Source organism: Triticum urartu, chromosome 2A (genome assembly GCF_056163025.1).
Source record: "Triticum urartu cultivar PI428250 chromosome 2A, HENAU_Tu73, whole genome shotgun sequence".
Classification (NCBI taxonomy): Eukaryota; Viridiplantae; Streptophyta; class Magnoliopsida; order Poales; family Poaceae; genus Triticum; species Triticum urartu.
Window position 1 is genome coordinate 144,411,923 of NC_141874.1, and position 72,089 is coordinate 144,484,011.

The 72,089-nt window shown below is 46.6% G+C and overlaps 2 protein-coding genes, 1 long non-coding RNA gene and 1 pseudogene across 8 annotated transcripts; all 4 read right to left on the bottom strand.

Moving 5' to 3' along the window:
• Positions 1–7,893: 7,893 nt before the first annotated feature.
• Positions 7,894–11,135, bottom strand: LOC125536430 (HMG1/2-like protein). Of its 5 annotated transcripts, none has more exons than XM_048699652.2 (7): positions 10,863–11,135; positions 10,705–10,744; positions 9,792–9,879; positions 9,610–9,667; positions 9,419–9,463; positions 9,192–9,290; positions 7,894–8,187 (listed from the first exon to the last, which is right to left on the bottom strand). In XM_048699652.2, exons 1-7 carry the CDS (start codon positions 10,959–10,961, stop codon positions 8,164–8,166), a joined length of 453 nt encoding a protein of 150 aa, XP_048555609.2. In that variant the 5' UTR covers positions 10,962–11,135; the 3' UTR covers positions 7,894–8,163. The 5 variants fall into 5 exon arrangements, with proteins under 5 accessions (XP_048555609.2, XP_048555608.2, XP_048555607.2 ...); XM_048699651.2 differs by having other exon boundaries at positions 9,130–9,290; XM_048699650.2 differs by having other exon boundaries at positions 7,894–9,290; positions 10,878–11,135.
• An 18,057-nt stretch (positions 11,136–29,192) lies between these two features.
• LOC125535622 (uncharacterized) lies at positions 29,193–32,388 on the bottom strand. Its single transcript, XR_007294753.2, has 6 exons — positions 32,324–32,388; positions 32,167–32,245; positions 32,015–32,057; positions 30,391–30,536; positions 29,601–29,664; positions 29,193–29,501 (listed from the first exon to the last, which is right to left on the bottom strand). It is a non-coding gene; the product is annotated as an uncharacterized LOC125535622 (long non-coding RNA).
• Positions 32,389–40,882: 8,494 nt separating this feature from the next.
• Positions 40,883–49,047, bottom strand: LOC125534972 (UDP-glycosyltransferase 90A2-like; annotated as a pseudogene).
• A 5,038-nt stretch (positions 49,048–54,085) lies between these two features.
• Positions 54,086–56,312, bottom strand: LOC125536427 (FBD-associated F-box protein At5g60610). 2 transcript variants are annotated; one of them, XM_048699645.2, is made up of 4 exons: positions 55,405–56,312; positions 54,852–54,995; positions 54,499–54,738; positions 54,086–54,396 (listed from the first exon to the last, which is right to left on the bottom strand). In XM_048699645.2, exons 1-4 carry the CDS (start codon positions 56,254–56,256, stop codon positions 54,343–54,345), a joined length of 1,290 nt encoding a protein of 429 aa, XP_048555602.2. In that variant the 5' UTR covers positions 56,257–56,312; the 3' UTR covers positions 54,086–54,342. The 2 variants fall into 2 exon arrangements, with proteins under 2 accessions (XP_048555602.2, XP_048555601.2); XM_048699644.2 differs by having other exon boundaries at positions 54,086–54,738.
• Between the last annotated feature and the right edge of the window lie 15,777 nt (positions 56,313–72,089).

The following is a 72,089-nucleotide window of genomic DNA, read 5'->3' on the forward strand; positions in this document are numbered from 1 at the left end:
ACGCCGCGGGGCCGCACGCCTTGGAGCGAGGGCGACATATTGTGGTGGAGGTGGCGGAGGTGCTCCATTGGGCTACTTCGCCTATAGAGGGAGGCGGGCGAGGTAGCGAGAGGGACGGTGCAGGAGAGCCCCCAGCGATGCTGACGAGATCGGCGATGCGGTCGATCCAGTCTTCGTAGAGGTCGTCGACGGGGCGGTAGCGCAGGAGATCGCACGCCATGAGCAACACAGCATGCGCGCCCGCAGGTCCGCGATGAGCATGGGACGATGAGGCCGCTGGAGTCAGCGATGGGGTGACGGTGCGTCCGTCCCGCCGCACGGAGGAGTGTAGAGACGAGGCATGTTGCTCGTGCCTTGCCGGTCCTGTGGCGGCGTTGGCAGCAGGTGATGGCGAACGACGGGGAGGTCCACCAGCGGGAGCCGTCTGGGCGACGCGGCCAGCAAGGGCGGCCCGGTGCTCAGCATGGCTCGGCGAGCGTCGGCCATGGAAATGGCTGGACGATGGAACGCTAGTCGACGGGAGGGAAGCTCCGGCGCACCCCCTACCTGACGCGCCAAATGTTGGATCGAGGGTTCCGGCAAACCCTTGTGGTTCGAACACTGGGTGCACACGAAGATCTCTCCTTCTCGCTCTAGCTCTCTCTCATACCGATTCCTAGGCCTAGCTCGTCGAACCCGAAGAACAAGAGACACAAGGATTTATACTGATTTAGGCCACCATTGTGGTGTAATACCCTACTCCAGTGTGGTGTGGTAGATTGCCTTGTAGGCTGAGGATGAACAAGTACACGGGAAGAACAACCTCCTGAGGAGAGGTGTTCTTGGGCTCAGTGAGCTGGTTGGTGCTAGGGTGGTCTAGATGATCCTTCTGAGCCGGATCCCCTTCTGGTTGAGTCGATCCCCTATTATGGTGGTAGCTACGTCCTATTTATAGTGGCCCGGGTCCTCTTCCCAAATATTGAGCAGAAAGTGTCATGGTATTCTCACGGGGGGCTTGCGAGTCGACAGATGCCACAAGGGCTTAGTGTGAGGGTAAGACTGCTGCTGATAGGACCGGGAGCGGGTATGCGAGTAGCACGCGCTAGTTTACCCAGGTTCGGGGCTCTCCGGAGAGATAATACCCCTACTCCTGCATGTCTGAGTATATCTGGTATATCTGGTACAAAGTGCTCCTGGAGCTGTATCTGAGATCAGTGCCAAGTGCATCTGACTTGGTATATGCATATGGGCACAAGTGATGCTTGGCCGTGGGTGAATGGATGAATGGATGTATGTGTGAGCTAGCTAGCTATCTTGCTAGCTAGCATGCATGCATGAGAGGGTGACTCCCCTGGATGGATGGATGGATGGATGGATGGATGGATAGCTAGTTAGCTTGCTAGCCTGTGTGAGGCCTTGTGGCCATAGCCCGATGGCTTGCTCCCCTGGGTCACTTTATATACTAGTGCCCAGGGGACAAGTTACACTATTGATGGTACTGCACACTGTTGATGGTGATGGATGAATAGTGTATGCCAATGCAGCAATAGTGGCCAGGCATGGCCGCGGTGTGGCTGTCTTGTCGATGTCTTGTCGGTGTCGAGTCGGGCTGCAGTCGGCAGCCGGCTAGTTGGCACAGTCGGCAGCCGGTTGGGCAGAGCAGTCGGCAGCCGGCCGGGCAGAGCAGTCGGACGGGGAGCCGGCGGAAGCGGCTGGGCAGTCGGACTGAGGGGCTTTGCTAGCCCTGATGTCTTGAAATATCATCTCACCGTCTTCGGGGTATCCGTGTCCAATTACTCCGACAGTAGCCCCCAAGCCTCCGGGCAACTTGGCAAAGTTGGGCGGAGGTTTTTTTGGCGAGTGGTCATGGAAATGATCATGAAAAAGACAAAGTTAGTCCACGCAGATATATCATATGCTTGCTTTTAGCATTGCAAGTTTTATGCGGAGGGTGCCGACTCGGTTTCGTCCGAGCCCCTTCAATCTTTTTCATGTTCCCTCCATTCTTTGGCTCGTGCTCTCGCTTGCCGGACAGCCGCTCTGCGGTCTATTGCTGAGAGTGGACCATGGAGTGGAGTGTACAATACTCAGACTCTGGGAGCGAATTTAACCGAGCAGATACTCATAAAATAAACGATCGGGTCACCCGAACCGTTTTTCTTCCCGGACTTTTTTGTGTGGGTGGCCTCCAGCGTTCACCCTTGCTAGCCGGACAGCCGCTCTGCAGTCTGTGACTAAGAGTGAGCCTTTGGTACCACGCACGGTACTAAGCCGTCTGCGGGAACTAACGTCTCAGGCCAAGCGGCCAGCCCCCGGGCCAACTCTGGCTGGAGCCGGGGCGAACAGTGATGCTACTGTAATAAAAAGCGGAGATAGTTCCCCAAGCATCGCTCGGGGTTATCCGTGCTTGCGTAGTGCAAAAATATGCGGGTGAAGAGCTCACATTGATTTTTGTGTAGTCGCGGTCATCGAAGACAGCCGTCACGGCTCAGCGCTCGCGGAGTGCGTCGGCGCAACCGCTGGGTGTAGCCTTCGATCCCCCGGGTGCTCAAAGGGGGGTCCCGACCAGTCAGGCTCGATCGGCCAGGCGGCGAGGCGGCTTGCAGCGCGCTTTTTCTTCTTTTTCTCTTTTGTCGGTTGCTGGCAACCGGACAAAACTCTTCTCTTGTCTGCAATCTTCGCGGGGGCGCGCCAGCGCACCCGCTGGGTGTAGCCCCCGAGATTCGGGCCGACTGCTGAGCAGTCGGGCCAGATCTCCTGGCGACTACTTTATCTTCTTCTTCGCGGGGGCGCGTCAGCGCACCCGCTGGGTGTAGCCCCCGAGATGTGGGCCGACTGCTGAGCAGTCGGGCCGGATCTCCCGGCAACTACTTTGTCTTCTTCTCTTTTTCTCGTCAGCCGGCTATGCGTAGCCGAACCGGCTCATCAGCGGCCAGGCAGCGAAGCGGGCAGACGAAATAGCCGGCCGAGCGGCGATGCGGGCGGTCGACCAAAGCAGTTGGCTAGGCAGCGGTCTGCACAGTCAGATCCTCCCCTTTTTTGTTTTTCCGATTGCATGTGAGCAGCCGGACGCCACCAGCCGGCCACTTTCTTTTCTCTGCCGACTCTCGGGCAGCCGGCCATCTCACCCGGTCTCCCTCTCTTTTCTTTTTTTTAGTCATGGGTAGTAGGCCACTTTCTCTGTATGGCTGAGCAGCCGGTCTTTTCTCTCTCTCTCTCTCTTAACCCGGGAACTCTTTCCAGCCGGCCCCTTTTCTCTTCTTGAACAGCCGGCTGGGGCGTGTTCCGGCGGGTGAGCCACGGCGCATGCGTGAAGCCGGCCGGTGGCAAGCCGGCTGCGGGAGCCGGCAGGCACAGCGAGGCCGGCCGGCGGTGCTGCGTGAGGCGGTGGGGAGCCGCAGTCGGCGCAGCGGGTGACACGTTAGTGAGGTCGGGTGGAGGCGGACGCGTGCATCGAGCCGGCGGGGAGGCGTCAGGGCACCGCAGCAGCGCAGCGGGACCAGAGCAGGCGGCTACGGGCGCGGGGGAGCCGGCGACTGGTGGAGTCGGGCCCAGGGCGGCCAGAGACGGGCAGAGGAGCAGCCGACGCGGAGGAGGCCGGCCAGGCGAGGCGGACTCGGCAGCAGCCGCGCCAAATGTCGGGTGGAGGTGGACGCGCGCGCACCGAGCCGACGGGGAGGCGTTGGGGCACCGCAGTGGCGCAGCAGGACCGCAGCAGGCGGCTACGGGTGCGGGGGAGCTGACGACGGGCGGAGTCGGGGCCCGGTGCGGCCGGAGACGGGCGAAGGAGCAGCCGACGGGGAGGAGGCCGGCCAGGCGAGGCGGACTCGGCAGCAGCCACCCGGCCGGCGCTCGGGAGGCGGCAGCGGCAACCCGGACGAGCGACGCACGCGATGAGCGCTGGAGCCGGCGGTGGGCGCGCAAGGTGTGCGGAGCCGGCAGCAGACCGGCGGGGCGGAGGCGAGCCGTCGAGGGCCCGAAGCCGGCTGGCGCGGAGCATCCAGCAGCCGGCAGGGGCCTGGAGCCAGCGGGGATGGACAGTCGTGGCCGTCCGGCACAGACGGACGCGAAGGGGGACGGGGAGGCGCGCGCTGGGCCAGGAGGGTGACATCAATGCGACGAGGCAGCTGGCATGGGCGGAGTAGGCGGCGGCCTCGGCGGGGAGGAGCAGAGCTGCGGGAGGCGGCAACGGGGACCCAGACGGCAGGCGCGCAGCCACGGGGAGGTGTGCGGGCGCGCGGACACGGGGTCGCGCGTGAGCGTGCAGGGGCGGGAATAGCGCGCGAGCAGGACGTGCAGGCCATGGTCGGCTATCGTGCATGCGTTGTCCTTTTCGCGTCCAGCCACTGTATGAGCAGTGTACTAGGCACATCTTGCTTGCGTCTGGGTAGTGTACAGCCTATATACGAATGGTGCATGGGTAGTGTATGACCACGGTTGACCTGCATCTAGCTAGCTTGTCTAGATGATATTTGGAGTAGCGAACGCCCGATTCGGTCGGAGCAAGGCGCAACACGGAGGGAAGCAGACGCGAGTGGCGTGTGGACGGACACGGCCGACCAAAGCAAGGCGCCGCGCGCGGCGCGCGCAAATGGACAGCCGGTGTTGCGGTGGTGATGACGAAGACGCACCGCCCCTCACGGACACGCCGATGGCGTGCTGATGTCGAGCCCTCGACCGACGCCGGAGAGGTGGCGACGTCGCGGTGATGATGAAGATGGAGACGCCGGTAGCAAGGACGCGCCGCCCCTCGCGGCCGCTCTGGGGGCGTGTCGATGTCGAGCCCCCGAGCGCTACCGGAGAGACGACGGTGACGTCGCGGCGGAGATGACGAAGATGGTCCCGCCCGGACTGCGAAACCAGCAGCAGTGCGGTAGCATAGTACCGCACCACTGTGGGCGCCAACTGTCATGGTATTCTCACGGGGGGCTTGCGAATCAACAGATGCCACAAGGGCTTAGTGTGAGGGTAAGACTGCTGCTGATAGGACCGGGAGCGGGTATGCGAGTAGCACGCGCTAGTTTACCCAGGTTCGGGGCTCTCCGGAGAGATAATACCCCTACTCCTGCATGTCTGAGTATATCTGGTATATCTGGTACAAAGTGCTCCTGGAGCTGTATCTGAGATCAGTGCCATGTGCATCTGACTTGGTATATGCATATGGGCACAAGTGTATGCTTGGTCGTGGGTGAATGGATGAATGGATGTATGTGTGAGCTAGCTAGCTATCTTGCTAGCTAGCATGCATGCGTGAGAGGGTGACTCCCCTGGATGGATGGATGCATGGATCGATGGATAGCTAGTTAGCTTGCTAGCCTTTGTGATGCCTTGTGGCCATGGCCCGATGGCTTGCTCCGCTGGGTCACTTTATATACTAGTGCCCAGGGGACAAGTTACACTATTGATGGTACTGCACACTATTGATGGTGATGGATGAATAGTGTATGCTAATGCAGCAATAGTGGCCAGGCATGGCCACGGTGTGGCTGTCTTGTCGATGTCTTGTCGGTGTCTTGTCGATGTCGAGTCGGGCTGCAGTCGGCAGCCGGCTGGTTGGCGCAGTCGGCAGCCGGCTGGGCAGAGCAATCGGCAGCCGGCCGGGCAGAGAAGTCGGACGGGGAGCCGGCGAAAGCGGCCGGGCAGTCGGACTGAGGAGCTTTGCTAGCCCCGATGTCTTGAAATATCGTCTCACCGTCTTCAGTGTATCCGTGTCCAATTACTCCGATAGAAAGGGATCCCACAACGGCCAAGTTCGAAAGGGGACAACTAGTATAAGCTATCCTGACAAAAGGTGGTCTTCTCCTACCAAAGGCTCTGGTGGTGACGCCGTCGTGGGCTCCGTGGTGACCTTCGTCCTGCCGTCCTACTGGTCTTGGTCTCGTCGCATCGATATGGAAACATTTGCCTGACACCTCGGGACTCCTCGCCTGCGCTTGCCCCTTTAGCAACAAAGAGGAAACTGGCTCCCTGCGCCCACTGGCGCCCGCCTGGCCTTGGTCGTCATGGCTTGTATCACACGCACCTCGCAAGGTGCCCCTTACCTTGATCTCTCCGCCCCTCGCAAGCCATCCTGGTGATGCCGTCCCCAAGGAGGTCTTGCGTCATCCGCCTCGCGAGGGTCTTGAGTGTTTGCTAGTGAATATGGGTCGTACAGGGCCGCTGGTGGAGCCACGCTGTGGGCCGTAGGCAGGCAAGTCTGGGGACCCCCAGTCCCAGGACGCCGACAGCTCCAGATGATAGAGGCCCTGGCACAACTGCCTGCTAAGAAGAATGTCCCTCGTTCCCTGATCCTTAATAAAAAGATCAAAATGATGAAATTCACAAAGCGCATTATTATCACGTGTGACTTTAGGAACTAAAAGAAGATTACGTGTGACAGATGGAACTCTAAGAACATTGCAAAGCTGAAGAGTCCTATTTGCATGTCTAGTGAAAAGAGATGCTTGACCAATATGAGAGATGTCCATACCTGCTCCATTGGCGGTGTGGATCTTATCGGAGCCATGATAGGGTTCACGAGTATGAAGCTTTCCCATCTCGCTCGTCAGATGCTCCGTTGCCCCAGAATCCATGTACCAGTGGGGATCGATGGAGTAGGACTGAGTGTGTCCTTGTTGCCTCGGCGGCGGCGGACAATCAGCCATGGCCACCTGATGCGCAAAGTTGCGTGTGTCCTTGTCGTCATTGCCAAGGCCAAGAAAACTCCGCTGAAAGCGTTTGTGACACTTAGAGGACCAGTGCCCCTCAATGGCACATAGCTGACACACAAGTGGACCACCGGGCCCTGGTAGGGTTGCGGACGAGGGGGGAGCCGAGGGTGACGAAGACGATGTAGGGGGCGGCGCCTTGGACAAGTTGCGGCCACCCTTGGTTACGGCATTCGCGGACAGGGGGCCCTGACTGGCCTTGGCACGGCGAGCCTCGACACGTTGTTCGGTGAGGAGAAGGCGGGAGTAGACCTCATGTGCCATCATGGGGGTCGAGTTGCCCCGCTCGTTCATGATCTCTACCAAAGCATCATAGTCCTCATTGAGCCTGTTGACGATGAAGGAGTTGAACTCGGAGTCGGTGAGTGGCTGTCCAATGGAGGCCAACATATCAGCAAGGCCCTTGACCTTGTTGTAGAACTCCGTGGCTGTGGAGTCGAGCTTCTCACACTCGCCAAGCTGACGACGAAGTGCGGAGACACGAGCCTGTGACTGCGCCGCAAACGAGCGCTCGAGTATGGTCCATGCCTCATGAGACGTCTTGGCGAAGACGACAAGCCCAGCGATAGCCGGAGAGAGCGACCCCTGGATGGAGGAGAGGTTCGCCTGCACTACAGGAAATATGTCAACTTGCGACCATCACTATTGGTCACTGAAAGGTCATTGTTTTTCATTTGCGACCTTTTTTGACCAAAAACAGATGGTCAAAAGCTGGCGATCATAAACTGAAATTAATGACCTTCTGTGTGAGAAGGTCGTGGAAGGCAATGACCTTATGAAAAGGTCATTGGTTCAACGACCTTCTGTTTTGGTCGCTAGCTGTCTACCCAGGCCACGTCGGATCTGACGTGGCAATCTGACATGGAAAAATTGCGACCAATTGAAAAGGTCGTTGATAAGATTCAGCCCGGTCCATTTTGGTGTTTTACATGGGCCGAGCCCAACAATTCAGCCTATTTATTGTTTTTTCAGGTGAATTTTTGGTCGGCTACATGGGCCTGGCCCAACAATTCAGCCTTGTTAATTTCCTTGCCTGGCCCTTTTAACAACATATTTTCTATTTGTCATGTATTATTGGGTCGTTTCCTTTTCTTTTTGTCATGTGTTTTTCTGGGCCGTTTCTTTGCTGGGCTTCTCATGTTTTCCCCTCAGAAATAATTGTCCAATATATCTTGGGCCCAGCCCAATTCTGAAATAATTGATCCAATCCAAAAAATATTATGCCATTGACATTACAACATATCAGACCACAAGCTATCTTGGGCCTAGCCCAGTTCTGATACATTTTCAAAGCAACATGCAATGTTATAGGAGACCAAAATATAATATTTCTTATATTACAACCATTAATTCTAGCAATACATATCTTTACATCCGAGGAACAGTCAGTGCCAAACAAAACTATTCTATGACAAAGAAAATTAAAACAGAAGTTTAGATGATAAGACAGAACAGAAGTTCATATTTTCCTCCTCCTTCAATATTTGAAAACCTCATTCACCTGGCAATATATCAATCATGAGTGAGAAACTATGCAGTAGCAAAAAAATGTTTAGATGATGCAAAAAGTAGATAATAAAATCACTAGCAACAATTAATATGGTTTGGATCATGTCTCAAGAATATTACAGTACTGCAGATACACTATATTCATGTACAATTGTAGATACACTATATTAATGATCAAATCTCAAGCATAGTACTAGTAGTTCTACACAATTGCACCACATATGTAACTAGCTGTAGATAGACTATATTCATGTACATAACAGTTTCAGTTAATAATAATTATCTAAAAAACTACCATTTAGTGTGTGTGCTCAGACAAGAAAAACATTACAAGTAATTAATCGCTGCTCCAAAACAATCAAACATGCTACTGATGCATGACAATATGTGTCAAAGAGTTTCTGCAAGAAGTTACTCCTAATGCTACTTATGCAAAACTACTCCCAATGGACTTCTACAGCTATACTACAAGAAATTACAGTTATACTTCATGTACTGCTGTCCAAGAGTATTCCAATTCATCTTTAAAAAAATGTTCAAGCACTGACTCAAAAAGGAATGCAAAAAGAAATGCAGTACCTAGCTGTACTCCAGTGGAGAGCATCCTCCCAAAATAAAACAAATAGAATGGCTGAAAAATTACTCCAGTTTACACTCCTCTTTTAGCAGTATAGATTATAGCTAATGCAACATCATGGGAGGTGATGTTTAGGAGTATTTGCAAATGATATATCATCATGGAGTAGATAACATGTTTTAGCAGTACAGGTTATAGAGTAAGCAAGCAAGCAATCATGGGAGCTGATGCTGCCAGTTAATATCAGCACATGACAAGACAAAAAGCATGGCATCAACGCAAGCATCAATAGCATACTAACACCTAAACTGATACTAAATTGATGGAGTCCCATCCATCCATGGGAGAAGAAAGTGCCTTTGGTTGATAAAGAGAAGAGAACACTTCCTCTTCCTGGGATCAAACCAGAGGATACCAACCCATCCACCAATTTGCAGGTTGTGTGGCTCAAGGTCATGGTGTCGGACCCCGCGTCCGTGGCAAAAAAGCAATGCCCTTGCAAGCTGGTACACTATGATCTACATGCACAATACCAGCAAGTTCACCAACAACGAATCAGTCAATCAAACACCGTCGGCACATTCAAACAAACACCTCACGTGCAAGATCTAGAAAACGAATGACAAACGAAGGCACAATAACTTACCGACTCACTCAAGCTCTTCCACCTCCCACCGGCTGCTTTGCCTACCTGGATAAAAAAATTACAGCGGAAGCAACTAATTAGCTCCACCATCATGACCCAATATACATCACCTGGCAGATTAATTTCTACTGTGTACATGCTGGTATAGAAAGCAAATTGAGAGTGGGAATTAGTCTTTGTAAGAAACTTACAGCAGCGACAGACTTGTTCTTGGGGTTCTTATGCTTGAACTCCTTGCGGAACTCGCCCCTGATGGCAACCAATCAACAAAAAGCAGGTTCAGAACAAGGGCCACCTGGGAACCATGGGGAAACAGCAACGGAAAAATAGAATCTGACGAAGGAAGCAAGGGGAGGGGAAGGACGGGACGTACATGAAGACGAAGAAGGCCTCTCCCACGTCCTTCTTGCCGGCAGCCCCCGCACGTGAGGTGCGCCTTGGCGCTCGTGGCCTTTGTGTACCTGCCAAAAGACCCATTTAGAATTCAGATCACACCTACACACGACGAACCATTCAAATTTGAACCAACTCAAAGTAGAGCAGGCCTTGTGAAATATTTCTTTCCTAGAGGAGATATTAGTTTTGAACCTCACAATGTACAAAGATCACACCTACACTCATTGATTTCAAATGTACAAACAAATCCATATCACTACACCTCACAAATGTACAAACACCTGAACATTCTTTTCTTTCAAGGCAAGCCACATTGTAAGTAAAGGAGATAGTGGGTTGTCATGTCTAACATAATTTGGGGAGACCACCGCTGCTAAATATTGTGGTCGACAGCAATGGAACACCGGCTGTCCTGGCAAATTAGTATGCCTAGAATACTTTTTCTGCTATGAAAATAAGAATAATTGTTTCTATGGGAAATCTAGATTAGAGAAAACTTCAGTTCTTCTGCTCTCTCATTGGGATGATTGGATGCCCTAATTTGCTCATTGGACAACTCTCTCTAGCTGCGAGATAGTATATTTTTTGCTTCTCTACTCTACTATGCATGCAGTGGAGGTATGGTAGGTCAGGGCCACCCAGCTAGCTATGCTCGACATTGCTTGGTTGAACAGAAAACAAGATGTTATGATTCAGCAGTGTACTTGATATTTGGCAGGTATGGTTTCATGTATACAAGTGAGGTAGAGCAATGTACAAGATAAATCATTTTATACGAAGCCTTTTTTGCTAGCCATTTTGCGATCTACACAACAGTTACACACTCACACTCACACACACACACAGAGAGCAAGTAAAATGTGTACTGAAGCTGGGAATTTCCAACCCACCTAAGCCATTGTTGAAGTATACAATGAGAATAATCACTCCCTGCAACCAAACAAACAGCGGTAGAAGCGTCGTCAGCATTCAGCAGCCAAACAGGCGTACAAGCCCAAACAACTGCATCAGCACTCCTACTAGAGGGAGATTGGGGAAAAGTGATTACCAAGACAAGCATTACCATGGTGAGCACGGAGGGCAAGCGCGACTTGTGGTGGAGCAAGCTGGTGATGGTGGGATCTTCCCTATGCTTCTCATGTGGCATCACAAACAGAGGCGTCAGCTATCTCTGTCGAGTACAACACCTCACTCCTCGGCGGCCTCCTTCCTTCCGTCCCACTGTCTCATCTTCCCCCTTCCTGCTAGGCTAGGAAGCTCCGTGGCGTCGGCAACGGCCGAGCAGAAGTAGGAGGAGGAAGCCGGCACGCGAGCACCTCCGTTGAGGCCATTGACGATGGCGCGAATCCGCCTCGATTTGGCCGCCGCCTGATGTGAGGTGAGGAAGAGAGGATCGGCACGGAGCAGGCCATGGTGACCTCCGTCGAGGCCCAGATCGAAGAAACCATGGGCAACCGTGGCAGATTTGGCCGCGCCATGGCGGCCGCCTGACCAGCTCGCTCGATCTCCCTACCTCTTCTCTTGCTCTTCTGGAGAGGGGAGGGGAGGGGAGGGTACTGGAGAGGGTACCGGAGTGGCGGCTGTCGGGGAGATACCGGAGGCCATGGCCACCGGCCGGATGTGAGGGGATCGGTAGTGTGTGGCGGCGGCGGCGATGTGCGAGGGGATTTGTCTATGAACTGAATCGAATCGGGGTTGGGTTGGGTTGAGGAGCAAGGGAGGGAGGTCACCGGTGGGGGTGGGGTTGGGTGTCGGCGGCGGGATTGGAGATGAATCGGGGGTGGGGAGGGCGCGGATCCAGAAGCAACGCGGCGGATCTGGCCGCCGCCTCCGCCTGACCTGCTGCTGGTTGACTGAGAAGAGGAGGTGAGGAGGGGGTTTCACGGCGGCGGTGTGGGAGGAGGGCGTAGGCCGGCGACAGCGGCGGCGGCGATGTGGTGGAGGTGGGTGGCGGCTGCACGAGGGGAGGGGAGGGGAGGGGAGAGGTGGATCGCTAGGGTTAGTTATGCGAGAGAGAGAGAGGGGTTTGTTGTGTGACAGCGAGAGAGAGAGCGGAGGGGTGGATGGACGGATGGATGGATGGACAGATATTTGCCATGTCACTGATCCATGCCACAGCTGATTCCACCAATCAGAATTAAGCATTTTTGGTTTTTCTCTTATAGTTTGTACCCTTTTATTGAGGCAAACATTTAACCTCTTATACTTAGTTCAAATAAACCAATACTTTGTACATGTGTGTATTTAGGGATGACAAACAATGTTGATTTGGGAGGTTTTCATTTTCTTTGCTCAAAAGAACCATTTTCCACTTTCTGAGTGCCCGAAATGTGTTTTTTGTGAAGGAAATACTATAAATTTGTTGCAAAATGGCACTAAATCATTTTTCTAAAATATTAGTCCATATTTAATGTATATTGACCAAATGGTTGGGTGTCAAAAGCTTTTATCCACCTCTGGTAAAAAAGACAAATTTCCGCCGATTCAGTAGGAAGTGGGTCAAATTTGAACTGCAGCTGCCTCATAGTTTGCTCATTATTTTTTTCCAAAAATCATTTCTAGGTACATAAGTATCTATTTAATAAGAGAAACATCAAAAGTTTTCCAAGATTCAACCACTAGCTAGGAACGGTCAAGCCTGCCGTTTTGACCGCATTTTGAAACGGGCATAAAATATTCAAAAAAAAATCAAAAAATTGGAAAAGCTTCGCATTGTGTCATTATATGTGACCAAGTTAAGAGGAAAAATAATAAACTTGTAATACGGCAATTATTTAAAAAAGTGTTCTCAGAAATGAGCTATCATGCGTGAAGAATCATGGCTTTCAAGCCAAATGATCAATCTTATGGCCACATTCATGGCATAGTTTTTTCAAATGATCTCATATTGTGCACAAGGGTGCATCTTGGAATTCCAAACAATGTTTCCTAGGGAAGTTTTCATTTTCATTGCATGGAAAATTCATTTTCCATTTTCTGAGTGCTCGAAATAAGTTTTTTTTGTGAAGGACCTACCATATATATGTTGCTAAATTGGACCAAATCAATTTTCTAAAATACTAGGCCATATTGAATGCACAATTGATAAAATGGTTGGGTGTCAAAAGTTTCGATCCACCTCTGGTGAAAGAGACAAATTTCCGCCGATTCAGTAGGAACCGGGTCAAATTTGAACTGCAGTTGCCTCATAGTTTGCTCATTATTTTTTACAAAAATCATTTCTAGGTACATAAGTATCTATTCAATCAGAGAAACATCAAAAAATTTCCAGGATTCAACCACTAGCTAGGAACGGTCAAGCCCGCCGTTTTGACCACATTTTGAAACGGGCATAAAAAATTCAAAAAAATCAAAAAATTGGAAAGCTTCGCATTCTACCATTATATGTGGCCAAGTTACGAGGAAAAATAATGAACTTGTAATACGGCAATTATTTTAAAAAAGTGTTCTCAGAAATGAGCTATCATGCATGAAGATTCATGGCTTTCAAGCCAAATGATCAATCTTATGGCCACATTCATGGCATAGTTTTTTCAAATGATCTCATATTGTGCACAAGGGTGCATCTTGGAATTCCAAACAATGTTTCCTAAGGAAGTTTTCATTTTCTTTGCACGAAAAATTCATTTTCCATTTTTTGAGTGCCCGGAATGAGTTTTTTTTGTGAAGGACCTACCATATATTTGTTGCAAAATAGGACCAAATAAATTTTCTAAAATACTAGGCCATATTGAATGCACAATTGACAAAATGGTCGGGTGTAGAAAGTTTCGATCCACCTCCCGTGAAAAAGACAAATTTCCACCGATTCAGCAGGAACCGGGTCAAATTTGAACTATAGCTACCTCATAGATTGCTCTTTATTTTTTCGAAAAATAATTTCTAGGTACATCAGTATCTATTTAATCAGAGAAACATCAAAAAATTTCCAAGACTCAACCACTAGCTAGGAACGGTCAAGCCCGCCATTTTGACCGCATTTTGAAACGGGCATAAAATATTCGAAAAAAATCAAAAATTTGGAAAAGCCTCACATTGTGTCATTATATGTGACCAAGTTTCTAGGAAAAATAATAAACTTGTAATACGACAATTATTTTAAAAAAGTTTTCTCAGAAATGAGCTATCATGCATGAAGACTCATGGCTTTGAAGCCAAATGATCAATCTTATGGCCACATTCATGGCATAGTTTGTTCAAATGATCTCATATTTTGCACAAGGGTGCATCTTGCAATTCCAAACAATGTTTCCTATGGAGGTTTTCATTTTCTTTTCATGAAAAATTCATTTTCCATTTTTCGAGTGCTCGGAATGAGTTTTTTTTGTGAAGAACCTACCATATATTTGTTGCAAAATTGGACCAAATCAATTTTCTAAAATACTAGGCCATATTGAATGCACAGTTGACAAAATGGTTGGGTGTCAAAAGTTTCCATCCACCTCTCGTGAAAAAGACAGATTTCCACCGATTCAATAGGAACTGGGTCAAATTTGAACTACAACTGCCTCACAGTTTTCTCATTATTTTTTTGAAAAATAATTTCTAGGTACATAAGTATCTATTTAATCGGAGAAAAATCAAAAAATTTCCAAGATTCAACCACTAGCTAGGAACGGTCAAGCCCGCCATTTTGACCGCATTTTGAAACGGGCATAAAATATTCAAAAAATCAAAAAATTGGAAAACCTTCGCATTGTGTCATTATATGTGACCAAGTTTCCAGGAAAAATAATCAATTTGTAATATGACAATTATTTAAAAAAGTGTTCTCAGAAATGAGCTATCATGCGTGAAGATTCATGGCTTTCAAGCCAAATGATCAATCTTATGGCCACATTCATGGCATTGTTTGTTCAAATGATCTCATATTATGCACAAGGGTGCATATTGGAATTCCAAACAATGTTGCCTAAGGGCTTTTCATTTTCTTTGCACGGAAAATTCATTTTCCATTTTCTAAGTGCCCGAAATAAGTTTTTTGTGTGGAGGACCTACCATATAATTGTTTCAAAATTGGACCAAATTAATTTTCTAAAATACTAGGCCATATTTAATGCACAATTGACAAAATGGTTGGGTGTCAAAAAAATTTATCCACCTCTCGTGAAAAAGACAAATTTTCACCCATTCAGTAGGAAATGTGTCAAATTTGAACTGGAGCTGCCTTATAGTTTGCTCTTTATTTTTTTCCAAAAATCATTTCTAGTTACATAAGTATCTACTTAATCATAAATAAATGGTTTGGTGCTGATACGTCGTGGTTTGGACAGTGGCCCAGGGCCCCAACTCCAAAGCGCGTAGACTCGCATGCCCGCCGCATGGTCACCGCCTGACCATGGCATTGCCATGCGTTCTGGGAAGCCTAGGCATGTCTAGTAGGTTGGGCACTCCTCAGGTAGATGCTAGGATGAAAATAACAACAGAAGAATCTCACGAGGAGACCGAACTATGCTCAAACATGAATTAGCAGCCAAGTGTTTGATAAGCGGTACGGGAAATTCACAAGACCAATGGGCCTGAGTTTTGGCTGAGGATGATCATCTACTAGGGAGACTGTCTTGGCAAATTTTCAGCTCAAATGGAGGAGTTTGGATGGCACTTGCTTTGCAAAGTACCACATCAGGCAAAAACATGGATGTTGAATCTAGGATCAAATGGATAAGTGGATTGAGCTGAAATTTTGTGGAGTATGGTAATTTGGGAATATTAAAGCACTGTAAAAGTTTTATACCATTTGGATAATCCTAGCTTGTACTTCCTTCACAAAGCTTCTCTCTGGATAGAAACTTTAGAAATTTGCTGAGGAAGATTTAATAGGAAAATGGAGCTGAATATTGGAATGTGGCAATGATATTTATATGTAAGATGGCACAAAAAGATTGAGGACAATAGGAGGTGTCTAGATAGCACTTCCTTTGCAATGTGCCAATTTGGACAGAAAATAGAAATTGAAGCTGGGCTTACATAGATGATTGGATTATGCTGAAATTTGGTGTAGGCGGTTTCTATAGTCAGGGTAATGTCCTGGAAAATTTTCAGCAATTATAAAGCAATATAAAATGTAGTTGCTTCACAAACTAAAAATATTACCAGGAACAAAGATTCGATGGTGAGCTCACATGTATTGTTAGATAGAGATAAACTTTTGTGTAGAGCTATGAATTTGGCATATAGAATATGTGGCAAAAATTAAACTCATAATGATATTCCTATCTTGTAATTCCTTCACAATGCTTCTAGGTGGACAAAAACTTCGGAAATTTGCTGAGGAAGATTTACTGGGCAAATGGACCTGAATTTTGTCATCCAGCAATGATTTGGATAGGAAAGAGTGCCCAAAAAATTTGAGGGCAATCAAGAATATATAAATAGTACTTCCTTCACAAAGTGATGTTCTGAACAGAACAGGAAAATGAATATTGTTGAATTATTTTTGACGTAGGCAAGGAAGTATTTTTACATATTTGATCAAGATATGACCCAAAGAATTTATGAGATTTTTTGGGAATTTTGGGAATGACAGAAATATAGGTTGCTTCACAACCTAGGGCAAAAATTGACACATGGACATGACACATAGGCAAAACTGATGAGGTGGCGCTTAGTCATAGAAATCCACCACAATTAGGTTATGAACATCTATATTGGTCATGATCAGCTAGAAATAAGGCAGCGGACCAGTGTTGTCTGCTTTATGACCATTTCGTGTAAGGAAATTACGATCTTTCTGACCAAAATGGTCGATATAGTTTAGGGTTTGGAGCCCCTCGAACAGCTTTTGACCAATTGGTCTCAAATGGCCATAGATTTATGACCAATTCTTCCAGGTTCACTGATAGAAGGTCACAAGTTGACATATTTCTTGTAGTGCTGGTCCTGCCCCGTCCAAACATGATGGGCTGGATTATAGACCGGACCGTGCACGCTGTCCACCAGTGCGGGGGGGCAAGGGAGAGAGCCGTCGATGTAGCCAAGCAGGTAATGGCTCACAAGGAGCAGAAGAACCTGCGCATGCCATAAGATGTAGTTGTCGGATGATAACTTGATGGTGATGAGGTAGCCAAAGTGAAACGGCGGCGGCAATCCCATCGAGGAGACTGCCTGAGGTGAGGACACCATAGAGGTAGTTAGCGGCACCGTGGATGCGGCCGGAGGTGCAAACGGCGCGGGAGTAGATGGCGCCATGACCGGGACCGGCGCCGCAAGCCCCGCCATCACGGCGGACTCGGGCATCACCAGCGGTAGCGGCGGGACATGTGACGCCCCCGATTCAATCGTACACTAATCATGCACGCAAACGTGTACGATCAAGATCAGGGACTCACGGGAAGATATCACAACACAACTCTAAAAACATAAATAAGTCATACAAGCATCATATTACAAGCCAGGGGCCTCGAGGGCTCGAATACAAGAGCTCGATCATAGACGAGTCAGCGGAAGCAACAATATCTGAGTACAGACATAAGTTAAACAAGTTGCCATAAGATGGCTAACACAAACTGGGATACAGATCGAAACAGGCGCAGGCCTCCTGCCTGGGATCCTCCTAAACTACTCCTGGTCGTCCTCAGCGGCCTGCACATAGTAGTATGCACCTCCCGAGTAGTAGTAGTCGTCATCGACAGTGGCGTCTGGCTCCTAGACTCCAACGTCTGGTCGCAGCAATCGGGTATAGGAAAGGGGAAAAGGGGGAGCAAAGCAACCGTGAGTACTCATCCAAAGTACTCGCAAGCAAGGAGCTACACTACATATGTATGCATTGGTATCAAATGGAAAAGGGGTAACATATGTGGACTGAACTGCAGAATGCCAGAATTAAGAGGGGGATAGCTACTCCTATCGAAGACTACGCTTCTGGTAACCTCCATCTTGCAGCATGTAGAAGAGAGTAGATGGTAAGTTCACCAAGTATCATGGCATAGCATAAACCTAACCGATGATCCTCCCCTCGTCGCCCTGTGAGAGAGCGATCACTGGTTGTATCTGGCACTTGGAAGGGTGTGTTTTATTAAGTACCCAGTTCTAGTTGTCATAAGGTCAAGGTACAACTCCAAGTCATCCTATTACCGAAGATCACAGCTATTCGAATAGATTAACTTCCCTGCAGGGGTGCACCACATTTCCCAACACGCTTGATCCCCTTTGTCCGGACACACTTTTCTAGGTCATGCCCGGCCTCGGAAGATCAACACGTCGCAGCCCTACCTAGGCACAACAGAGTGGTCAGCACGACGGTCTAAATCCTATGGCGCAGGGGTCTGGGCCCATCGCCCATTGCACACCTGCACGTTGCGAGGACGGCCGGAAGGAGACCTAGCCTAGTAGGCGTTCCAGTCCAATCTAGCGCGCGCCGCTCAGTCGCTGACGTCACGAAGGCTTCGGTTGATACCACGACATCGAGTGCCCATAACTGTCCCCGCGTAGATGGTTAGTGCGTATAGGCCAGTGGCCAGACTCAGATCAAATACCAAGATCTCATTAAACGTGTTATCTTGAATTAACCGCGAACGCCAACCAGGGCCAGGCCCACCACTCTCCTAGGTGGTCTCAACCTGCCATGTCGCTCCGCCACAAAGTAACAGTCGGGGGCCGTCGGGAACCCAGGCCCACCTCTACCGGGATGGAGCCACCTGCCCCTTCAGCCCCCAACTCCGAAAAGTATCATAAGTAATGTACAGTATAAAGTATATAGCATATGCCCATGATCACCTCCCGAAGTGATCACGGCCCAGTAGTATAGCATGGCAGACGGACAAGAGTGTAGGGCCACTGATGGAACACTAGCATCCTATACTAAGCATTAGGATAGCAGGTAAAGGTAACAACAGTAGTAGCAAGGACAGGCTATGCATCAGAATAGGATTAACGGAAAGTAGTAACATGCTACACTACTCTAATGCAAGCAGTATAGAGAAGAGTAGGCGATATCTGGTGATCAAGGGGGGGGGGGGCTTGCCTGGTTGCTCTGGCAAGGAGGGGTCGTCGGGACGTAGTCGAACTCGATGGCATCAGTGCCAGTCTCGGGGTCTACCGGAGAAGAACAGGGCGGAAGAAACAGTAAATACAAAGTAAAAAAAGCATCACAAAGCATAACCTGGCAATACGCGGTGCTAGGGGTGGCCTAACGCAGTACTAAGTGCTACTGGCGAAGGGGGAAAACATCCAGGAAAGTATTCGCGGTGTTTGACGTTTTCGGGCAGATGAAACGGAGGTGGATTGTTGCGAGTTCTCTATGCTAGGGATGTGTGACGGACGAACGGGCTGCATATTCGGATTCGTCTCGTCGTTCTGAGCAACTTTCATGTACAAATTATTTTCATACGACATACGGTTTATTTTCTATGAATTATTAAAGTTTTTAAATCATTTTGAAAAAACAGAATTAATTTAAATAGAAAACAGGGTTATGATATCATCATGACATCAGCATGACGTCAGCAGTCACCAGGGCTGTTGACTGGGTCAAACTTACATGTAGGGTCGTTCTGTCATCGACCTAACTAAACTACCAGTTTTAATTAACTAAATTAGGTAGTTAGGCTAATTTAAACAAAGTTAATTTAGTTAATTTATTGATTTGCGAATTAATTAATTGATTAATTTTAATTGTTATTAAAATTCCATCTAAACAGGGGGTGGGCCCCTGTGGTTAGTGGCACAAGGCCACGCCCTGGTTATTGCACACACACACACACAGGGGGGCATCTATGGCCATGGTGTGGCCAGGGTAGGCACGGGCCGTGCTGGAGAGGCCGGCGAGCGAGGGCGGAGGCGAGCGGCGCCTGGCAGCGGCGGCCGTGGCGGATGCGGTGCAGGCGGGCGACGGCGCTGGCAGAGCAGAGCCGCGGTTGGAGGAAGGGGGAGGTCGCTGGCGCGGCAGTGGGGGCTGCAAGCATGGGCGGTTGCCAAGGAGTGCGCGCGCAGGCGGCCAACAGCGCGCGCAGGCGCAACAGATGGGGGTGGCGAGTGGAGGCGCATGGCACGCGGACGCGCGAGCGCGGCCAGGGACGGCACCGTACGGTGAACGAAGAGAGGGGGATGGGGGAAGCGTGCTCACGAGGCCCTGTAGTTGTGCTAAAAATGAGCTCGGGGAGGCGCTAGAGCTCAGGGTCATGATGGCCGATGAGGAGGACGGAGACGGCGTGATGCAGCCGCTGGGGAGGAGGAGAGCCATCAGGCAGGGGGTTCTCGGAGCGGCAGGCGGCGTCGGGAGCACCACGGGGTCGAGCCCCCGGTCTGGATCGATGGGGGAGGGAGAGCGAGCGACGTGGGGAGCGGGGAACGAGGGGGAGTGCGGGGTTCAGGAGCGAGGGAAGTGGGGATCGAGTGTGGGGGGTCTCCCGTGGCGGCGCTGGAGGGAGAGGGAGGTGAGGATCGTGAGGGAATGGGGTTAGGCTAGGGTTAGGTCGGGGAAGTCGGGCCATATAGACCAGGGAGGGGTGCAGGGAATGGGCCGGCCTGACTGGTGGCCAGGATGGCCGTGGCACACTAGGGGGCTTCTTTTCCTCTCTTTTTTGTTAGTTTGTTTTCTGGTTTTGTGTTTTCTCCTTTTTCTTTTATTTATTACTCTTTTCTGTTTTAGTTCATTTTGAAATATTTAGGCACTTTCTAAAACTATGTTTTCTTTACTATAATTACCCTTGTAATATTCAGCACTCACCTAACATTTTTGTTTCAACTTTTGAAAACTTTTGTTGTTTGACATATTTTGAATTTAAATTTTGAAACGGTTTCGAATCATTGCGAGGTTAGCAACAGCAACCGAGGTGACGTGGCATGATTTTCGTGGGATTACTGTAGCATGATTATCCGGGCGTTACAAATCTCCTCCACTACAAGAAATCTCGTCCCGAGATTTAAGAGGGGAAGTAAGGGGAAGGGATTTGGTTGCAAAATTCTAATGAGCCTTCTCGGTCTTGGTTGCTCTTCTCGAAGAGGTCAATCCATTACTTGAGGTCTCCATTTCTCTGCTTCAGTTCATCATGATGAAGTCGGCATCCTTCCTTCGAGAATTCCATCGTACTTACGAAAGAATAAAGGGGGTGGGTATTCCAGGGGAGCGAACCTCTGCAAGGTTGACTATCGGGTCTATAACATCGGGGAAGGTGGCGGAAGTAACTCTCGAATTGAAACTTAAGAAATTATTGGGAGCAAAGTAAGAAGGCGCAAAATAGAAGTTTCAAGCGCATAGGCAATCGTTCAATGCCTAGTCAGAAGTTGAAAGGGTCTCAGGGCAACGTGAATAAGTATTGCGTCTGATACCAGAATAGATCACTAGGAATGTGGCTCGCGAATTGCATACGAAGCCAAGCGTGAGGATTAACTTTGGAAACAGGGTGTACCGGAGAGTCAGGTTTCGATCGTGGGACCTGTGGGTATGGGCCCACCATGTGGGTTAAAAGTTGGAAGGGTGGTGACATCTTGCACGATCATGTAAGCAAGGCATGTCAGAGGATAGTCTGTCGGTTATGTCGGCAACAACATCGGTACCAAGGGCGAGGGATGAAGAGAACCATTTTCCTGCTCGTTGAACGAGGCAGACCAATAAGTAGAGTTCTCATCCATCGGCGGTTACCGGAATGCTATCAACAATAGTAACAGGGTCTTACTGACAGAGTTATACACCGAGGTGTTTGCACAAGCAGGGAATTATTACTGCTTTTATCATATAAATCACAATAAGGGTTAAAACAAACCAATGGAAAGGGAAAAGTGTCTATCAGATTTAATCAGAACAATGGAAAGAAAAATGTGTTTAAACACATATTTCGGGGCTATGTCCTTCCCAAGGACAAGCAGAGCATGAAATCCATGACAGGATATAACGTAGAAAACCATTTAGGTAAGGGGGAAAGGGCGTTCATGACATTACCCAAGCAACGTGTTTGGATAACTAGGCAAGAAACATTTAGCTTTGGGCTTCAAATGTTTTTGTTGAAAATCAAAGTACCACAGACATGCTTCGAGATAGCACTGACATGGTCTTCAAGCAAAGTTCAGACCTTGGAAACACAAAGGATCCATCAGGATAACTTATTAAACAAGGCATTCAAATTCTTCATGGAAAAATGGTTCTCCTTGCTAAAAAGGAAATTATAACAATAGGTCCTCCGGTCAGGTGTGCTAGGCATGACATCACCTTACCGTCATATAAGGACCAATGTTATAACTCTTGGAAATATGTTCCCACCATCATATCTGACCGAGATTCAGATCTGATTGGTGTCAGGATACCTCAGACTCAGGATGCCTGAGAAGAAAAGGTGCAAAAAAAATTGACGAGATGACATTGTAAGATTCTCGGGAAATGTACTATGGAAGGGAGTTACAGAACAAGAGCTCATCATTAAACCAATGAAGGGATAATGAGGTAATTGATGAACTCAGTGACAATTCATCGAGATTTCAAAAGGATGGGTTTCCACAATTATGTGAACAAGGAGATAACATTTGTCAGATCAAATGATATAATGATGTATGCTTGAGGAAAGCACACACAATTGAACATTGATTGAAAGGTGCACCCGAAAGATGGGCTTAGGTAGCATGATCAACGTTAGAATGGTGGTTCAACAACCAATAGTCTAAGAACGAACTATCGACCATCAACTTCAAAGCAATAGGGTTGTTAGAAGTACAAAATCCACGCAGTACCGTTCACTTGTTGGAATCCCGGTTAGAATCAACACGGGGACCAAGAAGGGAAGGTTATGGTGAGAAGTATTACTTGCATCAATAATTCATAAGAGGTGGTGAAAGTCTCATGACATTCTTGACAAGACAGATGGTAATACTCCAAGGTAAAGAAGAACAATTGTTGGATAGCACGAAACTCAAGGTACAACACAAAACAAGAACAAGTTTTGTGTTGGAGGGAATGCAATAATGTTGTCGATGTTAACCCAAATCATCGAGGGGGCAAGCATGGAATTTCTCATCAGGAACCCAATGTACGTCTCAAAAGAAGTTAAAATGTTGACGATGATCATGACACATTTATCGAGAGGTTTCAAGAAGATGTAATCGATCGGCGAAGACATCACATCAAGGAAATGGTGAAGTAAAAGGTTACTATAACCATAGATAAGATGCCACCTCAGAATTCGGAGTTGTCTCTCAAGACAAACAATATGATGCGGAAAGTTCGATGTAAGCTTAGAGCATTGTCAGGATTGTGTCCCGGGGGGAAGGACCAGGTAGCATCGTTAAAATTTAGCACAATAATGATATAGCCGATTAGGCTAGGAATGACTTGAAGGATTATTAATCTCATAAGCAACGAAAATTACTTGGGGTTATCGAACCGGAATGCGGAATCGGTTCATATATCGGTGTTCTCGGTTGATGACAACCCAGAACACGCGAAGTGACTATGACGGGGAAAGGCACTACTTCATCAAAAATGCATAAGCTGTAGTGCAATCGGTTGATATCCTTGAGATACCAGGGGGTTAATACTCGGAGGTAGATCAAAATAGAGGTTGGGCTAGGGTATTGCTCTGCAGAAGACAGGTGCTTAAACTTGCACGAGAAAAGGTATTTACAGGAGAACATGGTCGGAACCACGACTGCAAAAGGCCGGATCCCGGATATAAGAACTTATACCAAGGGAATAATTACTTTAAGAGAAGCTTTAATGATAAGATCTACATCGTGTCCATGGGCATGAACACAAAGTTCAAGGTCGACTCCCACTTCTCCTATGCATGACCTTTCATTCACTCCTCAAAATAAAAATGATTACAGTGTCAAAACCTACCTGGTGAATTACCAGATGAGTATGACTCGTGAAAACTTTCGGGTTCACACAGATTATGGAAAGCATAGGTTCAACCCATCGGGGCAACTTAGAACATATACCATGAACTTTAGGGTCAATTAACACATGCTCGAAGTAGAGCATGGTTGACAAGGCATAGGATATAACTTGCCAAAGGCAGAAGACATAATTTACCAAAGGCATTGTGTATCAGGGGAGAAACTCTCAAGGTTATTGGAAATGAAGGACATGATCGGATAATAACCAAGCAAATGGTCTCGCGGACCACAAGGAACCTGATGTGAGTACCGGTACTCAATCAGAAGGGAAAAGAATGCAAGGTATCAGATTATAGAAACCATTGACTAATTAATTCAAATCTCAAATGCAAAGGAATTGTGATTTCCAAATCAAGGGATCAGAAGCAAACGCTCTGATTAAGGATGGATAAGTTGAGTAGACTTAGGGGTACAACCGACGGCAATTCGGTTGGTCGAGAACCAGTTCATGTTTAAAATGACGTCTGATCCGGAAGGATGAATTCTAGGATTTCTACTGAGGATTGCAAGCATTCACCACCTATCAAATCAAAGGCTGAAAATGATAATGACAAGGGATACTAATGAATATTGCTAGACATTTGGAACGCAACCATAATGCAAGCAGACAAGTATTTGCACAGCAACAGCTCGTAGAGAATTACCGGAAGACCGGATAGTATATCAATGTACCTTGTGGACCATATGATCAACTAGTAATGAACAGTTCCTCGATAAGGGTGAAGAATTATTCATAGGGGTATTCATGCGGCAAGGAACTGCAAGGCGGTAGGCACAATGTATTCTCGAAACAATAGAGAAAACTTCGGGGTATCTAGTAACAACAAGAATCAAGGGGGGATGATCGTATGAATGGCAACTGTAAGTAGTTATCCATAAGGATTTATCGGTGGTTGGGAGTAGCAAAAGTGGTGGGCACAAAGTCTTGAGAGAATATCGAAGAGTATCTTCGGAATCTTCGCGTAGCAGGCCATCATGTGGGATGAAGGGGCTCTCCAGGAGAAGTAGTTACGAGAACCTAGAGTCAGATTTAGTAAAATCATTTAACCCGAATAGAAGAGAGATTAGAGTCCCAGAGTAAGGATCGAGGAGTAAAAGATCCTAATACCACCCAATGGCGACGAGGGCCCATAGGCCGCACAACCATGTTAGTAAAACAGTTTTCATCGACTAGACTCAACTTCGGCCAAGGAGTGTGGAAGGGGGATTCCTATAGGCAGTCGCCTCTGATACCAACTTGTGACACCCCCGATTCAATCGTACACTAATCATGCACGCAAACGTGTACAATCAAGATCAGGGACTCACGGGAAGATATCACAACACAACTCTAAAAACATAAATAAGTCATACAAGCATCATATTACAAGCCAGGGGCCTCGAGGGCTCGAATACAAGAGCTCGATCATAGACGAGTCAGCGGAAGCAACAATATCTGAGTACAGACATAAGTTAAACAAGTTGCCATAAGATGGCTAACACAAACTGGGATACAGATCGAAAGAGGCGCGGGCCTCCTGCCTGGGATCCTCCTAAACTACTCCTGGTCGTCGTTAGCGGCCTCCACGTAGTAGTATGCACCTCCCAAGTAGTAGTAGTTGTCATCGACAGTGGCGTCTGGCTCCTGGACTCCAACGTCTGGTCGCAGCAATCAGGTATAGGAAAGGGGAAAAGGGGGAGCAAAGCAACCATGAGTACTCATCCAAAGTACTCACAAGCAAGGAGCTACACTACATATGTATGCATTGGTATCAAATGGAAAAGGGGTAACATATGTGGACTGAACTGCAGACTGCCAGAATTAAGAGGGGGATAGCTACTCCTATCGAAGACTACGCTACTGGTAACCTCCATCTTGCAGCATGTAGAAGAGAGTAGATGGTAAGTTCACCAAGTATCATCGCATAGCATAACCCTAACCGATGATCCTCCCCTTGTTGCCCTGTGAGAGAGCGATCACCGGTTGTATCTGGCACTTGGAAGGGTGTGTTTTATTAAGTATCCAGTTCTAGTTGTCATAAGGTCAAGGTACAACTCCAAGTCGTCGTGTTACCGAAGATCACGGCTATTCGAATAGATTAACTTCCCTATAGGGGTGCACCACATTTCCCAACACGCTTGATCCCCTTTGTCCGGACACACTTTTCTGGGTCATGCCCGGCCTCGGAAGATCAACACATCGCAGCCCTACCTAGGCACAACAGAGAGGTCAGCACACCGGTCTAAATCCTATGGCGTAGGGGTCTGGGCCCATCGCCCATTGCACACCTGCACATTGCGAGGGCGGCCGGAAGCAGACCTAGCCTAGAAGGCGTTCCAGTCCAATCCGGCACGCGCTGCTCAGTCGCTAACATCACGAAGGCTTTGGCTGATACCACGACGTCGAGTGCCCATAACTGTCCCCGCGTAGATGGTTAGTGCGTGTAGGCCAGTTGCCAGACTCAGATCAAATACCAAGATCTCGTTAAACGTGTTATCTTGAATTAACCGCGAACGCCGACCAGGGCCAGGCCCACCTCTTTCCTAGGTGGTCTCAACCTGCCCTGTCGCTCCGCCACAAAGTAACAGTCGGGGGCCGTCGGGAACCCAGGCCCACCTCTACCGGGATGGAGCCACCTGCCCCTTCAGCCCCCAACTTCGAACAGTATCATAAGTAATGTACAGTATAAAGTATACAACATATGCCCGTGATCACCTCCCAAAGTGATCACAGCCCAGTAGTATAGCATGGCAGACGGACAAGAGTGTAGGGCCACTGATGGAACACTAGCATCCTATACTAAGCATTAGGATAGCAGGTAAAGGTAACAACAGTAGTAGCAAGGACAGGCTATGCATCAGAATAGGATTAACGGAAAGTAGTAACATGCTACACTACTCTAATGCAAGCAGTATAGAGAAGAGTAGGCGATATCTGGTGATCAGGGGGGGGGGGCTTGCCTGGTTGCTCTGGCAAGGAGGGGTCGTCGGGACGTAGTCGAACTCGATGGCATCAGTGCCAGTCTCGGGGTCTACCGGAGAAGAAGATGGGGGAAGAAACAGTAAATACAAAGTAAACAAAGCATCACAAAGCATAACATGGCAATACGCGGTGCTAGGGGTGGCCTAACGCAGTACTAGGTGCTACTGGCGAAGGGGGAAAACATCCGGGAAAGTATTCCCGGTGTTTGACGTTTTCGGGCAGATGAAACGGAGGAGGATTGTTGCGTGTTCTCTATGTTAGGGATGTGTGACGGATGAACAGGCTGCATATTCGGATTCGTCTCGTCGTTCTGAGCAACTTTCATGTACAAATTATTTTCATCCGACATACGGTTTATTTTCTATGAATTATTAAAGTTTTTAAATCATTTTGGAAAAACAGAATTAATTTAAATAGAAAACAGGGTTATGACATCATCATGACATCAGCATGATGTCAGCAGTCAACAGGGCTGTTGACTGGGTCAAACTTACATGTGGGGTCATTCTGTCATAGACCTAACTAAACTACCATTTTTAATTAACTAAATTAGGTAGTTAGGCTAATTTAAACATAGTTAATTAAGTTAATTTATTGATTTGCTAATTAATTAATTGATTAATTTTATTTGTTATTAAAATTCGTTCTAAACAGGGGGTGGGCCCCTGTGGTCAGTGTCACAAGGCCACGCCCTGGCTATGGCGCACACACACAGGGGGCCATCTACGGCCATGGTGTGGCCAGGGGAGGCACTAGCCGCGCCGGAGAGGCCGGCGAGCGAGGGCGGAGGCGAGCGGCGCCTGGCAGCGGCGGCCGTGGCGGATGCGGCGCACGCGGGCGGCGGTGCTGGCAGAGCAGAGCCGCGGCTGGACGAAAGGGGAGGCCGCTAGCGCGGCAGTGGGGGCTGCAAGCATGGGCGGTTGCCGAGGAGTGCGCGCCCAGGCGGCCAACAGCGCGCGGAGGCGCAATAGATGGGGGTGGCGAGTGGAGGCGCATGGCACGCGGACGCGCGAGCGCGGCCAGGGACGGCATCGTACGGTGAACGAAGCGTGCTCACGAGGCCCTGTAGTTGTGCTAAAAATGAGCTCGGGATGGCGCCGGAGCTCGGGGTCGTGATGGTCGATGACAAGGGTGGAGACGACGCGATGCAGCCGCTGGGGAGGAGGAGAGCCGTCGGGAAGGGGGTTCTCGGAGCGGCGGGCGGCGTCGGGAGCACCGCGGGGTCGAGCCCCCGATCTGAATCGATGGGGGAGGGAGAGCGAGCGACATGGGGAGCGGGGAACGAGGGGGAGTGCGGGGTTCAGGAGCGAGGGAAGTGGGGATCGAGCATGGGGGGGTCTCCCCTGGCGGCGCTGGAGGGAGAGGGAGGTGGGGCTCGTGAGGGAATGGGGTTAGGATAGGGTTAGGTCGGGGGAGTCGGGCCATATAGGCCAGGGAGGGGTGCAGGGAATGGGCCGGCCTGACTGGTGGCTAGGTTGGCTGTGGCCCATTAGGGGGCTTCTTTTCCTTTTTTTGTTAGTTTGTTTTCTGGTTTTGTGTTTTCTCCTTTTTCTTTTATTTATTACTCTTTTCTGTTTTAATGCATTTTGAAATATTTAGGCACTTTCTAAAACTATGTTTTCTTTATTATAATTACCCTTGTACTATTCAGCACTCACCGAACATTTTTGTTTCAACTTTTGAAAACTTTTGTTGTTTGACATATTTTGAATTTAAATTTTGAAATGGTTTTGAATCATTACGAGGTTAGCAACAGTAACCGAGGTGACGTGGCATGATTTTCGTGGGATTACTGTAGCATGATTATCCGGTCGTTACAGGACAGCACCCGCGGCAGGAGATGCGGACGAAGCGGCGGTGGTGTGCACCGCGAGCTCGTGCACGAACGATGAGGCAGCTGGTGGAGTCGAGAAGAAGGAGCCCACGCTCCTTGTCCCGAGCGGGGACTGCACGGCGGCTGCGTCCAGCGGGCGGGACAGAAGCGCCGCGAGGGAGGCCAACAGGAACCCTGCGTTGGTAGATCCAGATGCGGCGGCACTCGATGGCGGCGGTAGGATCGGAAGTGAGGCGGCGGCGGCGGTGTCTGGTGATTAGGGTTTGGGCGGAAGCATACGTAACCTAACGTGATACCTTGTAAGACAATAGGTTTATGGGGAAACCGGCACTACCCTCTAGGGGTGACCTTTCATATATATAACTAGTTGAGCCGTTGCGCCAAATGGCGCAGAGACCCGCTAAAGCCATGTTGTCGATGAAAATAGTTTAATTTTGCAAGAACCTATTCAATATTGGTAGTACAAAGCTCATGTGTTAAACGATGTTATATTGAAAATGTGGTTATCGCGGTGCGAAATCCGAGTTTGAAAAAAAGATATTTGTGTAACATGTACAAACCAGCTAAGGAAGCATTGTTTTAGTTGAAAATATGGTTATAATGATTAGATATCTGAGTTTGAAAAAAACATATCAAAAAGAAAATTCATGGTTTAGTTGTGAGGAAGCACATATGGTAACAAATTTAACCCCTCTTAATAAAAAAAGAAGAGGCATGTTGTATACAATAAGATGTATAATAAATTTACCCCTTGCGCCACAGGTCTCATTTGAAACAAAGAGTTATTCGACAATAAATGCTTGACAAATTGGCAATAATAAGGATCCTTTTAATAATGAAATTTGAAAGAAGCATAGCTTCAAACTATGTAATAGAGTTTTCAAAATGCAGGCATTCTCCCTATATAATTTTGCTATTTAAGTTGGAACTTAGGAATCCATGTCACGGTTTATCCTCGATACATTGTTGGTAACTCTCCCCTCCCACTCTGGATCCATAGCATTTCGTCCTTCACAACCCCTTTATAGTCTTGACTGGTTTTGAATGTCACGCTGGAAACACCATTCCTGCTCAAATAATAGCAGCTATAGATATCGAGCAACAATATAGTGTGAATAACTGAACATGGAAATCTGACAGTAAGACTAATGGAACACAAAGTATACCTCCTGCAATTTCTTCCATCTTCCATTCAATTCTATGGGAAAAGGTTGCAACATGAGGAATAGCCTGCAGAAATAGATAGTATCAAATACTGCACAAGTCAATAAAATGTTACTGCTAGCCATAGTCCATACATTCTATCTCTTATTGTACTTTTTGCATCCTACTACGACTCAGAGCACATACATGACATATCCTGGTAATGCCATAATTGTTGTTAGGGACTGAAATGAGTTGTCCAGGTTTTTACTGGTAAATCAATTCAGTTTACATGCAACTAATAAAATTTTCCAGGGAAATGTTGTAGTGATATCATGGTGGCGCAAGCATAGAAGTTGTTACCGAGTGGAAAGAACAGTCTAGATTTTCAGTACTGAATTTGTCCGACCTAGCATTGCAGAAAGCTAAAGTTTATTAAGAGCATTATCTCCCAACACACAGAAGGAATCCAAAAGCTGCAAACAGTGATACGCCTAAAAAATTACAGCATATTATTAGCTGAAAGATCAAGATGTTGTGTGATATGTGACAGAATACTCATTGTATGCTGTACATGAGGAGGTTTGTGAGCAAATTGACGGACTGTTAAATGAGTCATAGGACAGTACCGGATAGAGCATTCACTTCTTCAAAATGTATTCAATAAACTGAAAGAGAAATGCATCATGTTACAGGTGTAGCCAAGTACAGTTGAAAGCAAAATTGATATAGCTTTGTAAAGTTGAAAGTATAAAACTTCACACAAGGTAAAGCAAGTCAAATCAGAGGGGAAAGGAGGGCAGGAACATGCACCTGGAGCAAGAGGGGGCACAATCTCGTGTTCTGTCTTTCTGAAATAGAGAACACTTATATATCAACTAAAATAGGTTCAGGAGATGAACAATCAGATAGAGCTGCTCAAATGCATTAATAACTTCCCTTCGGCCTTGCAGACAACACTACAAGAAGAGGCTTCGTAACTCAACCACATCATCTATACAAAGGGCAAAAAGAAAAGGAAATTGAATTGTGTGTACGCATACACTGGAAGACACTGCAGACCAGTTCCTAATGCTTCTCTAGGTCTTACAGCCATCGGTTAATCCGTGAGAAGGAGAACGGAGAAAAACAAAGTGTAGATCTTAGTCTCTAAGGCATTTCATCAATCATGTAAAGATCTAAAGATGAAGCGGTTCTGGATTTGGGTTGGGAAATTGGCCGAGCAATTATGACCAGGCTGCACCAATAAGTCCTTGCCAACATGTAAATTATCCAGTCAATAGAAATGGTATACCTTCGTAAACAACCTGTCCTATTTAGACAAATAAATTTGTAATCTTTTATTAATCCAGGACAAAGTGAGATGGCAAGGTCTTCAGAAACATCCAGCAGTCTCAAATTAGAGGCTTGAATTAAAAAAAGGATCTTCAACTACTTCAACATACTATCAAAGGCGAGCATTCCACCTTGTTCAAGCAGGCTGTCAGATCAATTTTTAAATGATTCTCATGTTGCCCAAAACAGAAATTGGATGGCTCTGCCCCATTAGCTTAGATCTTTTTTCTTTTGTTTCTATTTTCACCTTTCCCTTTGTAACATACTGTTTTTTAATGAAAATATACCATAGAACTATTGTTCTGCAGTTTGCTATTCAAAAAAAGTGAAGTTACCTAAAGGGCTATGTCCATCTTCTTCAGTCCTATTCACACTGAGAGGAAATAACAGAAAACTCGCAAACATGACCCAAAAAATAGATCTTCAGTCCTATTCATATGGTTCATATGTACCAATGCATGGTTTTTGTATATAAATAGAAAATTTTGAAGACACATATTCCAGTTTTCTTTATTTACAGGAGCACCATAGATATCACATGCCTATAGTTTGTCATGCAAGATTATGCAAATTAATAGCTAGAGCGACATTTCACTACAACAATTAGTGGATAATGTATTTGACTAAAGTAGTACTATTATAGTGTCTCTATTGTATCTCAAGAATTAACTGGATGTTTGTACAACAAATACTATTCATAAGCAATTGTCACATGCTTTCTTATTACATCTAGTCCAGCAAGATGGATCCATATCCATAATTGGCGTTGTAATGAACTGCGGTTTCTTTCAAAAAATTAGTCTGAGAATTGGACAAATATGCTTCTGTGTACAACAGAAAGAGTGAGCACGGGGGGCATCGAGTTACCATGACCTCCAAAACATGTATAACAACGGAAACAAGTGGACAAATCCTACTCACATGCATACATGAAATATAAGCAACACGAGAACGAACAACACACAACGCCCAACCATATCCGGAACATTTAAACGATCGGCATGACATACAGATATTTAAAAGATCACCAAGGCAGACAGCGTGACACGAAGATACTGAAAGTAAAACACGCACACATGTAGTAGAAAGGAAAGAAAAAAACCTTGATGAGTCGAATGACACAGCAACAGAAGAGATCGTACAGCCTGCGAAAGTGCGAAATACACAAAGAAAACAACCGGTCAGAGCACAACGACACATAGGCATGCAATGAACACTCAGCCAGTCAGAGAAGCAACAGAACGGCCTATTTACCGGAGGCAGCAAGCAGAAGCACATTGGGTAAGCAGCAGGACGGACGAGAAGAAGAAGCGCCGGCAACAGGAGAAGTACGCTGAACCATAGAACAAGCATCAGCACACATGCATTTCATCAAACATTCTATAGACAAGCACAAGAGGAGTGGACTAACCTCAATGAGAAGGAGAGACGGACCCAAGGCTCGATGCAAACGACAACAGGAAACAATACCAAACTGCCCATGAAGGAAACGAAGGGAAACATGCGAAATTAGCACGACGAATCCAAAGCAGCGGCGAAGAACATACGAACCAGAGAAGGACGAACCTCAACCAGCAGCAACATCGAGCAGAGGAGGCCCATCGGAACAGAGCATGGGGCTGCCGCATCTTAGCCACCAAGCGGCACAGCGAGACAATATATCCCAGTCCATCTGTCCTTTCCCATCACAGTTTCATTCATCTTCTAGATGACTAACACGATTAGCACATCAACCAAGAAAATAAGAGGAACGATGAACATCACACGGAAAAAACAAGAACGATGAACATCACCTCAGCAGGAGAAGAGGTAGATCGATTGGGCTATTTGTCCTCGGCCGCCAGCGACATGGTCGGAGGGCGATGCTTCTCCTCTTCCAGATCGTTCTCCTCGGCGGCCCGGAGATCCTTGTCGACTGCTACCTCTTGAGCACTGCGTTGGTTTTCCCTTGAAGAGGAAAGGGTGATGCAGCAAAGTAACGTAAGTATTTCCCTCAGTTTTCGAGAACCAAGGTATCAATCCAGTAGGAGGCTACGCGCGAGTCCCTCGCACCTACACAAAACAAATAAATCCTCGCAACCAACGTGACAAGGGGTTGTCAATCCCAACACGGTCACTTACGAGAGTGAGATCTGATAGATATGATAAGATAATATTTTTGGTATTTTTATGATAAAGATGCAAAGTACAATAAAAGGCAATGAAAATAACTAAGTGTTGGAAGATTAATATGATGGAAGATAAACCCGGGGGCCATAGGTTTCACTAGTGGCTTCTCTCAAGAGTATAAGTATTTTACGGTGGATGAACAAATTATTGTTGAGCAATTGACAGAATTGAGAATAGTTATGAGAATATCTAGGTATGATCATGTATATAGGCATCACGTCCGAGACAAGTAGACCAACTCCTGCCTGCATCTACTATTATTACTCCACACATCGACCGCTATCCAGCATGCATCTAGAGTATTAAGTTTATAAGAACAGAGTAACGTTTTAAGCAAGATGACATGATGTAGAGGGATAAACTCAAGCAATATGAAATAAACCCCATCTTGTTATCCTCGATGGCAACAATACAATACGTGCCTTGCTGCCCCTACTGTCACTGGGAAAGGACACCGCAAGATTGAACCCAAAGCTAAGCACTTCTCCCATTGCAAGAAAGATCAATCTAGTAGGCCAAACCAAACCGATAATTCGAAGAGACTTGCAAAGATAACCAATCATACATAAAAGAATTCAGAAAAGATTCAAATAGTGTTCGTAGATAAATTTGATCATAAACACACAATTCATCGGTCTCAACAAACACACCGCAAAAGAAGAATACATCGAATAGATCTCCACGAGAGAGGGGGAGAACATTGTATTGACATCCAAAAAGAGAGAAGAAGCCATCTAGCTAATAACTATGGACCCGAAGGTCTGAGGTAAACTACTCACACATCATCAGAGAGGCTATGGTGTTGATGTAGAAGCCCTCCGTCATCGATGCCCCCTCGGACGGAGCTCCGGAACAGGCCCCAAGATGGGATCTCGTGGATACAGAAAGTTACGGCGGTGGAATTAGGGGTTTGGCGCCATTTCTGATCGTTTGGGGGTACGTAGGTATATATAGGAGAAAGGAGTACGTCGGTGGAGCAACAGGGGGCCCGCGAGGGTGGAGGGCGTGCCTGGGGGTAGGCGTGCCCCCTACATCGTGGCTTCCCTGTTGGTTGCTTGACGTAGGGTCCAAGTCTCCTGGAACATGTTCGTTCCGAAATCACGTTCCCGAAGGTTTCATTCCGTTTGGACTCCATTTGATATTCTTTTTCTGCGAAACTTTGAAATAGGCAAAAAATAGCAATTCTGGGCTAGGCCTCCAGTTAATAGGTTAGTCCCAAAAATAATATAAAAGTGGATAATAAAACCCAATAATTTCCAAACCAGAAGATAATATATCATGGAGCAATCAAAAATTATAGATACGTTGGAGACGTATCAAGCATCCCCAAGCTTAATTCCTACTCGTCCTCGAGTAGGTAAATGATAAAAACAGAATTTTTGATGTGGAATGCTACTAGGCATAATTTCAATGTAATTCTTCTTAATTGTGGCATGAATATTCAGATCCGAAAGATTCAAGATAAAAGTTTAATATTAACATAGAAATAATAATACTTCAAGCATACTAACTAAGCAATTATGTCTCTTCAAAATAACATGGCCAAATAAAGTTATCCCTACAAAATCATATAGTCTGGCTATGCTCCATCGTCACCACACAAAGTATTCAAATCATGCACAACCCCGATGAAAAGCCAAGCAATTGTTTCATACTTTTAATGTTCTCAAACTTTTTCAATCTTCACGCAATACATGAGCATGAGCCATGGACATAGCACTATAGGTGGAATAAAGTGGTGGTTGTGGAGAAGACAAAAAGGGAGTAGATAGTCTCGCATCAACTAGGCGTATCAACGGGCTATGGATATGCCCATCAATAGATATCAATGTGAGTGAGTAGGGATTGCCATGCAACAGATGCACTAGAGCTATAAATGTATGAAAGCTCAACAAAAGAAACTAAGTGGGTGTGCATCCAACTTGCTTGCTCACGAAGACCTAGGGCACTTGAGGAGGCCCATTGTTGGAATATACAAGCCAAGTTCTATAATGAAAATTTCCCACTAGTATATGAAAGTGACAAAACAAGAGACTCTCTATCATGAAGATCATGGTGCTACTTTGAAGCACAAGTGTGGAAAAAAAGGATAGTAGCATTGTCCTTTTTATTAATTTTTTATTTGTCCTTTCTTTTTTTATTTGGCCTTTCTCTTTTTTTGGCCCTTTTTTGGCCTTTCTCTTTTTTTATTTGGGACAATGCTTTATTAATGATGATCATCACACTTCTAATTATTTACAACTCAAAGATTACAACTCGATACTAGAACAAAGTATGACTCTATATGAATGCCTCCGGCGGTGTACCGGGATGGCAATGATGCATGAGTGACTTATATGAAAGAATTATGAACGGTGGCTGTGCCACTACTAATATGTCAACTACATGATCATGCAAAGCAATATGACAATGATGGAGCGTGTCATGATAAACGGAATGGTGGAAAGTTGCATGGCAATATATCTCGGAATGGCTATGGAAATGCCATGATAGGTAGGTATGGTGGCTGTTTTGAGGAAGGTATATGGGGGGTGTATGATACCGGCGAAAGGTGCGCGGTATTAGAGAGGCTAGCAATGATGGAAGGGTTAGAGTGCGTATAATCCATGGACTCAACATTAGTCATAAAGAACTCACATACTTATTGCAAAAATCTATTAGTTATCGAAGGAAAGTACTACGCGCATGCTCCTAGGGGGATAGATTGGTAGGAAAAGACCATCGCTCGTCCCCGACCGCCACTCATAAGGAGGACAATCAATAAATACACCATGCTCCGACTTCTTAACATAACGGTTCACCATACGTGCATGCTACGGGAATCACAAACTTCAACACAAGCATTTCTCAAATTCACAACTACTCAACTAGTACAACTCTAATATCAGTATCTCCATCTCTCAAAACAATTATCAAGCATCAAACTTCTCTTAGTATTCAAAACACTCATAAGAAAGTTTTTACTAATCTTGAATACCTAGCATATTAGGATTATTTAAGCAAATTACCATGCTATTTAAGACTCTCAAAATAATCTAAGTGAAGCATGAGAGATCAATAGTTTCTATAAAACAAATCCACCACCGTGCTCTAGAAGATATAAGTGAAGTACTAGAGCAAAACTATATAACTCAAAAGATATAAGTGAAGCACATAGAGTATTCTAATAATTTCCAAATCATATGTGTCTCTCTAAAAAGGTGTGTACAACAAAGATGATTGTGGTAAACTAAAAAGAAAAGACTCAAATCATACAAGATGCTCCAAGCAAAACACATATCATGTGGTGAATAAAAATATAGCTCCAAGTAAAGTTACCGATGGGAGTAGACGAAAGAGAGGATGCCTTCCGGGGCATCCCCAAGCTTTGGCTTTTTGGTGTCCTTAGATTATCTTGGGGGTGCCATGGGCATCCCTAAGCTTAGGCTCTTGCCAGTCCTTGTTCCATAATCCATCAAATCCTTAACGAAAACTTGAAAACTTCACAACACAAAACTTAAAGTAGAAAATCTCGCGAGCTCCGTTAGCGAAAGAAAACAAAATACCACTTCAAGGTACTGTAATGAAATCATTCTTTATTTATATTGGTGTTAAACCTACTGTATTATAACTTCTCTATGGTTTATAAACTATTTTACTAGCCATAGATTCATCAAAATAAGCAAACAACACATGAAAAACAGAATTTGTCAAAAACAGAACAGTCTGTAGTAATCTATAGCTAGCCAAGATCTGGAACCCCAAAAATTCTAAAATAAATTGCTGGACGTGAGGAATTTATCTATTAATCATCTGAAAAAATAATTAACAGAACTTTCCAAATAAAAATGGCAGTAGTTCTCGTGAGCGTTAAAGTTTCTGTTTTTTACAGCAAGATTAACAAGACTTTCCCCAAGTCTTCCCAACGGTTCTACTTGGCACAAACACTAATTAAGCACAAAAAACACAACCAAAACAGAGGATAGATAAATTATTTATTGAGTAACAGCAAGGATAAATATTGGGTTGTCTCCCAACAAGCGCTTTTCTTTAAATCCTTAAAGCTAGGCATTGATAATTTTAATGATGCTCACATGAAAGACAAGAATTGAAGCACAAAGAAAGCATCATAAAACATGTGACAAACACATCTAAGTCTAACATACTTCCTATGCATAGGCATCTTATAGGCAAACAAATTATTAAGGCAAGCAAAAACTAGCATATGCAAGGAAGCGGAAAGAAACAATAGCAATCTCAACATAACGAGAGGTAATTTAGTAACATGAAAATTTCTACCACCATATTTCCTCTCTCATAATAATTGCATGTGGGATCATAAGCAAATTCAACAAAATAGCTATCGCACAAAATATTTTCAACACGATCCATATGCATGCAAAGTTGACACTCTTCCAAAATAGTGGGGTTAACATTAACTAAAGTCATGACCTTTCCAAACCCACTTTTATCAAAAACTTCATAAGATTGAACATTATTTGAATATATGTGGGATCTAAAGTTGACACTCTTCCAAACCCACTTTCAATATTATTGCAAACACTATTATCAATCTCATATTCATCATGGGGAGTAAATAAATGTTCAAGATCATAAGAAGAATCACCCCAATCATGATCATTGCAACAAGTAGAGGACATAACAAAACTACCATCCCCAAGCTTAGGATCTTGCATATTATTAGCACAATTTACATAAATAAAATCATTGAAGTCATGCTTTTTATTCAAAGATCTATCGTGAATCGCTTCATAAAGTAATTCATCACACTTTTCAGGTTCACGAATTTCAAGCAAAACCTCATAAAGATAATCTACTGCACAAAACTCACTAGCAATTGGTTCATCATCATTGGATCTCTTAAAAAGATTACCAAGTGGATGAGGATCCATAAATCTTAGGTTCTCTATTTAGTAAAAAAATAAACAACTATTTCAACCATACGAGCAAACAAGAAATGGGCAAAAAGAGGCAAATAGAGAAAGAGAGGGAGGATGGAGAGAGAGGGCGAATAAAACGGCAAGGGTGAAGTGGGGGAGAGGAAAATGAGAGGCCAATGGCAAATAATGTAATGCGGGAGATAAGGGTTTGTGATGGGTACTCGCTATGTTGACTTTTGCGTAGACCTCCCCGGCAACGGTGCCAGAAATCCTTCTTGCTACCTCTTGAGCACTGCGTTGGTTTTCCCTTGAAGAGGAAAGGGTGATGCAGCAAAGTAGCGTAAGTATTTCCCTCAGTTTTTGAGAACCAAGGTATCAATCCAGTAGAAGGCCACGCGCGAGTCCCTCACACCTACACAAAACAAATAAATCCTCGCAACCAACGCGATAAGGGGTTGTCAGTCCCTACACGGTCACTTACGAGAGTGAGATCTGATAGATATGATAAGATAATATTTCTGGTATTTTTATGATAAAGATGCAAAGTAAAATAAAAGGCAATGAAAATAACTAAGTGTTGGAAGATTAATATGATGGAAGATAAACCCGGGGGCCATAGGTTTCACTAGTGGCTTCTCTCAAGAGCATAAGTATTTTACGGTGGGTGAACAAATTACTGTTGAGCAATTGACAGAACTGAGCATAGTTATGAGAATATCTAGGTATGATCATGTATGTAGTCATCACGTCCGAGACAAGTAGACCGACTCATGCCTGCATCTACTACTATTACTCCAGACATCGACCGCTATCCAGCATGCATCTAGAGTATTAGGTTCATAAGAACAGAGTAACGCTTTAAGCAAGATGAAATGATGTAGAGGGATAAACTCAAGCAATATGAAATAAACCCCATCTTGTTATCCTCGATGCCAACAATACAATACATGCCTCGCCGCCCCTACTGTCACTGGGAAAGGACACCGCAAGATTGAACCCAAAGCTAAGCACTTCTCCTATTGCAAGAAAGATCAATCTAGTGGGCCAAACCAAACTGATAATTCGAAGAGACTTGCAAAGATAACCAATCATACATAAAAGAATTCAGAAAAGATTCAAATATTGTTCAGAGATAAACTTGATCATAAAGCCACAATTCATCGGTCTCAACAAACACACCGCAAAAGAAGATTACATCGGATAGATCTCCACGAGAGAGGGGGAGAACATTGTATTGACATCCAAAAAGAGAGAAGAAGCCATCTAGCTAATAAGTATGGACCCGAAGGTCTGACGTAAACTACTCACACATCATCGGAGAAGCTATGGTGTTGATGTAGAAGCCCTCCGTCATCGATGCCCCTCCGACGGAGCTCCGAAACAGGCCCCAAGATGGGATCTCATGGATATAGAAAGTTACGGTGGTGGAATTAGGGTTTTGGCTCCGTTTCTAATCGTTTGGGGGTACGTAAGTATATATAGGAGGAAGGAGTACGTCGGTGGAGCAACAGGGGGCCCACGAGGGTGGAGGGTGCGCCTGGGGGGGCAGGCGCGCCCCCCTACCTCGTGGCTTCCCTGTTGGTTGCTTGACGTAGGGTCCAAGTCTCCAGGATCATGTTCGTTCCGAAAATCACGTTCCCGAAGGTTTCATTCCGTTTGGACTCCGTTTGATATTATTTTTCTGTGAAGCTCTGAAATAGGCAAAAAACAACAATTCTGGGCTGGGCCTCCGATTAATAGGTTAGTCCCAAAAATAATATAAAAGTGGATAATAAAGCCCAATAATGTCCAAAATAGAAGATAATATAGCATGGAGCAATAAAAAATTATAGATACGTTGGAGATGTATCATCGACTGCACGCACGCCGTGACACAGCTCGTCGTGGCGGGAGGCGTCGAGGCCGAGGCCGGCGGCGCCGCCTAGACGAGGCCCTCGGCTCGTTCGCAGGACTCGCTGAAGGCATCGAGGCAGCGGTGGAGGTCCGTGAGCGCCACCATGCACCCGGGCTCGCGGACTGCGGCGGCCGCGGCGTTGACCAGCGCGTAGTAGGCACCAATCCATCTCTCTCTCCAACTACAGATGGAGGTGAGGCACGCACGATGCATCAGTCAGCCAGGCCCCACAAGTACATGCATCGGGCAGCTGCAGTCTATCCTCTCTCTCCAAAGTCCAAAAGCAGACGAGAGGCAACACCACGCACAGGAAAGGCGTACACGTGCACTAGACACAGGAGTAGCAGCCGACGAGCGGGACCGGAGCAGCGGCGGCCCACACATCATCGCGCTAGTACAAACGCGTGTGCACAATCCGGGTGCACATCATCGACCCACCCCTCTGCAGCTGACACAGGAGGCAGTAACTCCCCACGATGCACGACGCGGGAAGCGCGTGAGGAGCGTCGGGCCAGGAGCATTTGACCGAGGTAACAAGGAAATATCGTATACACGAGACATGTAATCACCGCAGCTGATGAGCGGGACCGGGGCCAGCACTGGCCCACCCGTCATGAGGACAGCACAAGCGCAGGCGCAAAACGCGAGGAGCAGCGCGTAGCGCCCGCGACCCGGACTTCCTCGCATGCACGCAGCGCAGCAGGACAGGCTGCCCCATGCACCCAACAAGCTGGCACCCAGCCAATGGAATTCGGCCCGAGCCCACATGTCATCCGCTGGCCAAGATCTACCGGCGGGTGAAAACGCACAAGTGAAAATGCAACGACCATCGAACGGACAAGAACAAAAAAAAGACCAAGTTGACTAAAATCGAACGGTCAACGAATCTTGCCATCGAGGGAGCGCCCTGGGAGCGAGTTTCCCAACCTCATTATTAGTTTATAAATGAGTGGGATACTCATTATTAGTTTAAATGAGTGGGATACAACATTACGATATACACGTATGAATACGGAGGCTATACAGTCTAACAAGCTAGCACGCTCCTCTGTGGGATCCACCTGCGAACGATCCTTCCGTGTGGCCCCGCGTCCACCGCCGGCAACCACGTGCCAGACCGGATGGCCCAGAGGAAGGGGTGGCCGGATTGCACCATCCCGAGCGCTAGCTCGTCAAGCTGCTCGTCGGAGACATGGGCCTGCGTTCCAAACGACGCGTAGATCACTGACTCCGATCGCTCCGCCATATCGTCGAGCCAGGCGAGGCACCCCTTGGGGTCCTGCTCTTCCACATGCTCCGGCATGTCACCGGCGGCGAGAAACAGAGGGCCTGCCAGCCAGGCGTGCGCGTCTGGCTGGTAGAACGACATGAAGGCCGATACGTAGTCCTCCTCCAACATGGCGAAGCTGTTGACCAGGACGCCCCAGTTGTGCCCGTCAGAGTCGTCGATGTCATCGATAAGGAACCGTGTCACTGGATCCTCGGCGTCGGCGATCTTGGCGATCGTGTCCGGGACATCCGTAGCCATGATCCTTACGTATTCCGACATGCGGGACACGTGGAAGCTTGCGCCGTGCTGGGCGCTGGACGGCGGTGGGCTCGGGATGAGCGATTTGCAGGTGGCCATGGAGAAGCAGGACATGCCGTGGAACACGATGCGGCGGACGCCTGCGTCGACCGCAATGCGGTGCGTGAACCCGAGGAAGAAGTCGGAAATGAGCACGAGCGGCGGGGCCGGGAGCGACGCCATGAACTTGATGTCTACCACAGTCTACACAACCTTCTTCTTGTAGACGTTATTGGGCCTCCAAGTGCAGAGGTTTGTAGGACAGTAGAAAAATTCCCTCAAGTGAATGACCTAAGGTTTATCAATCCATAGGAGTCATAGGATGAAGATGGTCTCTCTCAAGCAACCCTGCAACTAAATAACAAAGAGTCTCTTGTGTCCCCAACACACCCAATACAATAGTAAATTGTATAGGTGCACTAGTTCGGCGAAGAGATGGTGATACAAGTGCAATATGGATGGTAGATAAAGGTTTTTGTAATCTGAAAATCTAAATACAGCAAGGTAACTAATGGTAAAAGTGAGCGTAAACGGTATTGCAATGCGTTGAAACAAGGCCTAGGGTTCATACTTTCACTAGTGCAAGTTCTCTCAACAATAATAACATAATTGGATCATATAACTATCCCTCAACATGCAACAAAGAGTCACTCCAAAGTCACTAATAGCGGAGAACAAAAGAAGATATTATGGTAGGGTACGAAACCACCTCAAAGTTATCCTTTCTGATCGATCTATTCAAGAGTCCGTAGTAAAATAACATGAAGATATTCTTTCCATTCAATCTATCATAGAGTTTGTACTAGAATAACACCTTAAGACACAAATCAACCAAAACCCTAATGTCACCAAGATACTCCAATGTCACCTCAAGTATCCGTGGGTATGATTATACGATATGCATCACACAATCTCAGATTCATCTATTCAAACCAACACAAAGTACTTCAAAGAGTGCCCCAAAGTTTCTACCGGAGAGTCAAGACGAAAATGTGTGCCAACCCCTATGCATAGGTTCATGGGCGGAACCCACAAGTTGATCACCAAAACATACATCAAGTGGATCAATAGAATACCCCATTGTCACCACAGGTATCCCACGCAAGACATACATCAAGTGTTCTCAAATCCTTAAAGACTCAATCCGATAAGATAACTTCAAAGGGAAAACTCAATCCATTATAAGAGAGTAGAGGGGGAGAAACATCATAAGATCCAACTATAATAGCAAAGATCGTGATACATCACGATCGTATCACCTCAAGAACACAAGAGAGAGAGAGAGAGATCAAACACATAGCTACTGGTACATACCCTCAGCCCTGAGGGAGAACTACTCCCTCCTCGTCATGGAGAGCGTCGGGATGATGAAGATGGCCACCGGAGAGGGATTGCCCCCTCCGGCAGGGTGCCGGAACGGGTCTAGATTGGTTTTCGGTAGCTACGGAGGCTTCTGGCGGTAGAACTCCCGATCTATTGTGCTCCACGAAGTTTTTAGGGTATATGGGTATATATAGGAGGAAGAAGTACGTCAGTGGATCTCCGGGCTGTCCACGAGGCAGGGGCGTGCCCCCCACCCTTGTGGGCAGCCCGTGACTCTTCTGGTCCATCTCCAATACTCCGTGGGCTTCTTCTGGTCCAAAAATAAGTTCCATGAAGTTTCAAGTCAATTGAACTCCGTTTGATTTTCCTTTTCTGCGATACTCAAAAACAAGGAAAAAACAGAAACTGGCACTGGGCTCTGGGTTAATAGGTTAGTCCCAAAAATAATATAAAAGTGTATAATAAAGCACATAAACATCCAAAATAGATAATATAATAGCATGGAACAATAAAAAATTATAGATACGTTGGAGACGTATCAGCATCCCCAAGCTTAATTCCTGCTCGTCCTCGAGTAGGTAAATAATAAAAACAGAATTTTTGATGTGGAATGCTACCTAACATATTTATCCATGTAGTTCTCCTTATTGTGGCAAGAATATTCAGATCCATAGGATTCAAGACAAAAGTGTAATATTGACATAAAAATAATAATACTTCAAGCATACTAACAAAGCAATCGTGTCTTCTCAAAATAACATGGCCAAAGAAAGTTATCCCTACAAAATCATATAGTCTGGCTATGCTCCATCTTCATCACACAAAAAATTTAAATCATGCACAACCCCGATGACAAGCCAAGCAATTGTTTCATACTTTTTATGTTCTCAAACTTTTTCAATCTTCACGCAATACATGAGCGTGAGCCATGGACATAGCACTATAGGTGGAATAGAATGGTGGTTGTGGAGAAGACAAAAAGGAGAAGATAGTCTCACATCAACTAGGCATATCAATGGGCTATGGAGATGACCATCAATAGATATCAATGTGAGTGAGTAGGGATTGCCATGCAACGGATGCACTAGAGCTATAAGTGTATGAAAGCTCAAAAAGAAACTAAGTGGGTGTGCATCCAACTCGCTTGCTCACGAAGACCTAGGGCATTTTGAGGAAGCCCATCATTGGAATATACAAGCCAAGTTCTATAATGAAAGATTCCCACTAGTATATGAAAGTGACAACATAGGAGACTCTCTATCATGAAGATCATGGTGCTACTTTGAAGCACAAGTGTGGTAAAAGGATAGTAGCATTGCCCCTTCTCTCTTTTTCTCTTATTTTTTTGTTTTTTGGGAATTCTCTCTTTTTTGGCCTTTCTTTTTTTTCTTTTTTTCGTCCGGAGTCTCATGCCGACTTGTGGGGGAATCGTAATCTCCATCATCCTTTCCTCACTGGGACAATGCTCTAATAATGATGATCATCACACTTTTATTTACTTACAACTCAAGAATTACAACTCGATACTTAGAACAAGATATGACTCTATATGAATGCCTTCGGCGGTGTACCGGGATGTGCAATGATGCATGAGTGACATGTATGAAAGAATTATGAACGGTGGCTTTGCCACAAATACAATGTCAACTACATGATCATGCATAGCAATATGACAATGATGAAGCGTGTCATAATAAACAGAACGGTGGAAAGTTGCATGGCAATATATCTCGGAATGGTTATGGAAATGCCATAATAGGTAGGTATGGTGGCTGTTTTGAGGAAGGTATATGGTGGGTGTAAGATACCGGCGAAAGTTGCACGGTACTAGAGAGGCTAGCAAAGGTGGAAGGGTGAGAGTGCGTATAATCCATGGACTCAACATTAGTCATAAAAAACACACATACTTATTGCAAAAATCTATTAGTTAATGAAACAAAATATTACACGCATGCTCCTAGGGGGATAGATTGGTAGGAAAAGATCATCGCTCGTCCCGACCGCCACTCATAAGGAAGACAATAAATAAATAAATCATGCTCCGACTTCATGACATAACGGTTCACCACACGTGCATGCTACAGGAATCACAAAATTCAACACAAGTATTTCTCAAATTCACAACTACTCAACTAGCATGACTCTTATATCACCATCTTAATATCTCAAAACAATTATCAAGTATCAAACTTCTCATAGTATTCAATGCACTCTATATGAAAGTTTTTATTATATCCCTCTTGGGTGCCCATCATATTAGGACTAGTTTCATAACCAAAGCAAACTACCATGCTGTTCTAAAGACTCTCAAAATGATATAAGTGAAGCATGAGAGTTCATTAATTTCTATAAAATAAAACCACCACCGTGCTCTAAAAAGATATAAGTGAAGCACTAGAGCAACAACAAACTACTCCAAAAGATATAAGTGAAGATCAATGAGTAGTCGAATAATTATGCAACTATATGAAGACTCTCTAACATTTAAGAATTTCAGATCGTGGTATTTTATTCAAGCAGCAAGCAAAACTAAATAAAATAAAATGACGCTCCAAGTAAAGTTACCGATGAACGAAGACGAAAGAGGGGATGCCTTCCGGGTCATCCCCAAGCTTAGACTTTTGGTTGTCCTTGAATATTACCTTGGGGTGCCTTGGGAATCCCCAATCTTAGGCTCTTGACACTCCTTATTCCATAGTCCATCGAATCTTTACCCAAAACCTGAAAACTTCACAACACAAAACTTAACAGAAAACTCGTAAGCTCCGTTAGTATAAGAAAATAAATCACCACTTAGGTACTGTAATGAACTCATTCTAAATTCATATTGGTGTAATATATACTGTATTCCAACTTATCTATGGTTCATACCCTCCGATACTACTCATAGATTCATCAAAATAAGCAAACAACACATAGAAAACAGAATCTGTCAAAAACAGAACAGTCTGTAGTAATCTGTATCAAAAGTATACTTATGGAACCCCAAAAATTCTAAATTAAATTTCTGGAAGTGAGGAATTTATCTATTAATCATCTTAAAAAAGAATTAACTAAATATCGCTCTCCAATAAAAAATGGCAGCAATTCTCGCGAGCGCTAAAGTTTCTGTTTTTTTACAGCAAGATCAACAAGACTTTCCCCAAGTCTTCCCAACGGTTTTACTTGGCACAAACACTAATTAAAAACATAAAACCACATATAAACATAGTCTAGATGAATTATTTATTACTAAAAAGGAGAAAAAAGCAAGGAAAAAAATAAAAATTGGGTTGCCTCCCAACAAGCGCTATCGTTTAATGCCCCTAGCTAGGCATGATGATTTCAATGATGCTCACATAAAAAAATAAGAATTGTAACATAAAGAGAGCATCTTGAAGAATATGACTAGCACATTTAAGCCTAACACACTTCCTATGCATAGGGATTTTGTGAGCAAACAACTTGTGGGAACAAGAATCAACTTGCATAGGAAGGTAAAACAAGGATAACTTTAAAACTTTAAGCACATAGAGAGGAAACTTGATATTCTTGCAATATGTAAAAGCATATATTCCTCCCTCATAATAAATTTCAGTAGCATCATGAATGAATTCAACAATATAACCATCACATAAAGCATTCTTTTCATGATCTACAAGCATAGAATTTTTATTACTCTCCACATAAGCAAATTTCTTCTCATGAATAGTAGTGGGAGCAAACTCAACAAAATAACTATCATGTGAGGCATAATCCAATTGAAAGATAAATCATGATGACAAGTTTCATGGATATAATTATTCTTTACAGCATACAAGTTATCACAATAATCATCATAAATAGGGGGCATGCTTTCATCATAATAGATTTTCTCATCAAAACTTGGGGGACAAAAAATATCATCTTCATCAAACATAGCATCCCCAAGCTTGTGGCTTTGCATACCATTAGCATTATGGATATTCAAAGAATTCATACTAACAACATTGCAATCATGCTCATCATTCAAATATTAAGTGTCAAACATTCTAATGCATTCTTCTTCTAACACTTTGGCACAATTTTCCTTCCCATCATACTCACGAAAGATATTAAAAAGATGAAGCGTATGAGGTAAACTCAATTCCATTTTTATAGTTTTCTTTTATAAACTAAACTAGTGATAAAACAAGAAACAAAAAGATTCGATTGCAAGATCTAAAGATATAACTTCAAGCGCTAACCTCCCCGGCAACGGTGCTAGAAATGAGCTTGATGTCTACTACACAACCTTCTCCTTGTAGACGTTGTTGGGCCTCCAAGTGCAGAGGTTTGTAGGACAATAGCAAATTTCCCTCAAGTGAATAACCTAAGGTTTATCAATCCGTAGGAGGCGTAGGATGAAGATGGTCTCTCTCAAGCAACCCTGCAACCAAATAACAAAGAGTCTCTTGTGTCCCCAACACACCCAATACAATGGTAAATTGTATAGGTGCACTAGTTCGGCGAAGAGATGGTGATACAAGTGCAATATGGATGGTAGATAAAGGTTTTTGTAATCTGAAAATCTAAAAACAGCAAGGTAACTAATGGTAAAAGTGAGCGTAAACGGTATTGCAATGCATTGAAACAAGGCCTAGGGTTCATACTTTCACTAGTGCAAGTTCTCTCAACAATAATAACATAATTGGATCATATAACTATCCCTCAAAATGCAACAAAGAGTCACTCCAAAGTCAATAATAGCGGAGAACAAACGGAGAGATTATGGTAGGGTACGAAACCACCTCAAAGTTATCCTTTCTGATCGATCTATTCAAGAGACCGTAGTAAAATAACATGAAGCTATTATTTCCGTTCAATCTATCATAGAGTTCGTACTAGAATAAAACCTTAAGACACAAATCAACCAAAACCCTCATGTCACCTAGATACTCCAATGTCACCTCAGGTATCCGTGGGTATGATTATACGATATGCATCACACAATCTCAGATTCATCTATTCAAACCAACACAAAGTACTTCAAAGAGTGCCCCAAAGTTTCTACCGGAGAGTCAAGACGAAAACATGTGCCAACCCCTATTCATAGGTTCATGGGCGGAACCCGCAAGTTGATCACCAAAACATACATCAAGTGGATCAATAGAGTACCCCATTGTCACCACGGGTATCCCACGCAAGACATACATCAAGTGTTCTCAAATCCTTAAAGACTCAATCTGACAAGATAACTTCAAAAGGAAAACACAATCCATTACAAGAGAGTAGAGGGGGAGAAAAATCGTAAGATCCAACTATAATAGCAAAGCTCGCGAGACATCAAGATCGTATCACCTCAAGAACACGAGAGAGAGAGGGAGAGAGAGAGATCAAACACATAGCTAATGGTACATACCCTCAATCCCGAGGGAGAACTACTCCCTCCTCATCATGGAGAGCGCCGGGATGATGAAGATGGCCACCGGAGAGGGATTGCCCCCTCCGGCAGGGTGCCGGAACGGGTCTAGATTGGTTTTCGTTGGCTACAGAGGCTTCTGGCGACGGAACTCCCGATCTATTGTGCTCCCCAAAGTTTTTAGGGTATATGGGTATATATATATATGAGGAAGAAGTACGTCGGTGGATCTCTGGGTTATCCACGAGGCAGGGGGGCGCGCCTAGGGGGTGGGCGCGCCCCCACCCTTGTGGGCAGCCCGGGACTCTCCTTGTCCATCTCCGATACTCCGTGGGCTTGTTCTGGTCCAAAAATAAGTTTCGTGAAGTTTCAGGTCAATTGGACTCCATTTGATTTTCCTTTTCTGCGATACTCTAAAACAAGGAAAAAACAGAAACTGGCACTAGGCTCTGGGTTAATAGGTTAGTCCCAAAAATAATATAAAAGTGTATAATAAAGCCCATGAACATCCAAAACAGATACTATAATAGCATTAAACAATCAAAAATTATAGATACGTTGGATACGTATCAGAACTCCGCGAAGGGCTCCCGCAGGAGCGCCGTGCGCGGAGGAACATCGGGTATAGGTCCAGGCCAGGCAGGGTGTCCGTGGACTCGACGCCGGATGGCAGTGGCGGAAGTGACGAGAACGGGAGAACGGCGAGCCGCACCGCCGCCGGGAGGCGGCTGCGGGCGAAGGCGAGGTTGGCGGGCATGACGATCATGGTGATGCGGAGGTTCTTTTGGTGCTCGGTGAGCGCCCTGGTGAAGTGAAGCAGTGGCAGGGTGTGGCCCTTGGCCATGAACGGGAACAGGACCACGTGGTCGCGGCCGGCCTGGTTGCCCATGCCGTTCGCGGCATGGGTTGGCGCAGCGGCACCATTGGTGGTGGTGATGGCCATGGCAGGGCATTGTCGTGTATGGTTTGCAAGTTGGGTTCTGACTTGTGAAGGGTGGAAGTCTATGGTGAGGTGCATATATAGAGAACTCAGATTTTTTGTCGAAAGAGACAACCTATGCGAGCAAATTGCCAAAAAGGATCACATGCAGATGAATTTGACAAAAAAGGCCCCCTGGCCCGTGGCGGCAGGCGCGATAGGTGACACGTGGCACCTGCCGCCACGGCAGGAACCGGTGGGCCCTGCCGCCACGGCAGGAGGCGGCCGTGCAGGGTATAACGTGTTTTTACAGCGCCAGCGGCCGAGACGGAACGAGCCACACGTTGTGGGCCACACTGCCACCGGGCGAGGCGGCGAGCGTTACGGCTGCCGCTCCCTGGCCGACAGCCCCTGCTGCGCGCGGGCCGAGGCGTGGGCCAGGCCGCCACCGCAGGAGGCGGCTCCTCTATTGCTGCTGCACGCGCGACAGGTTCCCTGTTGCAGACGGCACTGATTCCAACGTGCGCGAACGACGATGAATTTGATGGGCGGGAATCTAATGAGTGACGACTTTGATGCCCTGCTGCTACCCGGGAATCACTCCGGCTTTCTTCAGCTGATGCGATGGCACTGTGCGAATCACTCACTCGCTGCGGGAATTCGATACTACGGAAACCTGTTGTGCCGACACTACAGGGATCCAAAAATTTCCCGCCTAATTTCATCTGTTCGCGCTTATTTTCTCGCCGTCATTTGTCGTCTGGGCCTATAAAAGGAGACACTGAGGCTCTCGTCATCCTCGTCCAGCCATCGTCGAAATCGCCACTGCGCAAAGTGTGTAACACATTTTTTCAGTCAGTATGAGTTTGCCTTGCTCGGATCAAAGCATTAGGCCGAGGAAAATGAAGAATGCAAGTTCGCCCCCGGGGTTGGAAGTCCTGCGGTGTTGGTGTGACGATCTTTGCAAGGTGAAGAAGGTGACGGATTTTTCAGATTGGTTGGGCATGAAGTTTTTCATATGCGCCAATTATGAGGAAGATCCACACGTAGCTATTTCAGAGTTCGACAAGCCTCCGGTATGCTTTAACCATCACGAATAGATATTGTTGGTATTTTGATTGATTCTTTAATAACATTCTTGTTTCTTGTTGTAGTCTCCTTTGCCTCTGTGCATGTACTATCATTGGATTGACACAGAGATGCCGGCTTGGGCAGTGACTGAGATTCGTGAAAGAAGTCGCCGTGCGTGGAATAGTTTCTATGCGGAAGAGCGACGCGAGAAGGCGGAAGCTGAGAAGAAAGCAGAGCAAGAGAGAGAGTTAAAAGAATACTATGCGGAGCAACACCCTTTTTTAGGATTTAGGAAAGAAAAATAGGGAAGAGGCTCGTCGCATGGAGGAGTAGGAACAACAGCGAAATGAGGCTCATGAGGCGGAGAGATAGAGAAAGAAAGAAAGGGCTCGTGAGGCCAAGGCAGTTGAAGAAGCTGACGATGGAGAAGGAAAATATCCACGCTGGACTCGGTAGATTCCTGTGGTAGTATTTTAAATTTCTCAATCGTATGTATCTTAATTTCTGCAGTTTAATGTAGCTTTATTTCAATAGTACGATGCATCTTATTTTCAGTTGTACCGTGTCGTAATTCAAAAAATATATAGTTTTAGAATAAAATGTGGCATTTTCTTTCCCTCCACTAATTATTGAACATTGTGCAACAACTACAAAATGAAATTATGATAGAACATAATGCCATACAATAAGACAGTACAAACTAATAGCGCAAGTACATCTGAATTAAACGGTAGAACTGGAATACAGCTTAAAAACTACATGAAGGCATCATAGTCATCCTCCGTCGATGCAGAAATCTTGCCCTTCGAGGATGCAGAATTCTTACCCTTGGACGATGCAAAACTCTTGCCCTTCCAGGATGCAGAACTCTTGCCCTTGGACGATCCAGAACTCTTGCCCTTCGACGATGCAGAACCCGGAAGCGGCTGCATGAAGATATCATCTTCGTCCTCGCTGTCGTCAGTCCATAAATATGGATTCTTTGCTGCAGTCCTTCTGAAAGTTTCACTCTTTGGCTCCACTACCTTCTTCCACCTTTCATGCAACCTAAGAAGTTCTTTACGTACCTCCTCATAGGTCCTTTCAAGCCACCCAGACCTACGTAATTCGTGAGCCAACTCATTCATTATGGTGTCACTATCGGTGAGTTCGTCCCATGTAACTATCCTTTTGCCCATCCTGAAATCGGTGGCTAGGCTCAGAACACATCTGCTCATCCCAGGATGAAAACTACGATCGAAAGGATAACCAGACATCTCGACTACACTGCACTGGACTGCTTATCCACCTCCGTGTGAATGGGGTTTTATAGGTAGAGAGGAGAAAATGGCGGGAAAGAATGACTGCGGTATGGCGGGAACATATGGCGGGAAGGGGTTGGCGGGAAACGGGTGGCGGGAAGATATGGCGGGAAGGGGTTGGAGGGAAACAGTTGCACAGTATTCATAAGCCAAAAAAAAATTATTTCAGCCTAACATAAGCCGAAAAGTGAAGCGGGATAGTATGGCGGGAGATATAGGCGGGAAACACTGGATTAAATCGAAAAGTCTGATACTAACATGTAGATACAATGGGTCGCACACGTGAATAGATGAATCACCCTAGTTGACGACGGCCACCTGGCCTTTCCTTAGGACCGGAAAGCAACAAGCGATTAGGTGGTCGAGTTACATGTAGACCGCGGCCGTACTCCACTTCGACTTCCTGTGTCTACGACTCCTGCGTAGGTGGTGGAGTCTGGAATCCTTGTTGCGAACCTGATGCGTAATTGTAAGCGTATGGTTGTGACTCCTCGGGGATAAAAGATGGGCCAATAACGTTCCCTCCGAAGAAATCTGTAACTAATGATGTAACTGTGTCGCCATGATCATGTGATGTTCCCCGGATGCGTGTGTTGAGGCCACGTTGGGTGTCCTCATCGTCTCAATTAACATCAGGTATATCCTGCACATAGAAATATTGTAAATAAACTGTTAAAGGATAATATATGATATCAATGTTAATGCATTAAAATATAAACATGACTACCTGATCAGATTCCTCACATATACTGTCTTGTATGTGGTACTGGTTTAAATCAACAGCGCCGTTCGACGTAGACGGGTGGACTCCAGAAATGGGCCACGTAAGGTTGGAGGTTGGAACGATGCAGGCATTCTGGGTCCAAATCTGAGCTGTTTGTTTGGTTAGAAATTGACCCGCACAGTTCTCAAACCACTCCACGGCCCTCAAGAGTCCGCAGTTTCCAGGGGCCAGAAAAGGAAATTCACATTCACATTGGCTTTGTCTCAAAAAAAAAAAAGGATTCTCACTGGCTGAAGGTGCTGTTGATGAACCGCAGTCTTGAAGCACCGTTGTATTCCTTAATCTTCTCCATCTGTCGCTTGTAATCTATACAATGGTGCTTCAATTTAAGATAAAATCTACACAAAAAAGATGCACATCAACGTTCTATTTTTATTCTTGTTATCGGTAAATCTTCAATTATGTGTGCATGTTTAGAGTTCTTTTAGGCGAATTTGTCAAAATTGCTGCACACGGCGATCGTTTGAAATTTTCTTTGAGAAGTAGTTTCATCTCTCCCGTCACACAATTTCGTATAGTAAGTTTTATGTTTCGACTGTCATATATGAATATGCATGTTCTATTGTAGCATGGGTGTTCATGTGTGTGAACTTATTTTCTTCAACCTCTCTCACATACCCTCTTGTTCAACTACTTTGTCAATCCACTGCTTTCGCGAGAGGTCTACGTGAAAAAGATGTGGGTTGACGATGTGATTCCATTCCAGCAATTGATTCCAAGTTTCGTTAACTGTAACCCCTCAATTTCATGTTCAACTTTGGATTTATTTAGATGAATTTCGTCAAATTTGTTGCACGTGATCGCTTGCTTGAAATTTTCTCTGACCCTAACTTCATCTCGTTGTTTCACACAACTCATATTGTAAGTATTAATTACGACACTCATCAATGTGCACCTAACCAAACAGCTAAATGTTGCATCTGGAAAAGCATACAGAGGCAACCAAACGTTGTGCTTCTGTTTCCACTCTCATGCGAGGAGAGGCAACACACGCAACCAAACAACTTGCAAGATATGGCTCAGAACTCGTATCGCCTAGATCAGGCTCTGCCTGTCTAGATTCCTTGGAAACCCAAAAATGGTGCGAGCATCCAAACATACCCTATACGTACCAGCCCAGATTCCAGAATGCGGAGGCAACAACACAGAGAAGTCAACTTCTCCAGCGTGAGACTGGAGAAGTGGAGGTGGTTTTGCAGCAAGTGCGCTGAAGCAAAGATTTGAGACTTACCATTAACTGTGTTATTTCCAAGGCGCCATTGCCTCTAAAATAACAGCCGGATACAAGGTCAGACCAGATTTACTTAGCAGGTGCAGGAGCTAGTCAGGTCCTGTGTGGTTGAAATCTTCTTCTGGGGGTAGCTCCCAGACCTTGCTCAGTTATTGCCACACACAAAAAGACCTTCCCCGATTCAGCAATATGGCCTTTGTGCATGTAACAGCAACATGCTAGGAGTCTTCCTCAATTCAGTTCTAGCACAAGTTTGTTTTCTCTTTCATAGCACCGGAAAACTTGTCAGCCTAGCCTGGTATAGTCTGATCATCTGATGATATGAACAAAAACCATAGATTAAAATAGCCCGCAAAATTGTCGCGATAGCTGCGCTATAGCTGCCTAGGAGCCTCGCCGCAATGCTATGGCTGCTGCCGCGAAATCCTCCACAACTCCCTATAAATGGCTCAACAATGAGCAAAACCCTCCGGAAATCATCTCCCCCATCAGAATTTTTTTCGCTATTTGCCGCGATTGCCCGCTATGGCGGCCACTATAGCTGCTGGGAGAGGCCACCGCGAAATCGTTTCTCCCGCGATTTTAATCTTTGACAAAAACTGACAGAGGTGGCACGCTACAAAACCAGAGCATAGCAGAGAAAAATGGCTATAAAGCATGCATGCCATATTCAGATTTCAGAACCACATAGTAGTTGATTCATCACTAGTAATGCATTACGTTAGATAACATGATAAGATAACGCTGGTCTTTTCAGTAGTTCTGCCAGCTTAGATACTAGCATGTACTCTTGGTACTCCTAGTTGAGACCTGGTTTAACCGAAGAGATAGCATGCCTCCAAACTTTAACATTGTGATCTCACTACAGCAGTCAATGATTCCCCAAGAGGCTTGGATTGATCTTGCATACATATATACATACATCAAACAAATTAGCCATGCATCGAGCAGCGAAAAGGGTCGTCGACCGTAAGGTCGGATGATTTCTGCAAAATAAAACCAATGTCTACTTTAGTCAACACCAGCAACACTTTAGAGGCCCATGCTCGAAACCGTGGACACCCCAGTCTGTCTATCATCTCATTCACCTCGTTCGGCAAGGAATTTTGTTCTTTAGGTGGCACAAGCACCAAAGACTGCAGCTCCAGCGCATCCTTGGAGATGAACTTGAGGAATTCAAATTCGTTTTGATGCCCTTGATATTTGTGGATAACCATCCTTTTGACATGTGATCGCAAGCATTTGATCGGACTGGCCTCCAGCCAGAACTTGGCATGGTGCTCCCCAGTGGGTTCATAGCCAGGTACGGATGGATCGTGCAGGAGAGACTGCAAATTTATGCCAGTGCGTAAACAGTTCAGTTACATATATGGATCATGCTGCTAGTAATTGATTATAACATCGCCAAATGATCAACTAACTGAAAAGAATTGGGAGAAACCTCGATGTGAAGCATGTCAACATTGGGAAAGCATCTAAGGAAGCTGGCAAGCATGTTGACCTCCTCGAAAACACCAAAATTCACCTTCAAGGCCAATATCTTGACGCCTGGAAGCACAGTTCTTGGGCTCACCATTATGTTTGGCTGCAATGCGGTGCACCAAGACAGATACACATCATACTGATTAACTGTTCTTGACTGATGGAAAAATAAGTATTATACTCATTAACAGTTCTTGATGGATAGACAGACTGACAGATACACATCATACTCACACATATGAACCACAGTGTTCTTGATGGATGGATGGAATAATTTGCACCAAAAGAAATATAAATATCATAACTCATTAACTGTTTTATAACCGTAGAGAAGACCCTGGTGGATGGATCTCAGTGGATGTAATGATTTTCTAAAATCCTAAATAATTTCATGCTTGAGATAGATCACCTATCCTCTTGTACGCCCTGACAAGATTTATGAACATATGCAACACCCTTTGACCATTTAAAAAAAAAATCATGTTGAGATAGAGATGGAGAGGTAACCGTACCTCGATGACATCATCGCCGATCTGCAGCTTGTGAGCTCTCGGCTCCAGGTAGCCAAACACCCGCAGGTTGGGTGCACAGGTAATCTTGACCCTCATACCAGCACCTCCAACAGCACTAGGAGGCGGTTCCACCAAGATAAGGCGATCCAAGAGCGGCGTTTCCATCACGACCTCCTTCACCGGGGATCCTCCAACGACCACGCAATTGAGGCTTTGGCTGCGGAGACGCACATGCTTGGGCTTGTTTTGGGCGAGCAAAAGGGTCTTCAGAACGGGGCTGGCAGCAACCAAGCACTCCAGGTCATGATCGCTCATGTCAATCCTTAACATATTGAGATTGTGGAGGTGAGGAAGAAAGACATCGGCTACGTGGGAGACGTCGGCGGGGAACGTCCAGAAGCCCAGCAAGAGGCGCTGGAGCGAGTCGCAGCGGAGGATTTCAGCGGGGAGGCGCGGAGAGGTGCGCTGAGGCTGGATGTGCATGTTGACGAGGACGAGCAGCTGAATGCCCTTGGTGACGAGGAGGCGCGGCCACTCGGCGAGGTTATGGTCCAGGGAGGCGAACCTGCATCCGGCTAGGCGGACGGCGCGGAAGGGACCCGGGTGGTCGGCAAGGACCCGGGAGACTATCGCGTCACGGGCGGACCCGTGCAGTTCGACATCGTCGAGGACGAGCGGTGTGGAGTGCCAGATGTGGCGCCAGCGGCGGGCGAGGGCGGTGGTGCGGACGGCGTCCGTGACGGGGAGGCCGGAGGAGATGATGGCCCGGAGGAGGTCGTCCGGGAGGGCGCTGATTCGGTCCTCGCCGTCGTAGCCAGCGGTGGGGAGGAGGGGGGCGGCGCCCTCAGCCATGGTGGTGACGGGAGGGTTTGGTATGACCAGCAAAAGCCCGTGCGTTGCAACCAATGTTGAGGATATCGTTTATTGTTAGCGTTTTGTTTGGCTGCAGATTAAAGATATGGATTAATTGATTTTATCCGTCGACTAATAATTGGTCATTTTCTGACAAATCCTAAATTCCCAACACTAAGATATGATATATTCAACACAAAAATAACATGGAACATAATTCTTACCGTTATTATTTGCTTTTGAATCTTTGTACGATAAATTGTTGAATTGAATTTTTTTGAACAGTGGTTGCAATCGAAAAAAAATCATAATATTCAATGGTCATGATCACATTTTGCTACTTCATCGATATACATTATCACTTCCAATTTTTTGAAATCATGAAATTTTTTTGGAACAGTGAACATTTATTTAAAAATCGTGCACATTTTTGACATCATGAACATTTTTTAAATTCGTGAACAATTTTACAAATTTACAAAAAAAAATCAAAAATCAAGAACATATTTTGAACTCATGAACATTTTATACTATTTGCAAATATTTTCTTACAATTGTGAATATTTTTTTAAATAATTTTCTTGTATCGGAGAACATTTCTAGAATCGACGGACATTTTTGGAATTTGGTGGAACCAGTTTTGAATTTCACGAACATTTTTTTGATTTAACGAACATTTTTTGAAATGCATGATCATTGTATGAATCAGCAAACATTTTATGAATGGGTAAACTGTTTTATAAATCACGAAAATTTTGAATTTTTAGACTATTTTTCCATTAATGGACATTTTTTCTGAATTTGTTAAATTTTATTGAATTTCATTAACATTTTTTAATACACAAACTTTAAAAAAATCATGAGCATTTTTTGATGTCCCAAACATTTGTTTTCAAAATTGTATTTTCTTAATATGTGCACATTTAAAAAAATAGGAACCTTTTTTGAACCCACCAAATTTTATGATTTATTAAACATTTTATTTAAAAATTCCATCTTTTTAAAAATTTCGGACCTTTTTTGAATTACCAAATTATTTAAAGGATAAAAAATGAAAAGAAACAAACAAAATTTAAAAACAGGCCGCCCGCACATGTGTCGGCCCAAACGGGCACGCTACGTCTTCTCCCAACACACATCGTGCAATATAGGCGGTCTCTACATGGGTCGGCCCAGGCTGGGGATTCCTCTGTGTGAATCGTTTTTTGTCACTTATAAGTGGCATCGATGGGTAATATTTAGCAAATTTGGAGGCAATTCGTGTGACGTACTGCCACAAGCAATAGACCCTTTATTATTAGGTATAGATTCTAGCTGGAATGGAGCGGCCCACGAAGCATTGTTTCACTTTCCTTTTTTTTCTCTCTCTCTTTTTGAGATGGGCTCACTCTTTTTTTATCTAGGTTTTTCTTATCGTTTATGCCACTAACTGTATTCCACTACTCACTTTTACCATCAGAAGTAATGACTACTCAAAAATCTTATTATTCTGTGAGATGCTTGCTAAAAACTGCCAACAGATACCTAAAAATGCCATCGTTCCATTAGATGTTTCCTCAAAACTACCATTAGACACCGTTATTTTTCAGCTCTAACCTATTGACCATGTTATATGGCAAAATATTCCTAGACCCACATGTCAGCTTTCTCTATCTCATTATGGTAAGTGTGAGCCCCACTTGTGAGGAGTAAGCAAGCAAATAGTTTTAGAGAAAAATAAGAACATTATTGGGATCAAGTGGGACCCACACTTTATCGTAGTAAGATAGATGGAGAGCTGTCATGTTGTTCCATGGGTATTTTGGTCATTATAACATGGTTAACGGACTTTGAGCTGATAATAATGGTGTATGATGGCAATTTTGAGGAAGCGTCTAACGGACCAATTGCATTTTTGAGCAGTTAACATTTCTAGTAGCAAAATTGAGTAGTCGGACACAACTAGTGCCATAAATAATAAAAACCCTTTTATCTATGATAGGTTAGTGAAATTCCTATTTTTATCCAAGCTTGTATATTCAGATGCAATTTTTGTCATCTCATCAATGCCACCTCTTATATTGGCCCTATATATATATCCGAGCAGACAGCTCGGACACTAACCGGTCAAGAAATTGCGACCCAGTCAGCTCCCATAAACCGATCCTATGTGTATGGGCTGATCGACACCCCTCACTTCCGATAGGGGAGGCCCGGACAGGCTCAGACACATTCGTCGCGTCGGATCTAACAGGTGGGACCCACCCCAAATTCCATAAAATCGCCCCAACCTAGCCGGACATGTCCCTTTCCTCTCATATATTCTCCCTAGTCCGTGTCGGCCCTCCCGTAGCACGGCCGTCGTTCCGACCCCACAACGAGGGCGGGCCCGTGGTACTAGGGGTACCCAGGTCCGTCTGCCTATAGCCCATGGCGCGGAGCCAACAGAAGGCCCAAGATGGCCCACCGCCAGGGCTTCATGAGCAAGGCCCTCGCGAGGACCTCGCCTCGCGAGGCGCGCGTCATCATGTGTCGTCAGGAGCCTCGTGAGGCGGCCTCCCGAGGCCACTTCGGGAGGCGTGCAGAGCAATGATCAGGAAACGGAGTTGCGTGGCCCTGTGTCCTCAAGTGGGTGACACGCTCAGCGACGAGCGGAACCAGAAGGGCGCCAGTAGGCGCATATGAGGAGGCATTCCTCATCCGTGCTAAGGGAGCAAGGGCAGCGCACCCGTTCCCGAAGCAATCCCCAAAGGTTTCCACTTTGGTGCAAGAAGACCAGGACGACTGGCTCGCAGGACGGATGTCATCACCAAGCCCACCGGCGCGTCATGGCAGGGAGCTTTAGCAGGCAAAGAACACCTTTAGTCAGGATAAGTTGTACTCCTATTCCCCTTCGAATTTGGCTGTTGTGGCAACCCTTCCCGCCTTGTGTTTTCGGGGGAAGAGGACCAAGGCCGGTATAAGTAGAGACAAGGCGCCACAATAGAGAGGGATCAGACCAGATCCTCAGGAAGCCTCGCACTTTCCCTTGGACCCCCATACTCACTCTCCCTCACGAGCCAATCCACCCACAAAGCAGGAGTAGGATTTTACACCGCTAGGTAGCCCGAACCTGGATAAACTGTCGTGTTCGTAGTTTGTCTTTCCCCTCACTCGAGCACCCCGGAGCATCGTCGTGAGGTAGTGTGGAGCTGGGCAGGGCTTGGCGAGTTTCCCCACGCACACCACAGAGTTTAAACCTTTCTTGGGTCCCCGGAGCCCCAATTCCGACATTTGGCGCACCAGGTAGGGGTGTGCCAAAGTTCTTCCGCTTCGCTCCTGTTCTTGCTCCACCATCTCCATGACCGACGCTCTCTGTGTTCGAGCCGAGCGCAGGGCGGCTCGCATCACTCGGACGGTGCCCGTGGGACGCCTCAGCCATCGCCACTCGTCCAAGCCCGTGAACATCGACGCTGACCCTGCCGTTTTCCTGAGCGCCATGGGTTTCCTGTCTTTCACCGACCACCTGCGTCGGGTGGACTGGCCGGCGAGCTCCAAAGTGGTGATGCCCCCGTTTTACGACGGTGCTGCTGACCCCAAGGAGTTTCTTTGGCTCTACACTCAAAGCATCTTGGCGGAGGGCAGATGCGACAAGGCCATGTCGAACTGATTCCCGTGGCTCTCGTGGGCGCCCCGCGCTCCTTGCTCATCAGCCTTCTCCGGGCTTCTGTCTCTTCCTGAGACGAGCTCCGCGACCGATTTTCTGCGTGCTTCGCATTCCAGGGGCCCCACACGATCGCGTGCATCCTCGGCAGGTCCTAGGGGCCTGCAGCCAATCGCCACTCCAAGCAGCACTTTCGCGAGGCAAACATCGAACACCCCAGCTCAAAGCTTCGCAGTGTCGCGCGCAGCCTGAATGCACCGTCACCTTCGATTTCCAAGATCACCCCAAGTCCGCAGTCACCACTGGAGCGCTTCCCATGCTGTGTACCCCCACCATCAGCAACGTGGCGGTCACCAAGACCCTCATCCATGGAGGTGATAGCATCAACGTGATCTCCAACGCAACCTTCGAGACACTTCAGGTGCCCTATGACCAGCTAGTGCCCACCAGGCCCTTCTCAGGGGTGACCAACGGGTCGACCGCTTCCCTAGTCAGGTGCACCTTCCGGTCACCTTTGGCATCCATGACAACTACCGCACCGAGCTCATTGACGCCGACGTGGCCCACATCAGCCTCCCGTACAACGCCATCCTAGGGTACCAACGCACTCGCCAAGTTCATGGCGGCGACCCATCCTGGCTACAACATCATCAAGATGCCCGACAGCGGCGGGGCCATCACTATAGTCGGAAGCAGGGAGGATGCGGTCCGATCCCTCAACCGTGCTTACAAGGCTGCGGCAGCTTCGCGCCAGGACGCCAAGGACAAGGTCGAGTCCCCGGAGGCCGCCCCTGCAAGGAAAAAATAGTTGTTCTCTTAGGATCGCGTCGAAAGAAAGAAGGTGTCAGTTGACGACAGCGGCTCGGGTCCTACCTTCACCATCGGCACAGGTCTTTCCCCCGAGTAGGAAAGCGCACTTGTCGCTGTCCTCATGACAAACAAGGATGTGTTCGCCTGGAAGGCGTCTGACCTGTCCGACGTCCCGAGGGAGGTCATCGAGCATCACTTGGCGGTGTGTCCTAACATGCGCCCCATCAAGCAGAAGGCACGGCACCAAGCGCCGGAGAAGCAAGCGTTCATCGTTTAGGAGGTGCACTTACTGCAAGAAGCTGGGGTCATTCGAGAGGTGCGTCACCCTGAGTGGCTCGCCAAACCGGTCATCGTCCACGCATGTACGTCGACTTCACGAGCCTCAACAAGGCCTGCCCCGAGGATCCCTTCCCGTTCCCCCGCATTGACCAAATCATGGACTCTACCGCCGAGTGTGACCTACTATGTTTCCTGGACGCTTTCTTCGGCTACCAGCAGATCAAGATGGCAAAGGAGGATGTTGAAAAGATGGCCTTCATCTCCCCGTGCGGTGTGTTCTGCTACATCTGCATGCCTTTCGGCTTGAGGAGCGCCGACGCCACATTCCAGTGGTTGATGCACATCACGCTAGGGCTGCACCTAGGAAGGAACATGGAGGCTTATGTCGATGACATTGAAGTAAAATCATGTGAGGCCAAGACATTAATCGAAGATTTGGAAGAAACATTTGCCAACCTGCGCATAGTAAGCGTGAAGCTCAACCCTGACAAGTGCATCTTTGGGGTTCCTCTGGCAAGCTCCTCTGCTTTCTCGTCTCCCATCGAGGGATCGAGGACAAACCCGAGAAGATCAAGGCCATCGAGAAGATGCGCCCGCCAAGACCTTCAAGGAAATGCAATGGCTAGCAGGGTGCATCACTTCCCTGGGGCGCTTCATTTCCAAGCTCGGCGAGCGTACCTTGCCGTTCTTAAAGATCATGAAGAGGATGGGCTCCTTCGAGTGGACCTAGGAGGCGACGCGACCTTTGAAGACCTCAAGAGGTACCTCACGATCCCGCCCATCATGGCGGTGCCGCATTTTTGCGAGCCCTTGATCCTATACTTGGCAGCTACCCTGCAGACTGTCGGCGTCGCGCTCGTGGCGGTGTGAGAAGAGCGCGTGAAAGCCAAGGAGAAGATTTTGGAGACTCGCAAGCCCTTTGGGCTCCCTGGACCTTTCGGACATGGGAGCCACCGGAGCCCCGCGAGCCCCCAAGGCCTCATGCCGGTGCCCCCAGGTCACCCACGCCCTTTGCGCTTAGCGAGGCCCCCGATGATGATGACATGTACCTAGGGTAGGTTAATAGGCCTGGCGTAGACACCCTTCCCAAGGACACTGCCCTACAGTCAAAAGCATTCAAAGTACAACAGCGTCCACCGATTGAAATCATCCCAGAGCGCGGCCCACTCGACCAGCAATTCCACTTGACGAATGCGATTTCATTCGACTTCTCTATAATAAGTCGACCACATCAGATGTCACTCGGAGTATAGAAGATCTAAAGTCCCTCAGGATGGCAACGGCCAGGCATTCACTCTGTAGTCTTAATGATCATTTATATACCTTTATTATTGGCGTTACCAGTAATGCCCCACCTTTATGTACATTGAACCTCCTTGTAACGTGGGATGGCTAGGGTCTTGGCGCACTCTATATAAGCCACCCCCTCCACTGGCACAAGGGTTGGCACCCTTGTAACTTCACGCATATTCCAATCGACCAAGCCTCCAGGCACCAAGACGTAGGCCTGTTACTTCCTCCGTGAAGGGCCTGAACTCATAAATCCTTGCGTGCACAACCTCACTGTAGATAGGATCTTGCCTCTCCATACTTACTCCCTATTCTATTGTCAGACTTACTCCCATGACAGTTGGCGCCCACCGTGGGGCAGGTGTCTTAGCGACTTTCCGGTGAGGTTGCGATTTTTTCTGGTTCCCATCATCATGGTTTCCGGCGGTGGATTGGCTAAGGGCCGCGAGATCCGTCTCGGCTCTCTCGTTTTCATAGCCGACGACTCCGCTTGGCTCCAGGAGGCCCCCCTCGACGTCGAGACGCTCCCCATCCGCGGAGCTACTCACTTTCATGCGTGCGTCCGCGGCGTCTTTCTGTGGCAGCCGTCGAATCAGTATCCGTGGGCTCCCGCGGCATCTTCGCCCCCCGCCGTTCGTCGCTGCAAGCGGTCCGGTCGATCGTGACTCCAGCGGTGGGTGAAGCAAGCGGTGGCCCGTCAGTCGGCCATCCCTCAGGTCACGACAATCGAGCCCGATGAATCGCTCTATGGATTGTTCGACACGTCAAATGGCTCCGTCGAGACCCTGTCCGAGTGCGACAACAGTGACCCTGCAGCAGAAGTCTTGGTGGTCAATGCGCCGCACAACCCGCATGGCTTCCGTTGCGGTGATGGCGGTGATGGTAGCGGCGATCCATCACACATTCATGAGAAATATCATCCTGAAGCCCTCACTTCACAGCAGAGGGAAGAGTTGCATCATCGCAACGACGAGGCGCTCCACACTCCCATCGTCGAGGAAACCGCCGAGGCGCGGGCCTTGGAAGCTGCGCGCCTGGCCACTTTGGCTGAGCACACACGACTGGAGAACCTTCAACATTCACTCAACGAACGCGCTCGGCAGCAGATTCCTGAATCTAGTCGACGACGACAGTTGTTTTCGCCTGAACCTCGGGTATACCGCACTCCAATTCAGAATCTAATAGCCGCGGCCCGAATAGCGGAGTCAATCGAGCCGTCTCAATCAGAGGCTGGAAGAGGTTTGATGCAGATCAGGGCACTACTCCGGGTCGCGGGAGAGCAAAACACAGCTATTTCTTAGTCTCGCAATAGGATCCACAGCAGATCGGTGGTAGCTGACATGGTTCACTCGGCTCACAACCCAAGATCACCCCTGCGGCGTGAGGGACGTGAGCATTGCCAAGAGTAGTATATGGGTCAGAATCATGAGCAATATGATCACCGACTCGGCCGCGATGATCTCCGTCGGGTGCCTACGCCTCCACCGAGGAGCGGATCATATGTGCCCCGGTAATATGTGTTGGGGAACGTAGCAGAATTTTAAAATTTTCTACGCATCACCAAGATCAATCTATGGAGTCATCTAGCAACGAGGGAGAGGAGTGTGCATCTACATACCCTTGTAGATCGCGAGCGGAAGCGTTCAAGAGAACAGGGTTGATGGAGTCGTACTCGTCGTGATCCAAATCACCGATGACCTAGCGCCGAACGGACGACACCTCCACGTTCAACACACGTACGGTTGGGAAGACGTCTCTTCCAACTTATCTAGCAAGGGGGAAGGAGAGGTTGATGGAGATCCAGCAGCACGACGGCGTGGTGGTGGAAGCAACGGTGATCTCGGCAGGGCTTCGCCAAGCTTAGGGAGAGGGAGGAGTGTCACGGGAGGGAGAGGGAGGCGCCAGGGGCTAGGTTGCGGCTTCCCTCCCTCCCCCACTATATATAGGACCCCTGGGGGGTGCGGGCCCTAGGAGATGCAATCTCCAAGGGGGGGGGCGGCCAAGGGGGTGGAGTGCCCCCCAAGCCAAGTGGGGCGCCCCCACCCCTAGGGTTTCCAACCCTAGGCGCAGGGGGAAGCCCAAGGGGGGCGCACCAGCCCACTAGGGGCTGGTTCCCCACCCACTTCAGCCCATGGGGCCCTCCGGGACAGGTGGCCCCACCCAGTGGACCCCCGGGACCCTTTCGGTGGTCCCGGTACAATACCGATTACCCCCGAAACTTTCCCGATGGCCGAAACTTGACTTTCTATATATAAATCTTCACCTCCGGACCATTCCGGAACTCCTGGTGACGTCCGAGATCTCATCCGGGACTCCGAACAACTTTCGGGTTACCGTATACTAATATCTCAACAACCCTAGCGTCACCGAACCTTAAGTGTATAGACCCTACGGGTTCGGGAGACACGCAGACATGACCGAGACGACTCTCCGGTCAATAACCAACAGCGGGATCTGGATACCCATGTTGGCTCCCACATGCTCCTTGATGATGTCATCGATGAACCACGATGTCGAGGATCCGATCAATCCCATATACAATTCCCTTTGTCAATCGGTACGTTACTTGCCCGAGACTCGATCGTTGGTATCCCAATACCTCGTTCAATCTTGTTACCGGCAAGTCACTTTACTCGTACCATAATGCATGATCCCGTGATCAACCACTTGGTCACATTGAGCTCATTATGATGATGCATTACCGAGTGGGCCCAGAGATACCTCTCCATCATACGGAGTGACAAATCCCAGTCTCGATTCGTGCCAACCCAACAGACACTTTCGGAGATACCCGTAGTGTACCTTTATAGTCACCCAGTTACGTTGTGATGTTTGGCACACCCAAAGCACTCCTACGGTATCCGGGAGTTGCACAATCTCATGGTCTAAGGAAATGATACTTGACATTCGGAAAAGCTCTAGCAAGCGAACTACACGATCTTTAAGCTATGCTTAGGATTGGGTCTTGTCCATCACATCATTCTCCTAATGATGTGATCCCGTTATCAATGACATCCAATGTCCATAGTCAGGAAACCATGACTATCTTTTGATCAACGAGCTACTCAACTAGAGGCTCACTAGGGACGTGTTGTGGTCTATGTATTCACACATGTATTACGATTTCCGGATAACACAATTATAGCATGAACAATAGACAATTATCATGAACAAAGAAATATAATAATAACCATTTTATTATTGCCTCTAGGGTATATTTCCAACAGTCTCCCACTTGCACTAGAGTCAATAGTCTAGTTACATTGTGATGAATCGAACACCCATGCAGTTCTGGTGTTGATCATGTTTTGCTCTAGGGAGAGGTTTAGTCAACGGATCTGCCACATTCAGGTCCGTATGTACTTTACAAATATCTATGTCTCCATTTTGAACACTTTCACGAATGGAGTTGAAGCGACGCTTGATATGCCTGGTCTTCCTGTGAAACCTGGGCTCCTTGGCAAGGGCAATAGCTCCAGTGTTGTCACAGAAGAGAGTCATCGGGCCCGACGCATTGGGTATGACTCCTAGGTCGGTAATGAACTCCTTCACCCAGATTTCTTCTTGTGCTGCCTCCGAGGCTGCCATGTACTCCGCTTCACATGTAGATCCCGCCACAACGCTTTGCTTGCAACTGCATCAGCTTACTGCCCCACCATTCAAAATATACACGTATCCGGTTTGTGACTTAGAGTCATCTAGATCTGTGTCAAAGCTAGCATCGACGTAACCCTTTACGACGAGCTCTTCGTCACCTCCATAAATGAGAAACATATCCTTAGTCCTCTTCAGGTACTTCAGGATATTCTTGACCGCTGTCCAGTGTTCCATGCCGGGATTACTTTGGTACCTTCCTACCAAACTTACGGCAAGGTTTATATCAGGTCTGGTACACATCATAGCATACATGATAGACCCTATGGCCGAGGTATAGGGGACGACACTCATCTTTTCTCTATCTTCTGCCATGGTCGGGCATTGAGCCGTGCTCAATCTCATACTTTGCAATACAGGCAAGAACCCCTTCTTTGACTGATCCATATTGAACTTCTTCAATATCTTGTCAAGGTACGTACTCTGTGAAAGACCAATGAGGCGTCTCGATCTATCTCTATAGATCTTGATGCCTAATATGTAAGCAGCTTCTCCAAGATCCTTCATTGAAAAACACTTGTTCAAGTAGGCCTTTATGCTTTCCAAGAATTCTATATCATTTCCCATCAACAGTATGTCATCCACATACAATATGAGAAATGCTACAGAGCTCCCACTCACTTTCTTGTAAATGCAGGCTTCTCCATAAGTCTGCGTAAACCCAAATGCTTTGATCATCTCATCAAAACGAATGTTCCAACTCCGAGATGCTTGCACCAGCCCATAGATCGAGCTTTGGATCTTGCACACCTTGTCAGCATTCTTAGGATCGACAAAACCTTCCGGCTGCATCATATACAGTTCTTCCTTAAGGAAACCATTAAGGAATGCCGTTATGATGTCCATTTTCCATATCTCATAATCATAGAATGCGGCAATTGCTAACATGATTCAGACGGACTTCAGCTTCGCTACGGGTGAGAAAGTCTCATCGTAGTCAACCCCTTGAACTTGTCGATAACCCTTAGCGACAAGCCGAGCTTTATAGATGGTTACATTACCATCCGCGTCTGTCTTCTTATTAAAGATCCATTTATTTTCTATGGCTCGCCGATCATCGGGCAAGTCAGTCAAAGTCCATACTTTGTTTTCATACATGGATCCTATCTCGGATTTCATGGCTTCCAGCCATTTGTTAGAATCTGGGCCCACCATCACTTCTTCATAGTTTGAAGGTTCACCGTTGTCTAACAACATGATTTCCAAGACAAGGTTGCCGTACCACTCTGGTGCGAAACGTGTCCTTGTGGACCTACGAAGTTCAGTAGCAATTTGATCTGAAGTTTCATGATCATCATCATTAACTTCTTCTCTAGTCGGTGCAGGCACCTCAGGAACAATTTCTTGAGCTGCGCCACTCTCCGGTTCAAGAGGTAATACTTCATCAAGTTCTACTTTCCTCCCACTTATTTATTTCGAGAGAAACTCTTTCTCTTGAAAGGATCCATTCTTGGCAACAAAGATCTTGCCTTCGGATCTCAGGTAGAAGGTATACCCAATAGTTTCTTTAGGGTATCCTATGAAGACGCAGTTTTCTGACTTGGGTTCGAGCTTTTCAGGTTGAAGTTTCTTGACGTAAGCATCGCATCCCCAAACTTTTAGAAACGACAGCTTAGGTTTCTTCCCAAACCATAATTCATATGGTGTCGTCTCAACGGATTTCGACGGAGCCCTATTTAAAGTGAATGCGACAGTCTCTAAAGCATAGCCCCAAAATGACAGCGGTAGATCGGTAAGAGACATCATAGATTGCACCATATCCAATAGAGTGCGATTACGACATTTGGACACACCATTACGTTGAGGTGTTCCAGGCAGCGTGAGTTGTGAAACTATTCCACATTTCCTTAAGTGTGTGCCAAATTCGTGACTCAAGTATTCTCCCCCACGATCTGATCGCAAGAACTTGATTTTTCTGTCACGTTGATTCTCAACCTCACTCTGAAATTCCTTGAAATTTTCAAAGGTCTCAGACTTGTGTTTCATTAAGTAGACATACCCATATCTACTCAAGTCATTAGTGAGGGTGAGAACATAACGATAGCCACCGCGAGACTCAATGCTCATTGGACCGCACACATCAGTATGTATGATTTCCAATAAGTTAGTTGCTCGCTCCATTGTTCCTGAGAACGGAGTCTTGATCATTTTACCCATGAGGCATGGTTCGCACATGTCAAATGATTCGTAATCAAGAGACTCCAAAAGTCCATCTGCATGGAGCTTCTTCATGCGTTTGACACCTATGTGACCAAGGCGGCTGTGCCACAAGTATGTGGGACTATCATTATCAACCTTACATCTTTTGGTATTCACACTATGAATATGTGTAACATTACGCTCGAGATTCATTAAGAATAAACCATTCACCAGCGGAGCATGACCATAAAACATATCTCTCATATAAATAGAACAACCATTATTCTCGGATTTAAATAAGTAGCCATCTCGAATTAAACGAGATCCTGATACAATGTTCATGCTCAAAGCTGGCACTAAATAACAATTATTGAGGTTTAAAACTAATCCCGTAGGTAAATGTAGAGGTAGCGTGCCGACGGCGATCACATCGACCTTGGAACCATTCCCGACGCGCATCGTCACCTCGTCCTTCGCCAGTCTCCGCTTATTCCGCAGCTCCTGCTTTGAGTTACAAATGTGAGCAACCGCACCGGTATCAAATACCCAGGAGCTACTACGAGTACTGGTAAGGTACACATCAGTTACATGTATATCACATATACCTTTAGTGTTGCCGGCCTTCTTGTCCGCTAAGTATTTGGGGCAGTTCCGCTTCCAGTGACCACTTCCCTTGCAATAAAAACACTCAGTATCAGGCTTGGGTCCGTTCTTTGACTTCTTCCCGGCAGCTTGCTTACCGGGCGCGACATCTCCCTTGCCGTCCTTCTTGAAGTTCTTTTTACCCTTGCCTTTCTTGAACTTAGTGGTTTTATTAACCATCAACACTTGATGTTCCTTTTTGATTTCCACCTCCGCTGATTTCAGCATTGAATATACCTCAGGAATGGTCTTTTCCATCCCCTGCATATTGAAGTTCATCACAAAGCTCTTGTAGCTTGGTGGAAGCGACTGAAGGATTCTGTCAATGACCGCGTCAGCCGGGAGATTAACTCCCAGCTGAGTCAAGCGATTATGCAACCCAGACATTTTGAGTATGTGCTCACTGACAGAACTATTTTCCTCCATCTTACAACTGAAGAACTTGTCGGAGACTTCATATCTCTCGACCCGGGCATGAGCTTGCAAAACCATTTTCAACTCTTCGAACATCTCATATGCTCCGTGTCGCTCAAAACGCTTTTGGAGCCCCGGTTGTAAGCTGTAAAGCATGCTGCACTGAACGAGGGAGTAATCATCAACACGTGACTGCCAAGCTTTCATAACGTCTTGGTTCTCTGGGATGGGTGCGTCACCTAGCGGTGCTTCTAGGACATAATCTTTCTTCGCAGCTATGAGGATGATCCTCAGGTTCCGGACCCAGTCTGTATAGTTGCTGCCATCATCTTTCAGCTTGGTTTTCTCTAGGAACGCGTTGAAGTTGAGGGTAACATTAGCGTGGGCCATTTGATCTATAAGACATAGTGTAAACATTTTAGACTAAGTTCATGATAATTAAGTTCATCTAATCAAATTATTCAATGAACTCCCAATCAGATAGACATCCCTCTAGTCATCTAAGTGAAACATGATCCGAGTCAACTAGGCCGTGTCCGATCATCACGTGAGACGGACTAGTCAACATCGGTGAACATCTTCATGTTGATCGTATCTTCTATATGACTCATACTCGACCTTTCGGTCTTCCGTGTTCCAAGGCCATGTCTGTACATGCTAGGCTTGTCAAGTCAACCTAAGTGTATTGCGTGTGTAAATCTGGCTTACACCCGTTGTATTCGAACATTAGAATCTATCACACCCGATCATCACGTGGTGCTTCAAAACAACGAACCTTCACAACGGTGCACAGTTAGGGGGGAACACTTTCTTGAAATTATTACGAGGGATCATCTTATTTAAGCTACCGTCGTTCTAAGCAAATAAGATGCAAAACATGATAAACATCACATGCAATCAAATAGTGACATGATATGGCCAATATCATTTGCTCATTTTGATCTCCATCTTCGGGGCTTCATGATCAACGTTGTCATCGGCATGACACCATGATCTCCATCATCATGATCTCCATCATCGTGTCTTCTTGAAGTTGTCTCGTCATCTATTACTTCTACTACTATGGCTAACGCTTTAGCAATAAAGTAAAGTAATTACATGACGTTTATGTTGACACGCAGGTCATAAATAAATTAAGACAACTCCTATGGCTCCTGCCGGTTGTCATACTCATCGACATGCAAGTCGTGATTCCTATTACAAGAACATGATCAATCTCATACATCACATATATCATTCATCACATCCTTTTGGCCATATCACATCACACGGCACATGCCGCAAAAACAAGTTAGACGTTCTCTAATTGTTGTTGCAAGTTTTTACGTGGCTGCTATAGGTTTCTAGCAAGAACGTTTCTTACCTACGCCAAAACCACAACGTGATATGCCAATTTCTATTTACCCTTCATAAGGACCCTTTTCATCGAATCCGATACGACTAAAGTGGGAGAGACAGACACCCGCCAGCTACCTTATGCAACTAGCGCATGTCATTCGGTGGAACCAGTCTCACGTAAGCGTACGTGTAAGGTTGGTCCGGGCCGCTTCATCCCACGATGCCGCCGAATCAAGATAAGACTAGTAACAACAAGCAAATTGACAATATCCACGCCCACAACTGCTTTGTGTTCTACTCGTGCATAGAAACTACGCATAGACCTAGCTCATGATGCCACTGTTGGGGAACGTAGCAGAATTTTAAAATTTTCTACGCATCACCAAGATCAATCTATGGAGTCATCTAGCAACGATGGAAAGGAGTGTGCATCTACATACCCTTGTAGATCGTGAGCGGAAGCGTTCAAGAGAACGGGGTTGATGGAGTCGTACTCGTCGTGATCCAAATCACCGATGACCTAGCGCCGAACGGACGACACCTCCGCGTTCAACACACGTACGGTTGGGAAGACGTCTCCTCCAACTTGATCCAGGAAGGGGGAAGGTGAGGTTGATGGAGATCCAGCAGCACGATGGCGTGGTGGTGGAAGTAACAGTGATCTCGGCAGGGCTTCGCCAAGCTCAAGGAGAGGGAGGAGTGTCACGGGAGGGAGAGGGAGGCGCCAGGGGCTAGGGTGCGGCTGCCCTCCCTCCCCCCACTATATATAGGACCCCTAGGGGGGGCGGGGCCCCTAGGAGATGCAATCTCCAAGGGGGGCGGCGGCCAAGGGGGTGGAGTGCCCCCCAAGCCAAGTGGGGCGCCCCCCACCCCTAGGGTTTCCAACCCTAGGTGCAGGGGGAGGCCTAAGGGGGGCGCACCAGCCCACTAGGGGCTGGTTCCCCTCCCACTTCAACCAATGGGGCCCTCCGGGACAGGTGGCCCCACCCGGTGGACCCCCAGGACCCTTTCGGTGGTCCCGGTACAATACCGATTACCCCGGAAACTTTCCCGATGGCCGAAACTTGACTTCCTATATATAAATCTTCACCTCCGGACCATTCCGGAACTCCTCATGGCGTCTGGGATCTCATCCGGGACTCCGAACAACTTTCGGGTTACCTTATACTAATATCTCAACAACCCTAGCGTCACCGAACCTTAAGTGTGTAGACCCTACGGGTTCGGGAGACACGCAGACATGACCGAGACGACTCTCCGGTCAATAACCAACAGCGGGATCTGGATACCCATGTTGGCTCCCACATGCTCCTCGATGATCTCATCGGATGAACCACGATGTCGAGGATTCGATCAATCCCGTATACAATTCCCTTTGTCAATCTGTACGTTACTTGCCCGAGACTCGATCGTCGGTATCCCAATACCTCGTTCAATCTCGTTACCGGCAAGTCACTTTACTCGTACCGTAATGCATGATCTCGTGATCAACTACTTGGTCACATTGAGCTCATTATGATGATGCATTACCGAGTGGGCCCAGAGATACCTCTCCGTCATACGGAGTGACAAATCCATGTCTCGATTCGTGCCAACCCAACAGACACTTTCGGAGATACCCGTAGTGTACCTTTATAGTCACCCA

What these genes read in the sequence shown, in the direction of transcription:
- LOC125536430 (XM_048699649.2), bottom strand. Translation starts at nt 10,961, where the DNA reads ATGCCACATGAGAAGCATAGGGAAGATCCCACCATCACCAGCTTGCTC. An exon ending in CCATGGTAATGCTTGTCTTG is followed by an intron (nt 10,745 to 10,862) that starts GTAATCACTTTT and finishes GTTTGGTTGCAG; the next exon opens with GGAGTGATTATTCTCATTGT. An exon ending in GAGGCCTTCTTCGTCTTCAT is followed by an intron (nt 9,668 to 9,791) that starts GTACGTCCCGTC and finishes GGTTGCCATCAG; the next exon opens with GGGCGAGTTCCGCAAGGAGT.
- LOC125536427 (XM_048699644.2), bottom strand. Translation starts at nt 56,256, where the DNA reads ATGGCTGAGGGCGCCGCCCCCCTCCTCCCCACCGCTGGCTACGACGGC. An exon ending in TCGGCGATGATGTCATCGAG is followed by an intron (nt 54,996 to 55,404) that starts GTACGGTTACCT and finishes ACCGCATTGCAG; the next exon opens with CCAAACATAATGGTGAGCCC. An exon ending in TTGACATGCTTCACATCGAG is followed by an intron (nt 54,739 to 54,851) that starts GTTTCTCCCAAT and finishes ATAAATTTGCAG; the next exon opens with TCTCTCCTGCACGATCCATC.